Consider the following 72,089-nt stretch of genomic DNA (forward strand, 5'->3'; position numbering starts at 1 on the left):
GCAAAATTTCTAAATGGTTGGCATGAGGTAGTTAGATTTCTTCAAAGCTTCATTGAGATCCTTTAGATCTATGCATACTTCCAGCTTTCCAGGTTGTTTCACTCCTACCATGCAGCTAATCTAATCTGTAGGAGTTGTCACTTTTTTGGTTACTCCCATCTTTTCAAGCTCCTCTATCTTGTCTCTCATGCTAGACTTGAGAGCAGCTGGAACTCCCCTTAGAAGTTGTTGAGTTGGTCTCATATGCTCATCTACTTCAAGATGCTGTTCACCAGGAATATATCTAAAAACTGGGAAAACATCTTTATAATTTGTCAGGATCTGTTCAGCAGTCAATGGTTTTGTGTCATGCGAAACGCTGTAAATCTCTTTAGGTATGTGGAGGGTTACCAGCCCAAACTTTTGATTTGTTTCAACTGAGATGAAGGGATTTTGTCTAGTGTCTACTATCTGGAACTGCAGATCTTCTTTCTTCCCATTGCATTGGGTTCTCAGCTTAGTTTGTCCTCTTGGGGTGAGCATTGTTCCATCATATAGCTTCTGCTTTACCTTTGATGGCTTCATTTTTGGGTCACCACCTTGAGCAACTTCAAACAGGTGTGCGAAGCTCATGATATTGTACATGGCACCAGTGTCTATCTGACATTTCATATCAACTTGATGCTGTCCTTCTGCAGTCATCAATTCAATAATCATAAACCATATTTTACCTTGAGACTTGACGATCCAACCTGTTCTAGGGTTGAGTGTTTCATCAGAATCATTGTCCCACGTCTCTCTAGCAACCATCTATATAGGCTTGCTTTTCTTCCTTCCAGCAAAATGCTTGTCTGCAAAGTGATTCAGTACCTTGCAGTTAGAGCTCTGCTTTCCCCATGCTGGATATGCTTCCTTTTCTTTTGTGTCATGTTCCCTACAATATTTACATCCAGTATTCAGGCCTTGATCTTTCTGCTGGCCCTTTTGTAAATGGTTCTTTTTTTTTTCCATTATCTTGTGCTTGGCAGGACTGAACTGCCTTTTAGCATAGTGCACAGCCTCGTCAGTTCTCCTGTCAATACTCTTCAACCACCTTGGAGCTTTTGCACATGTCAAAGTTTTCTAGAGAGTAAGTTTCTCTTCTCTCAGCAGGTTTGCTGTCTTGTTCCTAGGTCAATCCTATCTCTGATCAGATCATCTCTTAGTTGCTCAAATTCACAAGATTCAGCTAGATGCCCCAGTAGTCAGATACTGATCAGTATTCTTCTCCTCTATCTGAGCTCCAGTGTTGAATGCATAGTGTTCATAAATAACATTAGTAGAGGGTTCAGAGGGGTCTACAAGGGCTCCAAAATTTCACATCTCTGGCTTTACTGCTCCTCAATGAGGTCTAGGGTGTAATACAGCTTGCAGCACTCTTTCCCCAGCACTGATAACAGAGTTGCTACTCTTATTTGTTCAGGTTTCTTGTTTATCTCTGTGGTAATCTCATAATTCTGCCATTGAGACTGGAAGACTCAAATTCATTCTCAAATTTGCCTACATCTCTGTAGGAACTGGTACTGGAATATTCAAAGCCATACTGACTTACCCAGCAGTCAATGCCCTGTACAAAACTGCAGGCTGAAGTTTTAATGATTCTCAACACAAAAACAAAAATACCTGGAAAAACTCAGCAGGTCTGACAGTATCTGTGGAGAGGAATACAGTTAATGTTTCGAGTCCGTATGACTCTTCAACAGAACAGAGTCATACGGACTCGAAACATTAACTGTGTTCCTCTCTGCCGATGCTGTCAGACCTGCTGAGTTTTTCCAGGTATTTTTGTTTTTGTTTTTGGATTTCCAGAATCTGCAGTTTTTTGCTTTTAATGATTCTCTGTGGTTTCTTACAGCTGCTGACTCTTTTTCAGCTATCAAAATCCACTCCATTTCAGATGCACAATCCTGATACCATGTTTCATGTAGTGGGTAAAAATGGCTTCTGCCTCAAACCTTTGTTTTACCCAATCAGAGGTCACGTGATTATGGTAAGCCAAGTATACAAAAGGCAACAGTGCAGAAAGACATTTATCCAAACAGTTTTCAACAGTTGTAGAAGGCGGCTCACCACTATCTTCTCGAGGGCATTTAGGTATGGGCAATAAATGCTGGCCTTGTCAGTGTTGGCCACACCCCATGAATGAATAAAGTAAAAGAAAGCTGCTTTTAAAGCAACAAGTCATATGTGAGCCAGAACTTCCTCCAAGTGAACAGAGGGAAGAGCAAGGCTCTTGCCAATATCTCTGTACACAACCCCCTTCCTGCTCCTCAAGTGGAATTAGATTGCATAAAACATAAGCACCCAGCTCACTCCTAAACTGTTAGAAACCCCATAATTAATCCATCACCAACACCATTTAATTGTAGCTCTGCAACATCACTTGCCTTTTGCTCTTATCTCGCCAAAATTGGCATGAAACCCTTACCTGTGCTTTATTGGCTCCAAACTTGGCTTCTCCAATGCCCTCTTCAGGAGCCTGCTGAGTTCCACTATACACAAACTCCAACTCAGCCAAAAGGCACAGGCAGCATCCTATCCCATACTAAATTCACCTATCATCCTTACTGTCATACTCCTCATTCATTTCCTGACCTATAATATATCAAACGTAAAATTCTGTCTCATTTGCAAATTCCTCTATGGCATTGACCTTAGCTCAAAACATCCTCCAGCCCCATGCACCTGTAGTATATTTTAGATATCTTACAGTAATGCAGAGATGACAGTAGTTTCTAAGTGTGCAATAGGTTTATTTACAAGAGTTTTGAAACATCCCTGCAATCACAAGATGTCTGCAATCACGCTTACAGCTCATTTTCTAGTAGTTTCTGTGGTGTCTGTTTACATTGCTCAGAATCCACATCCAGGCTTAACCAATCAAGCACAGTGTGCATAAATCAGTTAACAAGTTCACATAATTGAACACAGAACAATTGAACACTGCAGTCCCAGCCGATGTCATTTGGGTTTCTAATTCTAGCCTCCCCTCATTGATTGAGCCTTCAGTCATTTCAGCCTTACTCACTGGAACTCCGCCCCTGCAATATCTCTCCTGATCTTTAAAAGGCATCTCAAAACCTTGCTCCTTGTCATCTCACCTATTGATACCCAATGCCTGTCTCACCCCTGTCAATTGTCAAGCAATATTTTTGACATCAAAGTCACATTATAAGTAGTCCTGTGATGATCATATTTATGGGGAGAGTCATATCAAATTAAAAGTTACTCCACTCAGCCCCAAACCACAGTTTTTCCCTCCAGAAAGGAGAGAAAGTGGTTTGTTTCTATTTTGAGAGAGAGAGACAGAGACAGACAGACAGCAGCTGCTTCTGGGAAGGTTGCAGGCCCCCAGTATAGAACTCTGTTTAAATCTTGCCAGAGCGAGGCATAGAGGCTGGGCCAGATCTGGGTTATGAGCAACTTAATTCTTTGCAGTCAAAGCCCATTATATCCTCTGTGATGTGTGAGGCAGGCTTCAGTGAGCACCGCCCCAACACATGGAGCCTTTGCCCGTATGCAAACACACATTACAGCTGGATGTGCTTACTCAGCTAACAGCAGCCAAGGGGAGGGAGACTGTCTGTTCTACATGTATTATACTGCTTGGAGCCACAGGAGTCTCACTTTTATACAAGGAAACATTTAAGTTCGAAGGATAGAAATTTATTTCAAATTCAGCTGTGGAATTGAGTAGCTGATTACACGCTCCAGTTATTAAAAACCCAGTTCTGGGCCAAAGATACCAGCTGCGGGGAAAAAAAACGACAGATATCGAACTCAGCACTCTGTCTAAGAGGACTTGCTGGATTTTGAAAGTGAAACGGATTTTCATGTCTGCAACACCAGGTGGGTCCAAATTTACAAAGTGCCTGCCACAAAGTGTCTGACAAAGGCAACTCAATAGCAGGTATGTCACTAAGGATTTCAGGCAGTTGGTGTGTAGCCAAGGAAAGTTGCCAGTGGATAGGTAACCATGGAAACTCAATAGCAGCAAGGTGACCAAGGTTGTGGAAGAGTAGATATGCAATCAAGAGAACTGACTGATGGCTGGGTAACCAAGAGACAAGATAGAGGCTTTTGGAGTGAGAGTGTGCGATGGTGTGTGCACAGCATGACAGTGGCTATGTTTAGGACAGAGAACAGCAGCTGTGTAGCCAAGAATACATGACAGTTAGAGAGATAACACACAGTTGCCTTGTGATGGAGAATCAGTAAGGATGTGAGACATCGTCCTTGCAACTGAGAATACACAGTGGTGGCATGATGATAGTTTCTTTGTGAATGAGGACATGTGACAGTAACCAGGTGACAGTCGCTATATGCAGAAGGATAGATGATATGTGACTGAAGAGGTATGATATGTGACTGAAGAGGTGTGATAGTGCTTGGGTGACCGAGGACATGCGACTGTTGCTAGCTGAGTGAGAGTATGTAATTAGTATAGATGCAATATCTCAAAGCCAGCAGTCCAAAAGCCGGAATTGTTTGAAATCTGGATATTTTTAGAGTGTGGCATGCAACAATTTTAATTGTGTAAGATAAAAAAATTAACTTAGGTGTACAATTTGGCAAGGTGTTGCATTGGTGGGGTGTATCACCACACTATTTATCCGCTCCATCGCTCGCGTGTTGGTCTATTCCTGCACTCCAAGTGACCATTCACCCCACCCAACCCAAAATGCAGCAGTCCCGAGGCTGCCAGCTTTGAGACCTTGTACTGTAAAGGACAAAATAGTAGTTACAGGCCAAAGGAGATGAAATATTGGCTGCCTGACAGTGGATGAACAGACAGCAGTGAGTGTTGGCAGAAACGGTTAATCCAGGGACACAGATTCCAGTTCTCAACACTTTTTGAAAAATACCATACACTCACTGGCTAAATTGTAAATTTTCTACTTTACCATGGTGCATATTGATTTTCAATGGAAGGAAATTAGTTTTTATTAATATGAAGATTGAATATATTTTTTTTAAACTATAGACAGGTTCACTGCAGCAGGAGCACATGTAATGCCATGGTAACAATGATGCAGCATGCAAATAGCATTAATGAGGCATAATTTTGAAATCCGACTGCGCTGGATAACGAGGTATCCCACTGGCTTTACATGCACATTCCAGCTTTAAAAAAATTCATATGGCTTAAATGTCTCAGAAAAATATTAACCCTTTGAAAGTAGCAACAGCAACCTGCCCATCACAGGGTTATCATTATTGATTAATACATCATGTTTCTGCACAGGCAAAACAGTCAATAGCTCTGATTCATTTGGTATTTTTTTTTGCATGGGACATGGGCATTGCAGGCTAGGCCAGCATTTTTAATGCCCAACTCTAATTGCCCTTGAGAAGTTGGTGGTGAGCTGCCTTCTTGAACCGCAGCAGTAGGTACACCCTTTTTGGGAGGGAGTTCTAGGATTTTGACCCAGCGACAGTGAAGGAACAGTGATATATTACCAAGTCAGGACGGTGTGTGGCTCAGAGGGTAACTTGGAGGTGATGGTGTTCCCCGGTGTCTGCTGTCTTTGTCATTCCAGGTGGTAGAGCATACAGCTTTGGAAGGTGCTGTTGAAGGAGCCTTGGTGAGTTGCTGCAGTGCATCTTCCTGCTCCAAGTGTTAAAGACCACACACCTGCTCACCTCCCTTAATTATCCTCCCAGTTTCTGCTTGGAGTCTGATCCCTCCCCACCGTACCCCCAACGTCACTTTTGTAGTGCTTTGGAGTATTTTGCAAACTTGAGGTTGCTATATAAGTGCAGATTGTTATTAGTCTGTGAATTACTAAAGGCTGATAAGGCTTAGAATACTTTTCATTTCTGAATGGTTTAATATTGTAAAGAATTTGCCCTGGATATGTTTAGCAGTGGTTTGATTGCATATTTTTATTAACATTCTTCCTGAACAATTTTCAAAATGAATCTTCTTAAGGGTTTCAGAGATTATTTTGGGCTTCTTTAGAGCCAGCACAGTGTCAACTTCTGAGTTTGCACATTGACAGTGTACATATCTGAGTGTGTGTACTTATAGAAGCACATACATGGCTGCATATAGATATCTGTATCTGCATGTATGTGTGTGGATGCCAGAAGGAGGAGTAAGGGGATTGGGATGGGATTCATGAATGATTGGAGTATGGGTCAATCTGAGTCACCTCACTACCAGGTCCTCTACCTTCTCCATGGTAGTGCAACGATGTGTTCTCTGGCACCAAGAACTTGAGAACAAGGCAAAGGAAAAAACATTTGCAGCTAAAGTGAAGTAAGACAGATATCTCTTGAGAGGGGGAATTGAAGGTTATAGAGGTATTAATGACACATTATTTAATTCTTTTTCAGGTGAGGTAAGGCAAGTAATTTAAGGGTGAATTTTAAGATTTGATGCCCTTGGCATAGAGTTTCATGTAATGGGATGCTTATCTAGAATTCAGGTGCAGAGGTCAGTGAGACCCATTTACGCCCTAATTGATGTTCTATGGGGTGTGTTGATCTCCTTTCTGAAAGCACCTTCCTCCTGTGGTGAAAGTATGAAGTAGGGCATCAGGCTGTGTTGCAGATTAGAAGCCCATGGTGAAATAATCATGTATGGGCTCTTGACGGAGCAGGTTTGATTAAACATGATATCAATTTAGCAGATTTACCAAATCAGGTTGAAGTGACAAATATCCTGACAGGCAGAGAGATGAGAATTGGGTTCTGCGCTCCACCTGCTAAAAATGCCATCCTATCCTGAAGTGGGCTGAACTCTGTGTCTGTGCCCGGGTGCAGTGTTGCTCAGAGTGACTCACTGGGACCAGTTTTCCTTTGCTTAGTGCCCTGCTCATGCACCATTTCCCAAGGGTTGGAGACCCAAAATGCCAGGTCTTTATCCCATTTGAAGCTAAAGCCCATTTTCTAGGGCATCTCAACGCCGATATCTGAACTGTACACAAGCGACATGAGAGTGGCATCATAATGTCCCTCACATCATGTCCCAGAATTCAGCTGAGCTGCACTCCAAGCCAACTGGCTGTTTGGATGTTGCAGGGTTGTCCCCTTGGAATTGGAGGGCTTGTAGCGGGCTGCTTGTATTTTTATTAGCCTCAGTTAAATATATTAATTTCATATTTTGGCACAGCAGGTACTGCACCTGGGCATAGAAAGCCATTTTGCTGTTTCTGACAGTAGATAGCATCACAATTAAAGCAGAACATGGTCATTTACTCTGTTAATGGTATGTTGTGTTGACATCCTTCCAACCATGAGAGATGATGGACCGCAGCAAACAATCCATTTAGATGGGGAGACTTTGCTTGGTGCACTTTTGCTGACAGCTGTGAAGACCAATCCTTGAGAGGCAGGTTTTGCCACATGTGAATCCGCCAGTGAGTTGTTGTTTTTGGCATTGGTGCCTGTTGTCAAGCTGTTGTAGCCACCAGTCATTGCAGTGGTGCATGCCAGCCCACAGGAGGTGTCACCATTTCCCTCTTTTGCCAGCTAGTAACTCCCAGGAGAGATTGTCGAAGTTTAGGGCCTTCATGTCATGCTTGCAAGTGTGCTTGAAGCAGAGCCTTGGGCACCCCACTGGCTACCTGGATCTGGCTACCTCACCATATGGAAGGTCCTTGGTAAAAAGTCTATAGTAATGCTCCAAGTCCCAGGTACTAGTCATACCCACTCATGCAGGACATTTGAACCCAGAAGTACCAGGATGCGAGGGTCCTCGAGAAGGATCAAAGAAGATTTACCAGAATGGTTCGGGGTGGAAGATTTTAGCTACAAGGTTAGGTTGGAGAAGCTGGGGTTGTTCTCCTTGGAGCACAGGAGATTGAGGGGAGATTTGATAGCAGTGTATAAGATTATGGCAGGTTTGGTTAAGGGAGACAAGGAAAAGCTGATGTTACAAGGACTTTGGAACACAGGTTTAAGGCTTTGAGCAAGAGATACAGGGGGAATGTGAGGAAAAAGTTTTTAACAGCGTGGTAATGACCTGGAACTTTCTGCCCCGAGGTGATGGAAGCAGAGACGATCAGTGATTTCAAAAGTGAATTGGATGGGCACTTGAAGGGAATAAATGTGCAGGGCTACGAGGATAGAGCAGGTGAATGGGACTGATTGTATTGCTCCAGCATAGACTTGATGGGCTGAATGTCTCCTTTCTGTGCCACAGTGACTGACTCTAAATACAACTGGGTACAACTGAGGTGATGGTCTCTACTATCTCATTATCTCTGCGTGACTGTATGCCTTCATCTCCTCCCCTCAAATTAGAATATCTGTTTGATTAAATGCATGATCCATTGTCTCTTCCTCCCCTGGCAGCCTGACTTAATAACTTGGCATTATATATCATTTTTGAGCTGTGCATGACACGAGTGTTTCTCAGTAAAACAATAAAATTGGTCTGTCTGAAATTGGAATAATGCAAGTGATATTTCAATCTTTTAGCAGAATGGATATTACAGTGAATCAGCCTGGGAGTTTCCTGGCTTCTGCCCCAGGACTGTTTAATTTTAAGATTCACCTGCCTTGGTTGAGTGCTAACTTCTCACCTCAGTCTTACAGCCACATGGATAATGTGAGTTTCTTCAGTTGCAATCCTGGGGCTGCCTGTCAGTTCAATGCCAGATATGGAGTTTTCAGAATTGCAACCCATCTTTTGCTTCCTGGTGGTTGGAGGATGGGTGGTAGAGAGTGTCCTTTGAACAGCAGGTAAACAGTGGGAGATTGATGGCACAATAAAGTAACACAGCCAATTTGTGCAAAACCAATTGGAACCAGTTATCCAGTTGTCTATAACGAACACATTGTCTGTTCTGAATGTGTTAATTACAGGAACGTTCAGGTGATGAAATCATAAATTTACACAGCAATAATGATATAAGTAAATCGAAATGATTGAGCTTGTCAAGGCTCATTTATCTGAAACGTGATGAACAAGTTGCTGCAGGCATCTGCAATGAAGATAGAGGAGAGGCATGTGGAAAGCTGAAGAGGAGAGGATTGTAGACTGCAGGGGAGGAGAGAAGAGGTTATCAAAGCAGTTCTATTATCAGCAGATCACTTAACAAGTTCTATCTTGTATCCGTGGCGAAGCGAGTAAAGGCAGTTTATGTGTTTACGTCAGAAAAGCTGATAAGGATCTGTTTGAAAACTTATTTTCCATTCTACCCTCACCTTGATCATAGGGAATCTTTGTTTCCAAGCACACAGGGTGAGATGTTCTGTGTTTGTATATATGAACATCTCACGTGGTTCCTAGCTGAGTATAAGACTGAAATAAATGGATTTGACCTTGTAGCACTCATCTGATATATCCACAGCAGTTTTCTCTACAGACAGACACCCAAGTTATTCAAGCATCATATTGTAAACCGAGGGTTTATTTAGGCTCCTTAGACAGCACCTTCCAAATCCACAACTACTACCATCTAGAAGGATAAGGGCAGCAGATAGATGGGAACACCACCACCTGGAAGTTCTCCTCCAAGTCACTCACCATCCTAACTTGGAAATATATCACCGTTCCTTCACTGCCGCTGGGTCAAAATCCTGGAACTCCCTCCCTAACAGCACTGTGGGTGTACCTACACCACATGGACTGAAGCGGTTCAAGCAGGCAGCTCACCACCACCTTCTTGAGGGCCACTAGGGATGGGCAATAAATGCTGGCTCAGCTAGTGAAGCCCACATCCCATGAATGAATAAAAAATACAAAAGAAAGGATGTAATGAAGCAATTCAACACATCATGCTTAGAATTCTTAACTATTTCAACACCATCCATGGAATACCTATGTCACCTATTTTTCCTCCCTAAGTGCAGTATTATACTCTTGTCTTCATTAAATTCATTGTTCAGCTCATTTACAACTTTGTCCAACTCATTCTGTAATGTTTAAGCTCCCTCCTTTGATAGCGCTATCTCTCCTAGTTTTGTATCATCTGTAAATCTGACCACTTCACATTGAGTTTCTGAATCCAAGGGGTAGAAATTTGAAATCATTACGGTGCCAAATGGATAAAGGATGATAGATAGATATATAGATAGGTAGACAATTGGTTCATTGAAAAATCATTATGGAGGCAGGTGCCAAATTGTGATGATGAGGGTCAATTTTAAGGACCAACAACCCATGTACAAAGAATGCCAAAAATTGGGTAAAGCCACTTCTTCAGGTGTCCCTGGTAGCCACCTAAAACAGGTGTTAGGCCCCTCACTTATGTAAATGAGGGACCTAACACTTGTTTTAGGCCCTGTCTTGGAAATTGGATATTGCAGGCTATCAACAAAAGATTTTTTTTCCATTTTAGAAGCATTTGCTGTGAGAATTTGGTGTCTGAATGGAGAAGCATGAATCCTACCATGACTCCGGTCCTGCCCGCGGTAGGAAACGGCGCTGGTGGGACAGCAAATTTGAATGACCAGCCAGAGGTCCATTGATTTCAGGTGGGAATTTCCGTGGGACCAGAAAATCCCAGCCTAGAGTTCCATATGGGACCAGAGATCCCTGAAGACAAAATTGTCCCATAAGTGCCAGGATGTGCCGACTGGTGTCCTTGGGTGCCCTTATGCCAAAGTATGCAGGTTTAGCGGGAGAATATCTTCCTTAAGTAATATCAGTGGTTGGCTATAGGGATGCAACTCAACCAGACTGCCAACAAATATTTCCCAATTTCAAAAATCTTAGGAGGTCCAGGCCTAGACCTCTTATTTCATCCGCCTTCTTGCCACTCTTCTGCCAGGAAAGGTTAGACAACTTCTGGCTCTCCCCTGGCCAAGTCACCTTCTGAAGTGGGTGGCCTTGTTTGGCTGGATTCTGCACCTAAGCCAGGGTGCCCGAAGTTGACAGAGGAGGCTAGAACCTGGCATGTCTGGGTGTTAGGCTTTCACCACTGGACTTACACATATGACTGTAGGCTGAAAGACCTATGAATTTTCAACTCCGCCCCCCCCCCACCCCCTCTGGCTATATGTGCCAATCAAAAAAAAGAAATATTTGCATTTATTTAGTGCCTTTCACAACCTCCATATGTCCCAAAGCACTTTACAGCCAATGAAGTCCTTTTTTAAATGTGGACACACCATTGTAATGTAGGAGTTTCATTCCTACTGCATACTCTGGCTTAACCATGGGCAATGTGGAAAATTGCCCAGTATATATGTAAACACTATGTAATACACTGCCTCATCCGAGCCAGTTTCCTGTACAATGATGTTACTCTCAAAACAAACAGAGCTGCAGCTAGTTTAATTTCCATTTTGAAACAAGTCCAGCTGATGTTTATTCTGACAGGAAAATGATTTTGAGTGGCACAGACAAGCCAGGACATTGCCGAGAGTTGAAATGATCACACATCATTGCCACTGCTGCAAGATATAACCTCTAATTTTAATCTATTTACTCTGATGATTGACATCACAGTGAAACACAAAGTTTTCCACTTGACAGTCAGCGCTGTTGCTGACTATATTGACGCCATATCCAATCAAGGATAACAGCACTGCTAGGGAATGGTGACCCCCTACATTACAATAGAAATGGCCCTGGGAATGAGGAGACATGAGTAGCCAGATGGTGTCCTTCTCCCAGAACATTTTGAAAGGCTACAGTGCTTTCCCACATCGGTCCAGTGTGTGGAATTCTTTCTGGAAGATTTTAGAGTTGTGGAAAATTTGGTGATTTGGGGTTATTAAGTCTAAATTTCCAAATAACATAGTGAAGGCAGGAATTAGGTGGATGACCAAGTTAACCAGTGTAGTCCTCAGTGCACATTATCTTTCAAAATATGAATGTTCAAGTAAAAAAAAACCACGTAAGATTAAACAGGATTCCAATTAAATTTTAATTCTCTGTTTTTCCTCTTCCTCCTCTTATGCTAGGGTTCAGTTTCACAGGCTTCAGCAACCCTGTGGCACCTTGCCCAAGTGACAACTCTAAGTGTGAACCTCGGAGATGGTGGGGGTGAGGGTGTCTTCAAGCTGCAAACCCTGACCTGTCCTTACCTGATGTCCATGTACATAGACACACAACTTGTCCAGTAATAGCAAAAACACCACTGCTCAGCTTCATCAAGCTCAGCATAAACTAGGGTTCAAATCTGGAACATTCTGAACGGTTCAATACTACATGCTTTCACCACTACATGCTTTCACCCACTGAGTCACTGGGGTGGGGAGGCAGATCTAATCCATTTTTTATCCATAGTGTTAACACCTTTTTAAATTGAGACTTGGGTTTTGAAAGAGTTACACAAAACCATTAGGGACTCCTCCCGCTTTATACTATTTGCCTACTGAGAGAAAATGTCATCATCCAGCACCCATGTTCAGTTCCTTTCGAAGTTTCTTGGTTAATGAAGCAATCCATGTCTGCATGCAGCAATGTTGGCAACACTCGGGCTTGGGATAATAAGTAGCATGTGCTATTCGTGCTGTACAAATGCAATGCAATGATCATCTCCAACAAGAGAATCTAACTACTTCCTCTTGACATCCAATGGCAATATGTCACCACAGTTGTCCCTCAGGATAATGCCCTAGGGCAATCCTCAGCTTCTTCATCAATGGCCTTTCTTCCATTGTTAGATCAAAAGTGGGGATGATTGTTGATGATTGCACAATGTTCAGTTCCACTGATACTGAAGCTCCTCAGGTACTGAAACATTATCCACAAGCAGCAAGACCTGGGAAACATTGAGTTTTGGGTTGATTAATGGCATTCATGCTATACAAATGCCAGTCAACGGCCATCTCCAACAAGGGAGAATCTAACCGTCGCTGCTTGACATTCAATGGCATTAGCATTGCTGAATGCCCGATCATCAAGATCCTGGGGGTTACCACTGACCAGATACTGACCAGCTTTATAAATACTGTGGCTACAAGAGCTGGACAGAGGCTGGGTATTTTGTGGTGATTGATTCACCTTCTGATTCCCTAAGCCCTTTCCAGTGCCAACAAAGCATAACACTGCAGTAAGTTGGATGAGTGCAACTCCGACAATACTCGAGAAACTTCACACCATTCAGGACAAAGCAGCCCGCTTGATCAGCAATCCACCCACTGCCTTAAACATTCACTCCCTCCACCAGTGGCACAACATGGCTGTATGTGCACCAGCTACAAAATGCACAGAAGCAACTCATCAAGGCTTCTTTGACAGAACCTCCCAAACATATGATCTAAGCCACCTAGAAGGATAAGGATAGAAAACTGCCAAGCCAGGAACTAGCATTCTGAGAGCTCTTGGCATCATTGGCTCAGTTGTTCATTGCTGAAGTTTGTTGACAGCGTGCGATGCCATCAATCATGAAGAGATTCAGAGTTGGACCCATTGCTGTTTAATGTTTCTAAATCTCTTTATTACAGTATAAATGTTGATTCTAAGGCTTTCTATTGACTAGCACTAAAGATAGGAATCCCATAAAAATTCATTATTAAAGGCAACTCAGTATAGGATTCTCCTGGGAGAATGAATCTTGTCCGGAATAGCCTCAGTAGAAGTTCCGATTACTGGGTTTGTTAACAATGGTGGTGCTTCAGTTTCTCTTGTGTGAACATTTGAGTGGCAACAGTAACAAGTGTTAACTTGTCTGAACCTTGGCTTGAGGAGATGTTTTCAGTGAATCTCAGGTTTGCATTGGTTTATGAAATCCGTAACTTGTGCACAGACCAGAGGGTGTTTTTGTTGTGTGAAGGTCCATCGCAACTGCTCAGATGCTCCCAGGATTCCCTGCAGAGGTTGATGCACTCCCAGGGACTCCCTTGTCTTGCTTTTGAAAGATTGTCTACTACTCAAAGAGAAACATTGCTGAAATGATACTATGAATGTTAGCATTCATATGAATGTTAATATACTATAACAGGTATAATGGAACCATTTTGACCTAAGCTGCCTGTCAGGAAACTGATGGGATTGGGTGCAACACTGGTTTTAAACCCTGCCCAAAACTATTCACCATTGACATAAGGAGAGCAAAATCAGACGGACTATAAAACTAGCATTACATCCAATCCCATCAATCTCTCAACAAGCAGCTTAGGTTAAAATTGCCCCCATTGTGTCAGCAAATACAGAAATTGAATGACCAATGGACTGACATTTGGCATTGTGGCCACCTAAGATCACCTCTGGGACTTACAGTTTGAAAACCAAAGGCTTAGCTCTTTGTTATTATGTTCAATACTTTCCTTTTCTAAACTGCAAACATTAAATATCTACAAATTTACTCCAGACATCACCCCAAATAAAATAGGTAATCAAGAACATTAGCCCCAAACAGCTAGAATTATTTTGAGGTGAACATTTCTGAGGAAGGGGCGGAGGGTAGAGGGAGTCAGACTTTGATTCGCTTTCTCCATAATTTCACTGACATTCAGACTTTGGCAGACTTGATTCTCTTGACTGTTATGAGTTATGCACTGTACGAAACATAAGTTATTACTAAGCAGCCTAGGTATCAGCGATTGTTATGCATCAGTTGGAATGAAAATACCTTTTGGAAAAGCAAAATTGTTTTCTTTGAAATATTTGGGGCCCCACAGCCCTGGGTAATGTGCATTCAATTAATCATTCCTGTAGTTCATCGAAAGCCTGTAATACCATTAAATCACGGATTTGCTTCAAATTGAGTTCCTGAACAGAAATGTTGCCTAATAATAGGTGACAGTGGTTAGATGGACAAACCACCCCTACACAGGAACTCAACCCTTACCAAAAGGCAAAACCCTACAGGATTAACCCTGTGTCTCATGCAGAGACCATTATAGCCAACACTAGCGCATTATAGCCAATCGTTTCAAACCCATATGAACTGTCAGTATTACAATATTTGGAAAACTGAGCAGGGTTGACAGTTTCAGTTACCTTGGCACAGATATTCAAGTTTTGATCTGGACATAAGAACTGAAATATTAATTGAATTGAATTTGCAATAAGTATCTCTTTCAATTTATGTGTCCACATTGTTTACATGGCAGCAGAACTGTGTTGACTAAGTTGCAGGTGCTGATTGTTCATATGTTGAGCTGAAATACAATCAGGCAGATGTTAGATGCAAAATTATTTGACTTTTTGTCTGGTGAGTAATAGCGACGTGTTATTCTAATTTGATGATCGAAATGGCCAGTTTGATGTGACTCTTAAGCTCTCCTGGCTGGTAGAAATGTACTAAAATATATACTATATTTATGAGGTTTTGCTTCACAAGTCTCAGTGGACTATTTGCACCCTGTATATCTGTATACATGTACTCAGTATATTGTATCGTGTGCCGGGGACTTCGAGGAAGAAATAGGACCTCAAGGCCCAGTTTTGGGCATTAATGACCTGCACCCCAAGGGCGCTTGAGAAATGTCCAACCCGAAATTGGATTAAGCCATTTTTTAGACATCTCTGTGACCAGCATAAAACAGGCATTATGTCATTTTTGTACACAAATGGACCTTCCTTCGACCTGATATCATCAGCAAATTCTTACGAGAGATACTTTCTTTATTTCCCTTAGAATATGAACATAAGATTAAAGGAATACAAAGGTCACTAGCACCACATTCAAGAAACCTTTTCCCCCAGAGAGTAATGAACATGTGATACTTGCTCCTAAATAAAGGAGTTGATTTGGGATCAATTGGCATTTTTATGCTGTCTGGGCTGGAGGGTCTGAGCTATGAGGAAAGATTGGATAGGCTGGGGTTGTATTCCTTGGAGCAGCGAAGGTTGAGAGGGGTCCTGAAAGAGGTATATAAGATTATGAGGGGCATAGATAGGCTGGATAGGAAGGCACTTTTTTCCACTAGTAGAGAGGGGGCATAGCTTTAAGGTAAGAGGTAGAGGGCTAAGAGGGGGATTGAGGAGAATTTTCTTCACCCAGAGGGTGCTGGGAATCTGGAACTCACTGCCTGAAAGGGTGGTTGAGTCAGAAACTCTCATAACATTTAAGAAGTATTTAGATATTCAGTTACATTGCCATAGCCTCCAGGGCTATGTTCCAAGTGCTGGTAAATGGGATTGGTGTAGTCAGGTCTTTTTGACGGGCGTGGACACGATGGGCCGAATAGCCTCCTTCTGTGTCATAGATGTCTGTGAGTCTATGAGGGATAGATTCATATTAGTTGAGATGAAGGATTGAGGGTTGTGGACATATTACCACTACTTGATTCTTCCCCCGCCCCCATCAATAGAGTTACAATCTATATCTAAACAATCGTGCATTAACATGCGATGTCACTGGAGGCTCCTGAAGGGAAGTTATGATAAAATAATGGTAAAGAGATCCTTTGCAGAATGGGCTTGATGGGCTGAGTGATTCTTTCTCACTCCAGACTTTCTTATGCTATTGTTTTTGGTGTCTCGCTACTGAGTGCTGCCATTGGCTGGGGATTCAGAAAGGATGCCACAGAACTCCACTTCTCATTGCTTCTCCGACAGGAGCTTCACCTGTTTATTCTCTTATTCCTATTACCAGGCCAATTTTCAAATTAGTCAGCTAATTTATAATGAATTCTATGTGCCTATATTTGTATTGAAAGGGGCACAGAATCTTACCAAGTGGCTTTTGGAAATCAGTTTTATTTACATCTGCTGGATAGGCCTCAGCTGCAATCTCGGCAAAAAAAACTCCAGTTAAATCACGATGCATGAGTTAAAAGGGGGTAAATGTGACTCCTGCCCAAAGAGAATACAAGGACTTCTGACCAATACCAGTATTAAGTGGGTGGGAAATGGGCCACTCCCATACTGAGCTAGCTGGTGTTTTGGGTTTGGGAAGGGAGTTGGGGAGATTATCTTGGGAAGAGGGCCTTGAAAAAGCCGGCAGCAGGACAGAGTATTTTTATTGGCCCAGGAGATGCCCATAAAATTTAACAGTAAAACATTTCCGGGGTTGTTTGCCCGAGTATATCCAACAGGCTCTTTGAAAACACTCACTGCATCTATTTGTACCTGAGCCATCAGCATTGTTATCTGAATACTTAAGCAGCCTTAAATGTATTTCAGGCCATTTACAGGCCAGCCGGAAAATTGCAAAAGATGGATTTTGGCATCAATGTGTCAGGTTCACCCTGCCAGAAGCCCCCTTGAACTGTTGGTTGAGAAACAGTTAAACATCTCTCCCATTCTATTTGTAAAGCCACACTAAGTACCACTTATAGATCAAGCCTGCTGATTGTCTGCATTGGGCGCCAATGTACCTAAATGAACATTGCTAGTGTCCCCTTCCTGACATTAGATTAATGGGCTCATAACTGATTCATACTTCATTCTAGAGTGTCAGGATTATATTGTCAATCTTCCAATCCTCAAGGGCAATCTCTGTACTTTTGGATCTTCTAAAAACCTGAAGCAGGGCCTCCCCTCATAATTTCCACACTTATTTCTTTAAGGATTCCAAGGTGTATCTATCTAGTCCAACTGCCATTTAACGCTTGGATTATTTTCACAGCACATTCTTTACTGACATATGTCTGGATTCTTCAACCCATTTAACTGGATCTGGAATTGATCCATACATTTGATTCCAGTTAGATTGAAGCAGAGAATTTATTTAACCTTCACCTTTGATCCACATTAGATTTATGATCAATTTATGACAGATTGAACCAAACAAATTTTGATCCTTGGTTTATTTTGTTTAAAGTTAAAAGGAAAATCTTTCCATTCTGCTTTTTGCTATCAACGTCGTCTTTTCTATTGGTCCCTTAGCCTTTTGAATACTCTGTATAATTGTGTAAGAACAGTATATTTTTTCCTTCAAAACTATATTTTTCCTTCATGTTTATTCCTTCGTATCTTTTCAGGAGGAATGAATCACTGTGCCCAATGTCTTTGTTACTCTTAGACTTAACTATTCCAATTACCTACTTGCTGGCCTACTATCTTCCACCTATATAAATTGAAGCTCACACAAAATTCTGCTAGCCATGTCTTAACTCACGGCACGTCTCCTTCACCTCTTATCCCTATGCTCACTGGTCTACATTGGCTCCCAGTCCAGCATTGCCTCAATTTTAAAATTCCCATTTTTGTTTTCAAATCCTCTCCCTGTCTCTGTAACTGCCTCAGCCCTACCAACTTCTGAGATATCTGTGCTCCTCTAATTTCAGCCTCTTGGGTATCCCCAATTTTAATCGCTCCACTATTGGCAACCGTGCCTTCAGCTTGTATGTCCTCAGCTCCGGTATTCCCTCCCTAAACATCTCCACTACGCTCTCTCTTCCTCCTTCTTCAAGATGCTCCTTAAATTGGATGGCATTGAAAGCTAGTCTCAGTAATGGTAACCATGAAACTATCGTCGAGTGCCATAAAGACCCATGGTTCATTTTAGGGAAGGGAATCTGCCATCCTTACCTGGTCTGGCCTACTTGTGACTCCAGACCCACAGCAATATGGTTGACTCTTAACAGCCCTTTGAAATGGCCTAGACACTTAGTACATGGGCAATTAGGGATGGGTAATAAATGCTGGCCTTGCCAGTGATGGCCATATCTCATAAAAAAAATGTAAAAACCTGCCACTTTGACCAAACTTTCAGTCACCTGTCTTAAGATCTCATTCTGTGGTTTATGTCAAATTTTGTTTAATAACTTGAAATGCCATGGAACATTTTACTGCATTAAAGGCACTATATAAGTAAGTTGTTGTTGTTTTTGCATGGCAACTTTAAACTGAATATGTACAGGTAAAGCACAGATATGGAACCTGTGCAGTGTTGTGATTGAACATTACATTTGGAACATATCATTCTAGATTTTGAGGATCAGGACAAAGAATTCAGTCCTCATTTCCTGTGTGACCTTAAGGAACTACTCTTTCTTTTTGCACCCTCTGCTCCACTTTTACAAGACTCAAAGCTCAGTTGAGTTTTGTGGTTCTGGGTCTGAGATCTATTCTGAGCACATAATCTATGCTGACACTCCAGTGCAACACTTAAAACAGCTGAACTGGTCATTTATTTCATTGCTGTTTGTGAGACCTTACTCTACACAAATTGGCTACCTCATTTCCTGCTTTAAAATATTGACTTCACTTTAAAAAGTACTTTATTGGCTTTAAAGCACTTTGGGATGTTTAAAGGTTGTGAAATGCACTGTAAAACTACAAGTCCTTCTTTCTGTAAGACTCCTGCAGCTGCTCTTCATTTAGAATTTTCCAGAAGATTTCATCCCAATAGTCAAACCTATCAGGGAATCGTGGTGAATGATATAGTTTTGCTTTTGGGATTAGAAATTTGAGTCCAGTCATTTTGCTTCACTCCAGTCTAAATGTTGATCTCTCCTTCCCAATATTAATAACCCAATTGATTGAACTGAATTTGTATTCTTCTGGATAGTGGTTGGAATAGGGGAGAGCAAGAGATATGTCACATTTGTTACTCAATTAACTGTTAGTTTTCCCTGGAATGTGAAATCTTGCCAAATTCAAAGCAAACCTTTATGACAACCTGTAGACCTCACTATGGTTTGGCGACAGTCCAGCCCATGATGGAGTTTTTGCAGTCTTTCTGTCAGTGACAGGCTTTTCCAATATCGCTAACAGTCCTGTGCACTTTCATTATCAGTAAGGGACAGGTCTTGATAGAAAGGGTGAAGAATGAAGTATGTTGTAGATTGTTCGACATTATAATAATCCAGGCCGGATTCTGCCATGTGTATTTTAGGCATAGGAGATAGAGCAGTCAAAATTTTAGTTAAGGAGAATGTGAATAAAGTCCTTTGAATAAATGTTGAATTAATTGGGGGTGAAGCTACTTACCAGATCAACATGGCTAGAGGTGTATAATTCAATACGAAGTTGATTGTGTCTGGATAGATGCAGGATTTTTAAGGAACTGTAATCTCTCCCCTCTACCTACCCTCCCTGCACACAACCTTTTACTTCCTTGAAAGGTGGTCACTCTTCATAAATTAGCCTGGACAATTATTATTCAATTGTATATAGCATCACATAAGCCTCAATCTGCCCTTACTCTGTGCAAGCCATGCACAATGACATTATTTAGCAGGGGTTCCTGTTTAGTGACTGAAGTAATAACCCTGGCCTCAAAATTTGACCAAGTCTGAAATGGTAGGCCAGAAGCAGACAATATGATGGGTTGTGCACAGCTGGCCTGTAGTGAGCCTGTGCTTCCTTACCCACTATTTTGGAGCGTCTGAAAAGAAGGGCTATATGATCAAATTTCCAGGCCACTAATTTCCCCTCACTCTAGCCAAGGAATGCACTCAACCACATTGACGAGATCACAATAGACAGAGGTGTTGGGAATAGTACAAACGTTTGAGAGAACTGTCTTAACTAGGAATGCAGGCAGAGAGAACAATGAAAGACTGGATCGGGAGAACATTTGCGAATGCTACCATTAGTTCCAGCAGCAATTCTGCTTTTACATTATCGATAGAAACAGGCTGGAGAGAGGTATGCCTCCCATTAGCATGGCAACCACTGCTAGGAAGGATCAGGAAAGTTATAAAGTATTAGCACTGACTACAGTGCATTTGAGAAACCATGCTCAGCTCCTGGGAATAGTACTCAGCAACTGGGAATGTCTCAAATTGCTGTGGTCTCTGAATGGCTGCCCTACTTGGAAATCTAATTACTCAGTGGATGTGCTGTAAAAAAAAAGTGCAGCGACCATCTGACCATGCAAGTCCTGAGCCTAGGTACAGGCTACTCAGTCTTTCAACTGCAACATGTTAAAATTCAGCCGTTCTTGGGTAACGAGAGCCCTGGTCCATGATGTATTCAAGTTGAGATCATTCCCTTCCTGTTAATTACTGTTGTTAATGATGAATTAATTGCTTGGTCCTTCTTTTGAATAACTCTGCTGTTGTAGTTATGTTGTGAAAATGAATGATAAACTACAAAATGGATTTCAAGCACAGTAATAATTCATAAACAAAAGTTTTCTGAATCAAATAATCAAAAGCTAAGCTAGTAATGAGTAACTAGTTTAAGTAGTTGGACGAATGTCTTTCAGCACAGAGTAACCTATTTTATCAAAGCAAAGCATTGCAGATCGTGAAAATCTGAGATAAAAACAGAAAATGCTGGGAATACCCAGCAGGTCAGGCAACAACTGTGGGGAGAGAAACCGAGTCATTGGCCTGAATTTTCATCCATGAGGTGGGTAGCGGGAGTTGGGAAGATTCCTGGCTCGGCTTGCCCGCTTCAGGAGAAAGAGCACACAAAGAAGGTGGGATCTTCATTGCTAGGAGGCAGGCATGGGCTGGAGTCAGGCCAGCCAACCTGGGAGGAAGTTCGGAAGCAGCCACAGGGGCTGCTGGGTGTGGAGGCAGGCTGTTTAAAAGGCCCACATTTGTGCTGAGGGACTTCACCCCAGTTATAATGGAGACTGAGAGGACCTCAGCCTTCACCCCTCACCCCCACACACTCCCCATGCCCCATCCATGCCACCTCATGCCCCATCCACATCCTCTTGCCCCTCATGCCCCCCATGCTAAGGTATGCCCTTCCAACAACCACCCAATTCCACACCCATTGACAAACTATACATTGTATAGAACCAATGAACCCTATAGTGACAGTTGGATGTATAAAAAAGGTTTTAAAAATCATTCATTCATTATTTTCTATGTTAAAAAAGTCATTTCATTACAAGGCAACAAAAGCCTCATTATGTATGCTTAGCTGAGAGCCCAGAAATCCATTACTCTTGTTGAAATAGCTGAGCCCCAGGGAAAACATTGCTTGACTGACAGCTCTAGTTCTCTGATCTCTGATTACAAAGTGTTTATTAACAATGGTTAAATGGTCTCAAGAGTTTGTGGTTTTTGTTACTGATACTTTAAAAGTTCTGGATGATTGGCACTTTTATTGCCTTGTAGTGAAATGACTTTTTTTTTTACATAGTGGAAAGTAACAGATCAATGAGTGACTTTTTAGAAGCTCTTTTTACACATTCTACCATCAACATAGGGTTCATTGGTTCAATACAGTATATTGGGCATGGAAGTGCCATAATTCAACATAGGGGCATGAGAGGTCATGGGAGATGATTGGGAGGCCTTACCTTGCCATAGGGGACATGAAGAGGACTTTTGAGCTTACCTTTTAAAAAGTCACCTCATGCAGACAAGGGGCAAGATTCGCCCCCCACTCAGGCCCCGGGGACGAAGTTGAATGGCAGGTGCGCATAGGTGCGCCTCTGATCGGCGCCCCCAATTGGGGGCGCAGCACCATTTTATGTGGGTGTTCAAATTAAGGCCCGCCCAGCGCGACATCCACATGGAAGCGCTGTGCGCTCCCTGTGCGGACGGGGGGGATTCCCTAAACCTGAGAGTCCGCTCTTTCGCGCATGCGCACAAAAGAGTGCTCTCATCTCCCTGAGGCTAACTGCTGCTTCAGGGAGATCGGCTGATCTGTGAATAAAATTAAAAATAGAAAAAAATTCCTGACATGTCCCCTCATGTGACACTTAAGGTTGGACGGGCAGGTCCATCAATTAGCCTCAATTGGGAATAATGCAGTGTTGAAGCCTGATTCTATTGCAGATGTTTTAAAAAAAATGTTATAAAGAAGCACTGACAATCATGGAGGAGTCAATGGAACTGAAAGGAGTCGATGGGAAGGTACCAATAGATTGGAAACAGGCTAACCTGGTGCCTATATTCAAAAAGGGTGGCCAAGAAAACACTGGCATCTAAAAACCACAACTTATTTTTGCTGTCCCTGAAATAATTGAATCAATTGTAAGGGATAAACATAGGATCATCTGTATATCAGTAACTCTAGATATCAGTAGTCAGCATAGACTCAGAAGTGGAAGATCTTGCTTGATAAAACTCCTCGATTTCTCTTCATACTTTCCCATTGCTGCAGTATTTGCATTACTATCTAATGAACCACAAAAAATGTTTTCACAAGCTATTTCTTTAAAAAAAAAGTTATACCATTTATTACAGGTTCAAAGTGAAGATACAAGGTGAGTGGAAATAACAGGCAACCCTCACCCTATGAACATACGACATACGAACAAGGAGCAGTAGACCATTCAGCCCCTCGAGCCCGCTCTGTTATTTAATAAGATCATGGCTATTCTGATAGTAACCTGAAATCTGCATCCCACCTACCACCAATAGCCTATCAGCTGCTTGTTTAGCAAGAATCTATCCACCCCTGCCTTAAAAATATTCCAAGACTCTGCTTCCACCATCTTTTTAGGAAGAGAGTTCCAAAGACTCATATCATGACCCTCTGGGTGAAAAAGCTTTGCCTCATCTCTGTTTTAAATAGGCGATCCCTTATTTTTAAACAGTAACCCCTAGTTCTAGAAAAGCATGATTCCTTGATTCATGGCTGACCAATTTGAACAAGGACTTGCCTCCCTTTCAGGGAATTGAACCCCAGTCTGCCACATGATAGGCGGTGATACTGACCACTATGCTAACCTGATGGTCACCTGAGTGTGTTCTGAATTATTCTGACACCTCCGCAAAGCCTGCCTGGAGTCTGCAGGAAAGCTAAATAGAAATAATTAGAATAAAACTCCTCCCGAATCATTAGATCTTAAACTGCTTGGCGTGCACATCTTTCTCACTGCACTCTTAAAGCAAAGAAGGATGTGGATGTGGCAAGTGAATTAGAACCCAGAACCCTAACAACATGGTACACTCAACTTCCAGAGGATTTTGATAAAGTTCCACCTGAAAGGCTATTAAATAAGGTTAAGATCAAATATAAATCTGAGGAAGTAATAATCAAATGGTATAGTACTCTTGAATACCACACCCAGTTCACTAAGAAACAAGAGTAATGTTCAAGAGCTTGAGACAGTTGGGAGAAGAGTCACAAGGCCACTCCACAGTGTGAGAGCTTTGAATTATAAGGAAAGGCAGGATGGACTTGAGCTGTTGAGCCTGGAAATGAGGCATGTGTGAGGTGATCTTATAGTGGTGTATAAGATTGTTAAAAGTGTAGAAAAAGTTAATTAAATCTTATTTTAATTGAAACTGTAGAAGTTGAACTGGAGGACTATTAGTTCAAACTAATAAAAGATAATTTTAGCATTGATATCAGGAAATCCTTCTTCACACAAACAGTTGCGAATACGTGGAATAAAATTCCAGTTAGAGCAGTGGAATCAAAAACCCTGGAGCTACTTAGGTAGCAACTGGATAGGAATCCTGCGATGAGTAACTCACCTCCTGGCTCCTCAAAGCCTGTCCACCATCTACAAGGCACATGTCAGGAATGTGATGGAATACTCCCAATTACCTGGATGAGTGCAGCTCCAACAACACTCAAGAAGCTTGACACCATCCAGGACAAAGCAGTCCGCTTGATTGGCACCACATCCACAAACATTCACTCCCTCCACCGCTGACGCACTGTGGCAGCAGTGTGTACCATCTACAAGATGCATTGCAGGAATTCACCAAGGCTCCTTAGACAGCACCTTCCAACCCAATGACCACTCCCATCTTGAAGGACAAGGGCAGCAAATAGATGCGAACATCACCACCTGGAAGTTCCCCTCCAAGTCACTCACCATCCTGACTTGGAAATATATCGCCGTTCCTTCACTGTCGCTGGGTCAAAATCCTGGAACTCCCTTCCTAACAGCACTGTGGGTGTACCCACACCCACAAGGACTGCAGCAGTTCAAGAAGGCAGCTCACCACCACCTTCGCAAGGGCAGCTAGGTCTGGGGAATAAATGCTGGCCCAGCCAGTGAAGCCCACATCCTGTGAATAAATAAAAAAAACAATGGGGGAACATTAGAATCTCTTTGGATGAATGAATTAAGATGGGGTGAATTGATTTTCTCACCTGTGATTATCATGCAATCCAATGCAACATCTTAGTTAACAAACTGGCAAAGAAAGCGGAAGCTTTGCCTTATGTAATGCCTTGTCATTTTCTCAGAATTTCTTGAAATATTTGACTGGGCGGAAATAAATTCAGTCAGAAATTGGACAAAGTCACTGCAATAACTGGACAGGTCAGCAACTTGGCAGTGACTTAATGAAATCACCTAAGCCAGGATAAATCAACATAGCCAACGACTGGTAATAAAACACCATGTTGTATCTTCTTAGCAAAGAAGATTGCCAAAAAAGAACCAGTGGTATAAACCTAGTTTGTACCTCTGGGGCTGCTTGGATCTCAAGCGCCAGCATTGCTGCAGCAGCTTAGAGCTCTGTAATCACCTGCATAGCCTTCATCTCACAGCATAATCAGATGTTCTGTTATCCTCTGATTATGTCTAGCGTGACTGGTTCAGACAGTGGAGACGGTGTGTGTTTTAGTGAAGGTTAGAGAATACAAGAGTGCTCAGTAATAGGGGTTATTACCTAGGGACTGCAGAAAGCGTTTGGACTAATTCAGACATTCTTCACTGACAGTTCATGCAGAGAGCAGGACACAGGCCAGGTATGCTTGTGTGTATATTATATTTTCCTTCTTTGCTGTAAGAGCGCAATGAGAAAGATGTGCATGCCAAGCATTCTAATCTTTAATGGATTGGGAGGAGTTTTATTCTAATTATTTCTATTTAGCATTTCTGCAGACTCTAGGCAGGCTTTAGGACTGCGTGCGGAGATGTCAGAATAATTCAGAATGCACTCAGAGCTCTATCAGGATGCGGGTTTCCTATTATTTCAATTGACCATGTATCTTCACATTGAACCTGTAATAAGTGATCTGCTTTTTATGTAACAGCTTGTGAAAACGTTTCTTGTGGTTCATCAGATAGTAACGTAAATACTGCAGCAAAGGGAAAAGCTGCATGAGACCATTGGCTGCTTTTATATTTTGTTATTGTAGAGTATCTGAATGAACGGAATCATTTCATTCCTGAGTTGTGTGCACCCCAGATTTGATGACATTTTATGTCAGTTGCTTTTCACGTGTAAATATGCAGCAGTGCCACTGCAGATCTGTTCTTTCATGAAAAAGCATTGTCATCATGAATTTCTAGCTTTCTGTGAAAAGCAATTTTACTCAAAAATACAGCCTATTTTGGCCAGTAACCAGAGTGGTAAAAATGCCCTCAAGATAATTGTGCATTTTGAAAAGAATTTATTTTTTGACAAGGTGACACCTTTGACCCAGTTTGTAAATGTAACTAATTTAGAGCAGACTGCTGTGTTTGCCGAAATTTGGATCATCCAACCAGCTTGCTGTATGTGCGCAGCAACGTTCACCACAGGGAAGCGGAGTTCTCTCACTATTCTAAACCCTCTTGGGAAGTGCCCTCATACATGGTAATGCCTCATGGGATCCAGAAGAACTGTTGGTTGTGTGGTGGGTGAGTATGCTTACTGACATCCAGTAAGATGGCTTTCCTCCTCTCTCGGGGTTGCGGTCCGTGGCAAGCAAATTTTGGGATTTGTGTAGCAATGATGAGATATCTCCCCTGAAGGAGAATGGATAGGCAAAGGCAACTCTCTGGCATGTAATCCTTTCATAGACAGTTTGTATTACAGCATTGGCAGTAGATTGCAGCAAAGCTTTGTATCACTTCGATATGGGTGCAGTGGATCTAATATGGAAAAGAGAATACCTAAATATTACACTTTAATTTTTCCAGTTGCACCACCTGGATTTACACTTGGCTGCTCCCACTCCCTCGTCATCCTCAATTATATGTAGTTAAATCCATAATGCCATTATTTATTTTAACCAGGGATATCCTTACCTATAATCCAACTAATTGTCAAACATTCGCCCAAGGTCAACATCTGTGTTTTATTATACCCCTTTGTCTACAAAAAGGCTTTTCAACTTTTAGTGCAGGATTGACATTCAATACAATTTTTATGCTTTCTTAAACATTCCTTTACTTGTTTCTGGGTCTGTTCCTGACTTAAGAGTACGTGTGACTATGGAACTTCAAGTCAGAAACTCCTTGAAGCATATTCTGCTGCAGGAAGTGAAATACTTATGGTTACTGGTCTGTCCTCGCATTGACCCTGTCCCAAATCCCAAGGAGGGAATTAGTGCAGCAAAAAGGACAAGGCACCCATACTACTTATATCACCAAATGTGCCTCTACCCCACAGATTCCCAGGAATGTCATGCTGGTTGGGTGGGGTCAGGTGGTTGGGCCATTTTGGAAGCATGGGAATTCTTTTTTTTTGAAAAAACTTTATTGTACAGTTACCATTGACAAATGAGTATTGTGGGCTCTAGGATAATATCTTAACAACTCTAGTACATCTGTTTCATGGTGGGAAACTTTGCAATGGGAGAAAAGGATCAGAAACTGCTAGATGCATAATTTCCCCTGTCCTGCCTCTTCATCAGATACAAAGAACACTCACTCCGATCTTCCATTAGAATTCATTGCTATTCAAAAAAGGGCAGAGATCAGCTGGGACTGGGCAAACCCCAAATTCCAACCCATCTCCCAGCATATTCCCAGTCTCCCAGACCTTGGATCTTCATTTTCCCAAATTCTCTGCTACTTCTTTCCTTATATTAGTCATGGGAGATGTAGTGAAGACCACAGCTTCACCATGTCCTTCTATGGAGTGATCAGTAATGGCTATTTCTCCTGCAGCTACCGTGAAGGGCTAGACTTAATGTTCTTCAATGAGCAAGTTTAGTTTGTATCTACCATGCAAATGCATCAACTTCATTGCATTCGATGCATTGCAGTGGGTGAGACAGACAACAGGATGCCATTTTCAGGAAGCTAATGGTGGAGTGGCGCAACCCAGGCAGCAACTTTTGGAAGTTTGTATTTCACCATTTATCTGCTTCCTGTGTGAAGTTGCTCTACTGAAAATTCATAAATAACAGGAAGCACTTCACTGTTAGTATCACATCTAAATCTGGTCCAAACTATGTGTACATCCCTATTTGGTGTGTGACTGCATTATTAAGATAATATTTTAGCCATAATTCAGATTTTGAGATCAACCTGATAATTGCAACATTCAGATCAAACCTTGCTTCAGAACTTGAAAATGTAAGCAGTGTATTGAACCCCTTCCACACGATTTGTTTGCCCATATTCACAAGGAACACATTTAAACCTCAAGGTGTATTCGCCTCTGTTTGCTAATTATAAAACGATTGTCCACTCTCTGTAACATCAGCAGGTGGAGAATAACATACCCCAAATGACTGTTCGCGGAGATGTATTTTGTCCAGCACTCCCACCAGATGTCACACTTTGTTCAGTTGTGATTGGTTGGCATTTTATACAATCTTTTTAAAAAAAACACAAGTACACACTAAAGGGAAAGTCATTTCCTACAAAAGACAAAATGCTGCAGATGCTGGAAACCTGAAATTAAAAATGGAAACACTCAGCAGGTCAGGTAGTCTCTGTGGGGCAAGAAACAGAGATAACTTTCAGCTTGATAACCTTTTGTCAGAACATTTCCTGCTGTTTTTTCCATTAAAGTAACTTGGGCTCTAACCGGGTAGAAGAGCTGAACAATGGGATATCCGAATGCACCAGGCAGTGGACTTGTTATAATACATTTCAGATTATCAGTATCCACAGTATTTTACAATTGTTTTAGTTGACCTTTATATGTAGATGCTGATAATCACCTAATTTCTCCATTCATTAAGGCCAATCTAAAGGAATTTCCCTTTGTGACAGTAATTAATTAGCCTGTAATTGACTTAATGCTACGCTCATTAGTATTACTTGGCAATGGTCTTAAAGGGACAGTCAAGTTAGTATCTGAACACCGCAGTTGTATTTCAGACTACCTGGGAGCAGTCATCACAGATAAACTAATTTTGTTTAATTTTTAACACAAAAAATATACATTTTCACCAGCTGATTTCATCAATTTTATTTGGATTTTTTAAATATGAATAAGGAAAATAGGAAACCCAAAAGTCAGAAAGAACAGAAGAAAGACTTGCATTTATTTAGCACAATTCATGACCTGGGGGCATTCTGAAGTGTTTTATACTCAATGCAGTACAATTAATGTGCAGCCATATTGTAACTATAAGTAAATTCACAACCAATGTTTGTACAGAGAGCTTCCTCAAACAGTAGTGTGATAATGACCAGATAATCCAGCTTCTTTTTTAGTGATGTTGATTTGAGGGATAATTATTGGTCAGGGCACTGGAGGTAGCTCCCCTGCACTTATTTGAATAGTGCCAGGAGATCTTTTATGTCCACCTGAGAGAGCAGACAGGGCCTGGGTTTAATGTCGCATCTGAAAGAGAGCACTGCTGACAGAGCAGCACTCCCTCAGTAATGTATGGGAATGTCAGCCTAGACGCTGTGCTCAAATCACTGGAGGGCAACTTGAAATCACAACAAAAACAAAAATACCCGGAAAAACTCAGCAGGTCTGACAGCATCTGTGGAGAGGGATACAGTTGACGTTTTGAATCTGTACGACCCTTCATCAGAACTAAGACATATGCTGTCAGACCTGCTGAATTTTTCCAGGTATTTTTGTTTTTGTTCTAGATTTCCAGCATCCGCAGTATTTTGCTTTTATTTTGAAATCACAACATTCTGACTCAGGTGAGAGTGCTAGCTACCAGTGAGTCAGCGCTGACAAAAGACCTATCTGTATATTGAACAAAAGTGCACACTTAACAAGCATTGACAAGGCAGGGGTTCTCAAGCTTTATGCGTCTGAGCCACCCACTCCTGTGTTATAAAAAAATCAGCAGACCCTTGGTAACATAAGGACTTTTGTCTGTATTCAAATTAGTCATACAGTTACAAAAACAAATGTTGTTTGTCCTTATATTTTTCATGCTTGATAATTTAATTTCTCTAATTTGGATAGTTTCAAAGATTCATTGGATTGTACTTGTGCACTGTGATCAAGGTATAGCTTCACTTCCAGTAAAAATGAAACCAAAATTCAAGTAGCTGTCTTCTCATTTTCTTAATTTTGCAGGATTAATGTTGGCTTAATATTTTTTTACTCACACCTCCTCCTCAGTGTTCCTGGGCCTTATGGTTGAACCAGATGAAGAAAGATCTGTATTATCTGTAAAGGGTTAATGATTAACATCATTGTCTCATTAACATAATGATGATGTAAGCATGACATCAGGGTCATATGACCAGCGGCTCCAAGACACCAAAACACAGAATAGCCTGTGTCCGTAGAAACATGTACTTATCATGAAGTCTTTGTATATAGTGTAAATAAATAACTTCAAGAAAAACTAAATATCTACTACCTTCAAGCCACTCGTAGAGTAAACAAAATCTCATCAAAATGTTATCGCTCTGTAGGTTCTGTTGTTTTGAAGCTGATAGTCGCATTAAAAATGCATCCATCCATATCTGGTATTTATTGTGTTCACTTACAATGACTTTTCTTGTTCTTTGTAACTTATCTCATTCCTGCTGAAATAGCTCTATTACACCTTATGTAAAGAGAGAACACATAATGTAACCCAAGTTCATGCTAATTTCTGTACTTTCAGTATATAATAAGCACACAGCAACTAAGGATTGTAGTGGCCTATGTAGTCAGCGCTTGGTGATCAGTGCGGAGAGTGAACTTTCTGCCATGGAGATACAAACATAACAAAATGACATGGAGAGCAACAGTGACAGTGAGGGAGAGAATCCAGCAAAGAAGAAGCTGCAGGAGCAGGCGATGGATGATATTGTGTTGGAGAAGCCAAATGGCCAGTGGAATAATGTGGCAGGATTGGAGGTAGCAAGGATTGAAGGAAGCTGTGATTTTACCCATCAAGTTCCCTCATCTGCTCTTTGGCCCACCCAGAAGTCCACCAAGCCAATGCTGTAGCAACCATGACCAATAACAACATGTTCTTTGTGTCTTCATCTCCAGGTGGTTAGGAGAGAGCAAGAAACATGTGAAAAATCAGTTTGAGTTGGCTCAGCAGCACAAACCCGCCATCATATTGATGAGATCTTGCTGCAAAAAAAGGGACATGTTGAAGCTTTTCATCTTGCACTCATCAGGACACTTCACAAGAATACCAATATAAGGGAAAAACAACAATTTATACTGCATAAGAAGAGAGTGCTGATTGGTTGGCAAGTGGGCTCTGGCTGATAGCTGTTCTGGGAACAGCAAATATCCCCTAGGTGCTGGATCCTGCCATTTGGAGGAGATTTGAGAAATGGATTTACCAGAGGAGCCAGCAAGGGTCCATATCTTTAAATCACTCCTGGGCACAACCACTCACTACCTGACAGAGGCTGACTTCAGGGAACTTGGCAGGAATATCCACCAGGAATATTCTAGCACAGATATCTGTTTAATTGTCCATGATGCAATTCTGGGAAATTTCTGCCCATTGGAACTGTCGAGCTGTCCAGGAATTGCCCAGGAAGTGCAGCCAGTCCAGCAAGTGCAATCAGCAACCCATTTTTAAAAGATCTGAGGTCCATCCAGGACAAATCCATCTGTTTTGATGCCCTGTTCTCCTGGGGCCCTGGCTACCATTGAGATGACCTGGGCAGACGTTCCCAGTGATAAGCTGCTGGAGCCTGTGGTTTGAACGTTTGACATGTTTCACTCACAGGCAACCCCTCGATCACCATCAGTGCTGAGGGTCCTAACAAGATGAAGAAATTTACAGAAGATTTTGGGAAGGAAAGCTGAGCCTTCTGTTAAACTCCTTAATCTTCTAGCTGATCCCATCCTCATCGCCATTTTGTTGTGTTCACATGTGTGTGTATAATAGGAATCTATTTAGAGGAATTTCTCAAAAGCTTGGAACTCAAAATGGGAACAATCTAGAGTTTAAAAAAAAACCAGAAAAGCCAACTTCAATGGGGTAAGAATGGATCTAGGCCAAATAAATTGGAATCAGAGGCCCAGACTTTCACCCCCAGATCAGGTCCGCCGAGTCAGGAGATATTCCAGCTCAGCAAACCCAACTTTTAACAATTGCTGCCCGCAGGTCAGATTTGTGGTCAGGGTTGAGGGCTGAAATAGGAGTCAGGCCGTGCAACCCCAGAATGAGTGTGCAGGGCAGGCTGGGCGCAAGGCCTGCCTCTGTGCTTCAGCACGGTGTGTAAATAAATAAAAAATAATAAAACAAAAAAAATCCCTTCAGCCCACAACAACCACACACACTCGCTATACCGCATCCATGCCAATCCATAACTCCCAACCACTCCCATGGCCCTTCATACCCCTGTGCCAACCCACGACCTTCTGTCCACCTCCATGGTTCCTCATACCTCCTTTCCGAACTTAGTGCCAACTCATGCCGCCCTATACCCCCTGCCCACCACCCTTTGCCCTTAACCTCTCCATGTCAACTTACTTAGTATCCTTTGGCAGTTCCTGGACAGCTTGACAGTTCTTGGACAGCTGGGCACTTCCTGGACAACTCGACAGTTCCAATGGGCAGAAATTTCCCAGAATTGCACTAAGTGCAGTAGCGAACAGGTAAAATGAAGTTCTAAAAACAAAAAAACTGCGGATGCTGGAAATCCAAAACAAAAACAAAAACTGAATTACCTGGAAAAACTCAGCAGGTCTGGCAGCATCAGCGGAGAAGAAAAGAGTTGACGTTTCGAGTCCTCATGACCCTTCGACAGAACTTGAGTTCGAGTCCAAGAAAGAGTTGAAATATAAGCTGGTTTAAGGTCCTACCTGCTGACGAAAATGGTGGGTTTTCATGCCATATCATCCCAAACCCACCTCATTATTTATTTGCTCCGCAAAACATGCCGTTTCCAAGGCGAGCGGGCTCTCATTTGTCTGCCCGCCATCACCCCGCTGTTGCATCACACCGGCCGCCATCTTTAAAAGGCAGCTGCCAGCAAAGCGCTCATCGCCACCAGCTCACCACCGCTGCCCGGGAGACATGGCCAGCAAAGGAAAAAAGGACAGCAGCCCCTCGCTTCAATGACGGGTCTCTCCAGCGACTGCTGGATGTCGTGGAAGCCTGACTGGATGTGCTCTACCCCCCTGCTCTGACTGCAGGATGGTCAGTGAAGTCATCAACCCAGCTTGGAAGGCAGTGACAGCGGTGGTCAGTGCAAACGCCCTGCAGAGGAGGACAGCCACCTTATGCCGCAAAAGGATAAACGATCTCCTCAGCTCCGCCAGGGTAAGTCACTCCTTTCATTCCTCCCAACTCGCACACACACACACCCACAGGACCCTCACTCACTGCCAGTGCAAGGGACATTACCATTCACCCTTTCACACACACATCGTCATTGTCCTCATCCCATACATGGGACCACTCACCACCCACCGGGCCAGGCATACTTACCATCTGGCCCGGCAGGTGTCCTGATACACTTTCCCCATCTCTATCCATGCAGGAGAAACTGGTTCACAACAGGAGGGAAAGGTCGCAGACAGGTGGAGGGATGCCAGAGATCAAAGTTCTGACAGAATTCGTAAACAGAGCCATCCAGCTGGCCGGCGATGACTGGGACCGGTCCTGTGCTGATGGTGAGATCGGCGCTGCTCTACCAAGTGAGGACCCAGCAGTGCAACATCCATCAGACAACCACGTCCTGAGTGATGTGTCCTCTTTTACAGGCCACTGCCATGCACTAATTATCTCCCCTTGCTTTCGCAGTACATCTGCCAAACAGCCAACAGAGTCCATGACCCAAGGCCTCCAATCAAACCCCTGAAGAAACCTCTGGAGGCACCCTCCCTGAAGACCCAGCACAGCGCTCACCCACACCCTCCACCAGCACAGAGATGCACCTCGGTGGGACCTAGCTTTAGAGTAGCCTCGGGATCACAATCTGGTGAGTACATCGCACTGTCTGATCCACAGCAGCTGGAGGCAGGGACTTTCCAGGTCTCCGGCACTTGGAGGACTCCTGGAGGCCAGAATGTTGCTGAGTTTGAGTCCGATGATGAGCCACTGGACTTGGTCATTGAGCTGCAAAGGCAAGCTCGGGAACATCAGGAATGGATGTCCACTGCGCTCCTGAGATTGCAAGGCATGCTGGAGTGGTCCTTCTGCCTTCAGACTGAGGTGAGAGTGCCGGTATTACAACGCACTGAGGTCAACATTGGCAGAATAGCAGCTGCCATGGAGACATTGGTCCAGGATGTCCCTCCTGCACTGTTGCGTGGGCTTAACTCCATCGCTGAAGCCATAGTTAGCCTCCAACAGTGTGTACACCAGAGGGGTGCTGGCCAGCTCGATCACACTCTAGCCACCCCTTCCGCTCACGGAGTTAGCCAGGGGGTCTCGGGAACACAGAGGAAGGAAGATCAGCAGATGCACACTCCGGGGCCATCCACCCAGGTGACTCTGGGAGTGACCGGCCCATCCGACTCCCCTCTTCCTGTGACCTCCACAGGTCCAGCTTCACAGGCCAAGGAGGGTGCCACTGACACACAGCAGGACCCCGAAAGCAGGCCTGGGCCCACCAAGTCTTGGCCCTCTAGAAGACGCCTCCCAAAGTCATCACAGTCAGCAGGCTGCTTCTGCCTCCACTGTAGATGTCCGGGAAGCACCAAGACGTAGAGGCAGCGTTAGGAAAGTTAGGTAAAAGCAGTTGCACAGTCTGGCCACACTTGTGCCTATTGTTCACTATTGTCAATTAACTCCTAAGAATGTCTCCCTGCCTATGGCTCCTTGTTCTGATGAGCAGTGTTCTTGTCACTCAAATGTGCAACATTTCTGCACAAAATATAAAAGGCAGGTGTCTCGGTCCAGGGCCTCTTCCCTGTGCTCTGTGCAGCCTTCAGGCCACAGAATTGGTCCAACCTCACACTTCCTGGAAACATTACTGATGTCTGCATCTTGGTGGTGCCGGTCATTGCTGCCAGAATATCGTGGGCAGGTGCCATAGAGTTCTCCCATTCTCTGTGTGCTCTCAGCACCTTTAAGGTGGGGCTGGCCCCCATCACACCAGCATCTGCGACCAGTGATAATGTGCACCAGCTCCTGAAGGGCTGAGGTGCTGAAGGCGGACACAACATCAGATGCATCTAAAGTTTCATGGTTGTATCTCTGAGATGGCTCTGATCATGGAGCGCAAGTGAGCTGCCCTCAACCAGAGAGGAGTCAGACATTCTCAGAGGCCATGTGAAGATCTATGGAGTGCCCTCACTGCATGTCACTGCGATTGAGCGATTATTAGGGCCTCCACTGCGTCTCCATGACAGGAGCATTCTCACAGAGGGTATTGGCACTGCCATAAGCCAGACTGAAGTCAAACGTTCACAACCGTGATGTGAGGATCTACGGGGACACCTCACTGCATGTCATCAGCATCTTCCAAAAATCTGGCAGCTATGAGGGCCTCCTGAGCGTGCCTGCACCGTCATCGTCACCACAAAGGAGCCCCTCACCCTCATCCGCGTCAGCGCCATCCTCATCCAAGGAGATCTCCAGCTCCTCCATCTCCTCCTCATCTCCCTGTTGCAGCGCCAGGTTGTAAAGGGCACACCAGATGACGAAGATGTGTGATACCCTCTGCGGACTGTATTGCAGGGCTCCACCAGACCGGTCCAGGCACCGGAACCTCATCTTCAGCATCCCGATGGTTTGCTCCACAAGTTGCGAGTTGCAGCATGAGCCTCATTATAGCGTCGCTCTGCTGCAGTCTGAGGCCACCACATGGGAGTCATCAGCCATGGCCTCTGCGGGTAGCCCTTGTCCCCAAGGAGCCAATCCTGCAGCTTCTGTGGACCCTGGAAGACTGCAGGGACCTGCAAGTGACTCAGCATGTAGGTTTCATGCACACTTCCTGGAAACCGTGCACACACCAGCAGGATGCACTTCTGGTGGTTGCACACCAGCTGCACGTTCAGTGAGTGGAAGCCCTTGCAGTTATCAAGTCCACCAAGTATAGCAACGGAGACCTGAGCTCCACATGAGTGCAGTCAATCACCCTGCACCTGTGGGAATCCCGAGATCAGGGCAAATCCAATGGCCCTTGCACCCCGGCTGTCCCGTTCGCGGGCAAAATGCACAAAGTTGTTGCCATGGAGAAGATGGCATCCGTGACCTCATGGATGCATTTGTGTGTGGCAGATTGTGAAATCCCACAGAGGTCAGCTGTGGAACCCTGAAAGGAGCCACTGGCATAGAAATTGAGCCCCACGGTCACTTTCACAGCCACTGGCAGTGGATGCCCTCCATGTCCTCCTTGGCGCCAAGTCCTGCAGTAAATGTCAGTTGTGAGCCACCAGGTCCCTACACATGCGCAGTCGTTGGCGACATTGGTTCTCAGTCATCTGCAGGAATGGCAGGCGGTGTCTATAGACCCTGTGTGTCGCTAGGCGCTGACCAGCCAAGGCTCACTGTCGCTCCTGGGCAGCGTGTAGGGAAGCCCCTGATACCCCTTCATGAGGCTGCTGCTCCTGCCTTTCTGCAGCCAGGTGCCTCAGTCACTCGCTCCTCCATCTTCTAGGTCTCTGTAGGCCATCAGGCATACAGCGAGGTGACCAGGATCCATGATCCTGACGTGGTCCTCCTGCAGCATGAAACAGAGAGAGATATCGTTTTCATGGGTGTACTTAGCACCTTTCCTGGCCCTGTGTGACCGCCCCTTAATGCTTCCCGGAGAGTGCTGGTCACCCCTCGGAAGGCCAGAGGTGAGTGCACTGCATGGCTGCCCTGTCAACCTGCGACATGGGGGACACTGGTCCAAACCGGGATGCTGAGATTGCAAGGGGCTGTGAGCACCTACAGCAATGACTGCTACATGGCCAGCATTGGCGAGGAGATTGTACAATGTTTGCAGTCCAACTGCTCTGCGTTTCCAATAAAGTGGCGGCAGAATCGAAACCTGTGCCAGGGCAGCAGGAGGGATGCGGGGTAGGGTAAGGTATGGAGCACTTGATGGCCCTTTGGTGCTACCACGTTGCTTGCATGAGCGGGCAGCCTAGGAGGCTGACCCCAATCATATCACTGTGACTGCGCCTGATCTGTCTTAGTTGCAGAGACAAGGTCAGTTTATACAGGTGTCCCTAATGCGCGGCCACTCCCCTCACTTACCCTGACCCCTACCTCGATTGCCTGTACACAGTCAGCACCAGGGCAGCACTTGGCCCCACCCACCCCACCAACAACCTCGGTCTCCTACGAGGCTGGCCAGCACTTGCCCCCACCCCCCGGTTCCCCTGAGGCCTGTAAACAACAGGCGAACTGTGGTGAACGCTGCTGCTCACTCACCTCCATTCCCCCAAAGTGCTGTTGTGAAACACGTCGGCGTGCTTTCCCGCCGATGCGGACGGACGATACAGTGGGGAACCAAGAGCTTGGCGGGATGGCCTTTTAATTACATGCTAACGTATTACAATTGGCTTCCCACCGCTTGATGGTGGGAAATGTGGCCCACCGTTGGCGGGCTCAGCGGATGACCGTGCCCTGCCATCACGCTGTTGTGAAGCAGGTTGCGCCATATTTTCCACCCAGGCCACCTATCATGCCCGCCGTCAGCGGGCTCGGGAAATTCCACCCAATGAGTTTGTGCATAAAAAGGGCATAATAACGTTTAATTCTAACAATACCACAGGGTGCCTTCTCTCTCCCAAATAGGGACCCTATTCAAAGGGGTACCGAATCTCTCCAAAGGGCTATCCAAAAAAATCCACCAGGTTCAGCCCTCCTCTTATCAGGCCTGCTGTGCACACTCCGGGATTCACACAGCTAGTGTTCAAAAATCAGAAGTTAGGGGAGGCAGCTGGTGGTTTAAATACCAGCTGACCCTGCGAATCACGCTTGCAAGAATCCCAGCCCAACTCCCGTCCTGCCCCTGTGAAGATGGGAGATTCTGGGTTTTGGGGGCAGGGTTTAGAAATTTTGCCTATTCCCAGCACTTTCGCCACAATGTCTGTCATGGGCCTGAAATCCAGGCCAAAGTTGGCAAGAAAAATGGTAGCTGATCAATGGGCCACCTTCAAAGAAGAGAGAGAGTTCAGGCACAGTCAAGGTATATTCCATTGAAAGGGAAAGGTAAGGCAAAGAAAGTCAGAACTCCTTGGATGACAAAAAAGATAGGGATTAATTCAAAGAAGAAAAAGTGTGCTTATGACAGATGTCATATGGATAATACAATGAAGATCCAGGCAGAGGGGAAGTAAAAAAAACAAATAAGGGAAGAAAAGAGGAAGTATGAATAGAGACTGGCAGCCAATATAAAAGGGAATCCCAGAGTTTTCTATTGGCATATGAATAGTAAAAGGACTGATTTGGGACTCCTACAGGGAATTACACATGGGGGCAGGGGGAATAGCTGAGGTAGTAAATGAGTACTTTGCATCTGTCCTTACCAAGGAAGAAGATGCTATCCAGGCCATATGAAAGAGGGGGTAATTAATATACTGGAAGGATTTAAAACTGATAAGCAGGAGGTATTAGGCTATCTATAATTAAAGTTGATAAAGCACCAGGGCTAGATAAGATGCATCCATGGATACTGATGGAAGTGAGAGTGGAAACTGCAGAGGCACTGGCCATATTTTTCCAGTCTTCCTTAGACTCTGGTGTGGTGGAGAACTGCAAGTGTTGCACCCTTGCTCAAAAGAGTGTGTAAAGATAAACCCAGCATAAACGAGCATAAATGCCAATCTTGCCCACATCCCAAGAATCAAAATATATATTTAAAATAACCCAGCCCTGGCCTCAGTGTGAGTAAAGTATAAGACCCCAAGCTCAAATAGGTGAACATATCATCAGATATCGCACATGGATGAACAAAACATAAAATACCCCAGGTGGGTGAACAAAGGCTCACATACCCCAAAATCCTCTGAAGAAATGTTGCCTCTCTTCCTGTAGATGTTGACTGACCTGTTTGCCAGTATGTGTACTGTTGAAGTGATTTATTTTTCACTTCCCCATAAAGGGAATGTTTTGCTAAGTCATATTGTGAATCTGCACCACATTATTTCCCAGTTCTAGGGAGGTGCAGGACAATGTGTTGTCACGTCTGACCTCCTGTCTCATGGGCTATTGAATCTGCCACCTGCAGGTGGTTGAGTAGTGACCTCAGCACATCTGGAGTGGACAAGGGAACACAGAGCCTCCAGAGGTTGGATCCATGGGCGTGTGGAGAGGTGTGGGGAGAGGGTCGTGCTGCAACCTGTACAGCTAACAACCAACATTAACCTCGGTGAGACGAAGGGAGTTGAGGCTTACCTAGAAGTTGCAGCTTTACTGCTTCCAGTTGAGCTGCTAGGATGGTGTCCATACGCCACTGCCTGTCTCCAGTTGTGACCTTCTTTTCCTTAATGATTTGCCATAATCAAACATGGCTGCTGATAGATTCTAATTAATGTCAACTTTCCAACGGCCTCAACATACCACATACCCTTTGTGGGATTGTGCTGATTTGAGAATGGGTGCCACGATATTTCATCAAACAAAAAAAGAAGCAATGCTTCTGCCTACATGTTGCCAGACCCCTTGAAACCTTCTTGCGGACCCCTCCATTGAGAAGACCTGAACTATGGAGCATTCTACTGAAAACGTGCAATGGTACCACACTGCCTTTTATTGAACACACACTGCAGTGTAGATATTTACACTGGATGAATACCAGATTAGGTGAACAATTTAACAGATTAACAATAATAATGATGAGAGAGGAAAGGGAACAGCAATCAAGCAGATATAACAGAGAACAGCTCACATTGCTACACTATGAAGTCTAGGCCTCTCAGTCAATGAATGAAGAGGGCAGTGCTGATTTGAGGGAGCCACCTTCGCAGTCAAAGTTTGGCGGATGTGAACTTGTAACAGGGCCTAGAACACTTGTGAAATGTTATCTACTCAACAGGTGTCAAAAGTCAATGATAAAAAGAGGAGGGCGGCAAGTTTATTTCCCAGCTGCAAATATTTTTCATTCTGTCTGAATGGAGATTCAAAGTTCAGTTCGTCCAACACCATCCTTCAGGTGTGACTCATTCAGTATCTATTGGTTTTCTGCTTTCTTTCTATTTCTAAGTAGAAGACACCCAAAAGGTAACTTTATGTCACTAGCACTGATTGAGAATAATGTACCCATAATCTGTGTTTTCTCCTTTCAATATATATTACACTCAAAACCCCTTTTAGTGATTTGCAGTCTGAGGTAAAGTAACTGGGACTCTATTGAGTTGAACGTGCAAATAGTTTCCCAGAAGCAACACACTTAAATGAAAAATAAAGCTCCGTCTACTCATCTTGGCCTTGGCATGCAAGCGGCAACAGTAAGGTAACATTTATTGCTTGTCCCCAATTACCCTACATCTGAATGGCTTAAGAACCAATCAAATAGTTTAGAGCTGTAGTCATATGTAGACCACATCAGACACTTGAGCACAAAAATCTCTTGGCTGATACTTCATTACAGTACTGAAGGAGTCCTGTACTGTCGGAGGTGTCATCTTCAGGTGAGACATTAAACCAAGACCCTGTTTGCTTTCTCAGGTGGATGTTAAAGTTCCCATGACGCCATTTTGGAGAAGATCAGGTGAGTTATTTCCAGTGTCCTGGCAAATATTTAACCCTAATTACAGAATTGTTAAAACAGATTATCTGGTCGCTATCATGTTCCTATTTGTGGGAGCTTGCAGTACACAAATTGACTGCACATTTCCTATGTTACAACAGTTTAACAGTACTTAATTGGCTGCAAAGTTTGCTTTGGGATGACTGGAGGGTTGTGAAAAATACTATATAAATGCAAGTCTTTCTTTTTAGATAGGGGCACTAGGTTTCCAGAATTGTAATAGCTGGGTTTTTATCTCTTGTTCAGCAGTTTTCATGATAATTTTTCTGATGTCAGTCCAGAAATGACAGAGGTTTCACAGCTTGCACTGGTGGGATTTGAATTTATAACATCTAGATTATTGACCCAAGACCATAACCACCATGCTAATGCATTGTTTAATAGGCAGCAATTACTAAAATTATTTTCCCTGTACTTTTACCTATTTCAAATTATGGTTTGAATAATTCCTCTCAGCTGATGAATCAGTGCTCCTCCATGTTGAGCACCAATTGAAAGAAGCACTGAAGGTGGCTGAATATACTTTGGGTGGGGAATCCAATATCCATCACCAAGAGTGACTTGGTAGCACCATTACTGACCAAGCTAGCTGAGTCGAAAAGACATAACTATCAACTAGGTCAGCAAGAAGTAAAAGTATACTCGACTTCATCCTCACTAACCTACCTGTTGCAGATGCACCCATCTATCATTATCGGTAGGAGTGACCATTGCACAGTCCTTGTGGAGACGAAGCGTCATCATCACATTGAGGATACCCTCCATTGTGTTGTGTGGCACTACCACCGTGCTAAATGGGATAGATTCCAATCAGATCTAGCAACTCAAACTGGGAATCCATGAGGCACTGTGGGCCATCAGCAGCTGCAGAATTGGATACAACCACAATCTGTAACCTCCTGGCCTGGCATCTCCCCCCACTCTACCATTACTATCAAGCCAGGGTATCAATCCTGGTTCAATGAAGAGTGCAGGAGGGCATGACAGCAGCACCAGGCATACCTAAAAATGAGGTGAACTTGCATGCCAACCAACATAAGCACCAAGTGATAGATAGGCAGAGCTAAGTGATCCCTCAACCAACAGATCAGATCTAAGCTCTGCAGTCCTGCCACATCCAGTCATGAATGGTGGTGGACAATTAAACAACTGACAAGAGGAGGAGGCTCCACAAATATCCCCAGTCTCAGTGATGGAGGAGCCCAGCACATCAGTGCAAAAGAAAAGGCTGAAGCATTTGCAACCATTTTCAGTCAGAAGTGCCGAGTGGGTGATCTATCTCTGCCTCTTTCTTGAGGCCCCCAGGATCACAGATACCAGAATTCAGCCAATTAAATTCACTAACCCTGATATCAAGAAAAATTGTTGGAGGTCAATCATCTCAGTCTCAGGACATTGTTGCAGGAGTTCCTCAAGGTAATGCCCTAGGCCCAAACACCTTCAGCTGCTTCATCAATGACTTTTCCTCCCTTATAAGGTCAAAAGTGGAGATGTTCACTGATGATTGCATCATTCGTGACTCTTCAGATACTGAAGCGGTTCATGCCCATATGCAGCAAAACCTAGACAACATTCAGGCTTAGGCTGATAAAGTGGAAAATAACATTCACACCACACAAGTGCCAGACAATGACAATCTCCAATAAGAGAAAATCTAACCATTTCTCCTTGATATTCAATGGTATTATGATCACTGAATCCTCCACTATCAACATTCTGGGAGTTAACATTGACCTGAAACTGAACAGGACTGGCCATATAAATACCCTGGCTACAAGAGCAGGTCAGAAATTCTGCAGCAACTAGCTCACCTCTTGACTTCCGAAAACCTGTCCACCATCTACAAGGCATAAGTCAGAAGTGTGATGGAATCCTCTCCACTCTCCTGGATGAGTCAACTCCAACAACTTTCAATAAGATTGACAATATCCGATACAAAGCAACCTGCTTGATTGGCACTTCATCCACCACCTTAAACATTCACTCTCTCTGCCATCAAGCACAGTGGCAGCAGTGTGTGCCATCTACAAGATGCACTGTAGCAACTCAGCAGTGTCTTTCAATAGACCTTCCAAACCTGTGACTTCTACTGAGAAGGACTAGGGCATCAGATGCATGGGAACACCACCACCAGTAAATGCCCCTCAAAACCATGTACCATTCCTGACTTGGATATGTATCATCATTCCTTCACTGTAGCTGGGTGAAAATCCTGGAACTCCCTTCCTAACAGCACCATGGGTATACCTATTGCTGTGTAAGTGCCACTTGATAGGACTGCAGCGGTTCAAGAAGGCGGCTCACCACCACCTTCACTAAAGTAATTTGGGGTGGGCAATAAATGTTGGTCTAGCCAGTAATGCTCACATCCCATGAATGAATAAATTTTAAAAAGCTAAAATAGGAAAATGGAAATGAATACAATGTGGATGGGGTGGTGTGTTGTAGGTTTGCGGTGCCAACTCTTGCATTAACCTCAATTGTGCCATTACAATAAGACATTGAATGGAAATTCAAAAGCAAAGGCAAATTTGAGGGATAGTCCACCCCAGCCAATTTTGTTTATGTCCTGATACCTCGTTCCAGAGTGAGGAAATCTAGGAAGAAATGTGACCTTTTCATTATGGACTATTCTGGAAGATTAATAATGAGGGTAGAAAATACACAGTAAAGCTCAATGAAAGATTGGGCAGATGCACTGTCACAGTTTGCACTGCAGTAGACACAATACCTGTTTCCATGTAAATGTCCCTGAAAATGGAGCCATTTTCTGAACTATTATGGCTATTCCAAAGATTGAGTGACCTCTGACCCATTTATTAATGTTTGTCCTGATGCATAACTAGTATGTTTGTCATGAATGAAAGTTACTATCTTTTAAATGATCCAAAACCTTAATCCTGATCTATTTTTATTTCAGGGATTAGAGGATTTCACTTTACAGCAATGGACATTTAAAATTTTAAGGAAACAGAGTTGCAAGATCCGTGTGCTGATGGAGAATCGAGATGTGTTGTGGGCCTGGGGGCTTCTTCTCATCTATTGCAGTATTGTTCATGTTATGACTTCACCTCCTGCCAAAGAATCAGCCAATGACAGTTCAAGATTCAATAAGAAATTAACCAAAATTAATTCCACTGAAGTTGGCAAGGTATTAAATGCAGTCCCTCCGAGCAGTTCTTCCATCCTCCCTTCTCAGCCTATGCTTAAAACATCCAACAAGAACTCAGTTCATGCCGAACCGTTCTTGCCCACCCACTCGAACAGGTCCCCTTGGCACCCGAGTATGCCAGCAAGAGAAAATGCCTTTGATTTTAGTGGAGATGACGAGGATGTAGATAGTGAGGATGACCTGGATGTCGAAAAAACTGAAAAGGACCTTTTTGAATCTGAACAATTTATTTTAGGAAACCCATCTGTTCCATTGGCTGAATCTGCTAAGATGAGCAGGAATGCCAATTACTCTATGTTGAGACCCTTTGAAAGTACCCCAGATTATCAAACAATCCAAACGCATCAAAGTCCCATAAATTCTCCTGGTGGTATAATTGTGGATGCCAACGCTTTTCTCCAAGGGCAGACAGTGACATCTCCAAATAATCCTCCAGTTTTTGAGGTCACCACTCGCCACACAATTCTTGCACATACTGAGACTGTGCAGGCAACAGCTGGGCCGATTGTTTCTATTGGAAATATAACTCCGACATCGGCTTCAAATCACTCGGTCAGTGAAGAGCAACATTTAGTCACTAGTTCCCATGCATCACCTGGAAAGGAGGAGACTGTTGTGCAATTTGAAGGGAAACCTGATCAAGGATCACCTCCATCAGTTGATGGATCTTCTCTCATGAAAATGGAGCATACCTTGGTTAAAAATGAGCCAGGTGAAAGTCACACAACTCCTGCATCAATGCATTCTGCTTCTCCATTGGTCACAAAATCTGGTTATTCTCCAATGACCAGGGAAAGCTCACTAACAGTTGGCCAGCCCAATGTTGGCATTCCAGAACTAGGCAATCGGATAGATTTACTGGATTTGACTGACTCTGCAGAAACCAGTAGCCAATACAATTACCAACACACTGCTAATATTGCAGGACATATCCTGAATTTGCCCACTTCTTCTGCTACTGAGCAGCTGGGGCCTCGGGTGAAGTGGCAAGTGATTGATCAAGCTAATCCAAGTGGGAAGTCGCTAGATGCTGTTGACAGCGCAACTACAACACAGTGGCATAGAACTCCATTGTATGATACCAGCAAATCCTTACCCGCCCATCAAACTACTTACTCAGAACACAGATATGACATCTACACCAATTCAGCAAACAACATGACAACAGTCATTAAGGTGCTGCAAGACACACGATTCCTCGGTGTTCCAATATCTGATCTTGATGGAGGTTTTACTTTGAGGGACGCACCTCCCACAGGAAAAGTGACCATTTCTCCAACAGCAAGACTCCAGCACTTGACCATGAAAGGTGGTAGAAGAGAAGTGACATCAAGCGAACCAACAAAAGCAGACACTTCGACTTATTTCTTTGCATTAACTGCGCAGAGACGCATGCCATCAGTTGAAATCAACTCTATTCTTACATCTGCCAGAACTATGAGAGCAGAGCACACACTGAGTGGCAGTTTTATGGCAATGTTGCAGACAAAACCTACAGTACTACCTCAACGGCTGTCAGCAAGAGTTACAAATAAAACAAACATTCCTACGACCCAGCAACCTTTTACCCAGGAAGGAACTGGCACCAAATGGACAACTGCCAGCCCGAGTCCACCTCGGGCAACCCTGAAAGCCCCTTCTCCCACTGCCCATCCCACCAAAATGTTTCAGACAGAGACATCAAATGAGACAGGTGAGGTGCTGCCTGATTCCATTTTTAGCCATCTGTTTAGAAAGCCAAATGAAAGAGTTTAATTTATTCTGTCTGAGTGGACTGCAATCATTGATGCCATCTCCAGCTGGCTATGGGGGCGAGAACTGTTCACATGGAAAGAGTCTGCTCAGCTATCAGCTGGTCCGTACTGATCTGGTCTGTGTGCGCCCTTGGGGAATGGAAGATATGCAGATGTTAACTGACACATTGGAGCCTTCACAAAATCACATGGCCTGAGCTATAAGGGGGAGGAGGACAGGAGTTGAGGTGGGGCTGCCTTCACTAACCAATCCTGCTTCCATTATTAGGAAGGAATTTCATACCTTTTGACAAATTGTACTGGACCTCCTTGGGTTTGAGGCAAGGTGCACTCACACAAACATTTGCTGAGCCTGTTTTTCTTTATTTTGGTATGGAAGGATATATATATCTATATATACACTTATTAATCCTGTCTCTTTAACTGGGGGCAGTCTACACAAACTTGTTAATCCTGTTTCCTTTGTAGAGGAAATTTATGCACACACTAATTTTGTCATCTTGTTTAGAGGTGGCTGTAAACACTAATCATGTGTCCTCCTTTAGAGGCATCTGTACACACTCAGTAATCTTGTTTCCTTATTTCAATGAATCTATGCACACTCACTCATGATCTCTCCCCAATCAAAGGGGCCTGCAAACACTCACTAATCATATCTCCTCAGTTAGAGGGTCAATATGTTTTCCCCAATGCTGTCCCCTCAGTTAGACTGATTTAAACGTGTCCACGAATCATCTCCTGGTTGGGAGAGGGAAAATCTGTACTCGCCCACTAAATCACCTTTGCTTAGCAGGGGTGTCCATGTACATATTTCCTACTGCTGGTTTGTAGAGACTGATCTTTATGCTTCAGAGTATATTAAAGATTACTACATTCCTGAGCTCTGTCTTAGGAATATTTTATAGAATGGGATGGAAAAGGCCACACATTAAATAAAAACCAGATGAGCCAAGGGCCCTGCTCTTTCAGTTCTGGTAAGTTTTATTTAGTCTCAACTGTAATTTGCATGTGTTGCACAGTTCTTGTTAAACCAGATGTTACATATATTTTCAAAGGTACTGTGACTGTGAGGACAACTCAACGAGTTACTGGGAAGCCTGGAATCCATCATAATGTCATGACAACAACAATGGGCAGCCAATCAGGTAAGAATTTGTTTAATTCGTGCAACACTTAACACCAGCAAGGCTAATTTGCTGTACTTGGAATGGGATGAAGGATTTTGTGAAGCTGTATTTCATAGTTACAGACCTTCTAACACCAATCTATCAAGAGTGACACCCTCATTTTTTGAATAACTACTTGCATTGAAAAAAAATACATACGCATGCACTTACTACTTACTTCATTGGTATATTTTGTTTAAAACAGATTCAAGAAGGGTTTGCGAAAGACACAAAGTTTATTTTTAAGGGCAGTAGTTGAAGCAACTCTGGAGCCCCAGCCAATTGGGCTACATCTCTCATATTTAATCCTTCAGCTACGTCACCTGAATAACTCTTGGCTCATTTTGGAAGAGAATCCTGACACAATGACTCTTCCAGCAACTCTGACCTTCTCTTTGATGCTGCAGCCTCTAAAGCTGCAATAATTTCTGTTGGCACAGAAAGAAAAGGCTATAAATGTGGTTGCCTAACTGGTACCTCATTCCTTTGGAGTCTTTTTGCCCCATGCCTCATCCATGTCTTTGTTACCACTAGATCTGACTATCCCAAAACACTCCTGGCCATCCAAGCTCGTTCTACTCTCTGTAAAATTGAGGTCATCCAAAACTCACACCAAATCCCATTCAACCATAACCACTGATCTCTTTGACCTACTTTGGCTCCTGTTTAAACAACATCTCAGTTTTAAAATTCTCATCCTTGTTCTCAAATCTACCATCCCCCAACCCTGCCCCAGGCCTTACCTGTCCTTATCCCTGTAATCTCTCCCATGCCCCTAAAACCTTCGAGATAGCTGCACTTCTCCAATTAAACATCCTCGATTTTAATTGCTCTACCATTGGCGGCCTTGCCTTCGGCTGCCAAAGCCCTAAGTGTTGGAATTCCATCTTCTCTCTTTCCTTCTTTATGAGACTTCTTAAAAGCGTTTGGTCATCTGCCCTGATATCTCCTCATGTGGCTCGGTGTCAAATTTTGTTTGATAATGTTCCTATGAAGCTGTTAAAAGTTTTACTCTGTTAAAGACGCTAAATAAATAAAACTTATTGTTGTTGTTCACTGAAAGGCATAATCATTCTGGGATCCAAGCCAGTTGGATCCCTTTTACTATAATTAAATTGTAAATCATTTGTCTGAGTTATTATTGAAAGAGAAAGAAAGACTTGACGTAGTGTGATAAGACTAATGAGGTAACCATGTAACCAGTTTGCTCTCCTAATGTGAATGAATGTGAGTTGCATTTATTGAAAAGAATAAAGTTTTGTAATTGACTTCCGTTAGTTAGATTAGCTATCAGAATGATATCCTCCTTGCTTGTAATTTGGTGCTGTTGACACTGAAAAGCAAAGGTGCACCAACCTTTAGTCATGTTTCCTTCAGAGGGAGTGGCGTTCTGAATGGGACATGAGTGGGGGAGGTTTTATTTCTTGGGTGAGACTTGGAGCTGATTGATTCTGACATTTAAGTCTTGAGGGGATTGTATTTTGGGTTTGTAGGTATGGGGACAAAGTGAGGGAGATGCGGTTATACCCTGATTATCTGAGAAGATAATTGTTTTCTTTTGTCTTTGTCTATATTAGTGTTGTAAACTAGAAAAACAGCTTGTGACTGCAGAGCAACACTAAAACCATGCATTCCAACCTTGTGGATTGTGTGATTAGGACTAGAAACATTGGATTTAGGAGCAGGAGTAGGCCATTCAGCCCTTTGAGCTTGTTCCACATTCAATAAGATCATGGCTGTTCTGGTCCTGGTCTCAACTCCACTTTGCCCTCTGCCCCCTCCATAGCCTTTGACTTTCTTGTCTATCAAAAATCTGTCTGACCCTGCCTTGAATAAATTGAATGACCCTGTCATCACTGCTTTCTGGGGAAGATAATTCCATGTACTAATAACCCATTGAGAGAAAAACAATTCTCCTCATCTCCATCTTATACGGTAGGCCTTTTATTCTTAAATTGTGCCCCCTGGTTCTAGTCTCTCCCACAAGTGGTAACATCCTCCTGGTATCTACTCTATCAAATCCCCTCAGGATCTTATATGTTCCCATAAGATCACTTCTCATTCTTCTAAACTCCAATGGGTATAGGCCCAATGAACCTGTCCAACCTTTCTTCATATGAACTACTGAATAACTTCTATTCTGTGGAGGATTTAGGCCATTTAAAACACATTTGTACCTATGAGCAGGCAGCGTGTCTGGTCAGATTTTGTAATTCCACGCAAGGTGAGTTCCTGATTTCACAGGGACCGGGAAAATCAAAAGACCTGCTAACCTCTGTTGGGGTCTTGGCACCACTGTGTTAGCCAATGGGTTGAAGTGGGCTGGAGCTTATGGCAAGACTCAAATGTCTATTTTACAGCAAAAAAAATATTTTTTTTAATTCATAGTGTGTGGGTGTCACTGGCAAGGCCAACATTTACTGCCCAGCCCTATACAACTGAGTGGCTTGTTGGGCCATTTCATGGGGCAGTTAAGAACAATTCACATTATTTATTGTGGGTCTGGAGAGGCTACACCAGGTATTGACAGCAGATTTCCTTCCCTGAAGGGCATTAGTGAATCAGATGGGCTTTTATGGCAACCCAGTAGTTTCATAGTCATCAATATTTTTAAACCAGTATTTTTAAACCAGATTTATTTAATTAACTGAATTTAAATAACCAGCACTTGTGATGGGATTTGAACTCACATCTTTAGATCCTTTGGCCAATCTTCTGGATTATGAGTCTAGTAACTTAACCACAAAGCACCACACCCTATTTGAAGAGCCTACAGCAATGTCTCCTATTACATGAAGGTGACTTTGCCAGATAAGTGCAGTGAGTAAAGGAAATCTCAATTGCAGCAGAGTGGTCTGCAGGAGTGATTGACAGGGGACTTAGCCAATCATTCCCTGGGAATGGGAATAGAGGCGTGGTGAAATGTAGCCAACCTTTGCTGTACTTTCATTGCAGTGAATCTCCAAAACAACAAGAGCCTGAGTGCATCTGGATACCTGTCTGTCTCAGCCATGGACCAATATGTAGCACAGACAGGGCAAACTTGAAATTAAGAGGAAATAACAAGAAACAAGAGGGTTAAAAAAACACGTAGAGAAGCTTTGTTTAGCAGTGTGATAGTGTGTGCCTTTTTGTAGTTGTTTTCTGGTGCAGCCTAGAACAAGAATAGGAAGCAGAATCGCTCCGAGTTCTGGTACAAGTGATTAGGGACCCATCTGCTTCATTATTCATGTGGGAATGGGTCAGTTTGTGTTCCCCCGATGTCCTGGCCTATATTTATCACTCAACTAACCTCTTGAGCATCCCTGATTTTTAATTACTCCACCAGTGGTGGCCATGCCTTTGGCTGCCTAGGCCCCATGCCTTGAAATTACATCCTTACACTTCACCGCCTCCATACCTCTCTTTCTTCATTTAAGACACTTCTTGAAGTCTACCTCTTTGTCACCTCTGACACAACATTCCTGATATGATTTAGTGTCGTATTTTGTTTTATGGTGCTCCTGTGGACCGCCTTGGGATGTTTTATTATGTTAAAGGCACTAAATAAATATAAATTGTTGTTGAGTTAGGCAGAACTCCTTGGCTGAGCCTTTATTGATGCTGGATTTGAATTGTCAGAAATTTTGTATTGAAATTTAATGTTTAGCTGTGTCTTGTGGATCACTCATTACAAAGGGCCCTCAATTGACACAGTTAAGCGTAAAACTTCCCTGAGCAAGTTGACTGCTGGTGAGAGACACCAGGATGCCCATCAATGGCCATGCTAGACTAGCTTCACTGTATAGGCAGTTCCAGAGAGCTGGAGGGAATTAGGTTTCCTGAAATGAAGCCAAGTCCACGATACCTGACACTGACTGCCTGGACCTGTAAGCGTCAAAGACCTCAGACATTTTCCAGACTTTTTCACTTTACAAGATTGTCTTAATTATAATCCTGTTAGTTTATAAAAGGAATGGAAGCTAGATGTGACAGTCGAACTTGGCATTGTTTTATGATTCTCGTCACCACATTGGAAGTGTTTCAGGCAGGTATTTGGTTTCACTTCTCTCAGACAAACTTTGCAGTTTTTTTTTATTGCCAGGAAATAGCTAAATTCTCTTTCTCCACACCTATCCCCTGGCTAGATACTGCACATTGAGACTGTCAGTAAATGCCTGGCAGAATCCAGGGAGTTACTTAAACTCTTCCTGAACAATTTATTTTAAAACTTGTGTCTTTAAGTCATATTAATGATTGTAACCAAGCCTCAATTTAAATTTCCAATTTCAACCTTTTTTTTTCCTTCTTAAGAGCTTAAAAGGAGCATGTGTAGAAATTAATTCTCACATACCTTGAATGCAAATGAATATATTTTTCATAGTATTCTGTGATTATTATGACAAGAAACTAATATGATAATCTATTCCAGAGGGGAACATTTGCTGGGCTGCAGGGAAAGAGCAAGTGAGTTGGACAAATTGATTAGCTCAAACAAAGAGCTGGCACAGGGAATATGGGCTGAATGACCTCTATCTGTGCAGTATGTGTCTATGCGGGTGATATTAACCCCACCCGCTCCAAGAATAGGTGGATTTAGATTGGGTGGGGAGTTAAAATTTGAAAGATTTGAAATCCGGCTCCAACCCCACCCACTGCTGGTTTTAATGGTGGTGGGATGGGGCCAGGCAGGTCAGTTAGTAAAAGCTTCAGAGGGGCTTCAAGCTTTCACTTAGCATGCTTTATATTTTTATTTGTTTTGGCTGGCTTCCCCAGGCCTCGGGAATCCCAGTAGGTAAAAGGAGGCAAGAAGGGCCGGTTTCATAAAGTAAATGCATTTATAGCACAGCATGAGGGTCTGGAAGAGCGGGATTGTGTCCTAGGGGCTTAACAAGCTTACCTACGTCCCACCCCATGATCAGCTGACAATTCCCGCCCCCCGCCCCCCCACCCCCCTCCGCCACCCACCTCCATGATCTGCAACTCCCTCCCCAGCCATCTCCGCAGTGATCTCCAACTCTCCCAATCTCCCTACCAAATGTAAGCACTTCCCTCCCCAAGCGTGACTTCTTTTCTGCAACCCAAACTCCTCTCAACTGTTCTCTCACCCCCCCTCCCTCTAAATATCAGGACCATCACTCAATGATCATTTTATCATTGCCTCTATACTGTGTTTGTTTTTCACAAGCTTAGATTAAGGATTGAATATTGCTGTCTTTTTAATAAAAAGCTGCTTTTATTGTGATCATTAAAAAAAAGCTGTTCTCAGGTTGTGGACAAGGACTCAATTTGTGTCTATCCTTAATGCCCTGAGGCATATCAAACAACTTAATGGCTTTGCTAGTTCATTTCAGAGGGTGCAAAATATGGGACAGGGAGTCATGGTAAGTCCGACCAGGCAGCAAAACATTGGTGAGTCAGTTGGATTTTTATAGCAATCAAGCAGCGTTCATGGTCAAATATACCCTGGTGTTAACTCAAAAATTACCAGGTTTACAAAGATTTGAATGCAGAACCTCAGGATTATTGGTCTCGAGAGGGGACTAAGACCTCACCCTGTATATTTTTTTAAATCTTTAGAGATATGCTTATTGCTATTTATGCTTATTGCTATTAAATAAATTTAAGCCAGACAAAGGCCTTAGAATGGCTGAATTTATCTCTGTTTGTGACTCCTGAACAAAAGAAGCTACCTGGCAGCATTGGAGAAACTCGCAGATAAAAGCAAAATACTGCGGATGCTGGAAATCTGAAACAAAAACAGAAAATGCTGGAAAAATTCAGCAGGTCTAGCAGCATCCGTGGAGAGAGAAACAGAGTTAATGTTTCTAGTCTGTATGACCCTTCTTCAGAGCTCTGAAGAAGGGTCATTCAGACTCGAAATGTTAACTCTGTTTCTCTCTCCACAGATGCTGCTAGACCTGCTGAGTTTTTCCAGCATTTTCTGTTTTTGTTGGAGAAACTCGCACCTCATTATCTCTGAAGAGCTACTAATGACATTGTGGGCTGCACAGACCGGATTCAAAGCGAGCTATGCAGAAGGCCAACTGCATTTCATAACGCAGGTTGGCCAACTGGAGTTAACTCATCTGCTGGGACAAAGGACCTTGTAACCTTTCTTTCAATTCTCAATGGTTGGGACAATTAACAATCTCTGGGACTCCAACAAGGGATACACACCCTTTGTCAAAGGCACTGGGAGGAGGTGGTAATCATGTGATATGGGCATCTAGTTTGTGGAACCAGTAATATTGCCTGGTGATAAAAGCAAAATACTGCAGATGCTGGAAATCCAAAACAAAAACAGAAAATGCTGGAAAAGCTCAGCAGGCCTGACAGCATCTGTGGAGAGAGAGAAATAGAGTCAATGTTTCGAGTCGGTATGACTCTTCTTCACAGGTGAGGAATATCGCCTGGTGGATCTGCAAAGTCAGTCTGCTGTTTGCCATTCTACAAGCAGCCTCACAGAAAAGGAGCTCTGCCCAGGTTGGCCACTTGGCCCCATCTGCACTGCTTCTACTGGAAATCCTGTACCATTGCCTATAAGATTGAATTATCTCTGCATATCTATTTCATTGTGTGAGGTCAACACCACCAGAAAAGTGAATTAATCAGCATTGGTTTTTGGCTCAGTGACCTCCATGAAGGAATACCTCATTGGACTATGACTCTGGACTCTGGAACCCACATGAAACAATATTTCTTTTCCCTGTGGTCTCTGCTTTATAAATCTTTCTTTTCTCTATCCCTCTTTTGCTGTATGAATGCAAAGGAGGCGACATTGCGATCTCCTCCTGTGTTTTGAGTGTGTGCAAATAAACTAACCCTTTGAGTTGATCCTATCTTGAGTCTGCTGTGGCTTTATTAATAGAAAATTGGACCACACCAAAACCGAGTGGTTGGGAAACACACCACCACTTATAAAGGGGGAAACGAATTGAAAACACTTTTCTGTTTACAGATGGGTGGAGAAATTAGTGCTGTTTAAATTAATAGCCCCACGCCCCCATCCGTAACAGTCTAGTACCACAGCAACTTTGTAGCCAGTGCTATGTTAATACTGCCAGCTCCCAACCTGCTGATCTTGTGCTGCCATTGACAAACAAAGTAAACTTACAGGATTTATTGAGGCTAGTGACCAGCACTCGATTTTCTTCATGTCATGTCAGAGCCAATTGTAGACTAATGAATAGAGATTGATAGCAATTGTTAGTCAACAACTTCATCATCACTGTGTCATGCAACTACCAAGGCGTTGGAAATTGAACGGGATAGGCGTCTCTAACAATTCCTATGTTCTTATATGTAAGAATTTATTAATCAACTTCGACTCATGAAAGTTTAAATTGAACCACAAATACGCCTACTGTTAGGTGGCAATCAATGCCATAACTTCACCAGAACACATGGCTTCATTCCTGACCATCGTTTAAGGTGCTGCTAGTTAAAATTGCACATATTTTTCTTTGACAGAGTGTTGAAGGCTGTCTGAAAGCTGAGAGTATGCGCCTGCAGTCTGGGGGGCCGGTGGGGGTAGGGGGTGGGTGGTCGCTGGTGGTGATGGGGTGGTCACGATTGCATGCACTTCTCTTCATGGAACCCTGAGGAAAGGGGCCTTTTAAAATTTTCAGGTGAAGGGTGACTGCTTACAGTGCAAAACAACAACAAGGTTGAAAAGAAAGAAAAGACATGAAGTAATGGCAATGTGGGCATCGAGCCTGGATTTCAAAAGCCACCAAATTGTACAGGATAGGAAAACTGAGGTCAATCAGGTCCTTTTTATGAGATCTGAGAAAGAACGAGTTATTGCATAAAACTATTTAATAACATATTGACTGTTCTGGAATCCTGGACCAGAATGATTAATTTCATCCTAAAAGAGTCCTGGACAATATAACAAAAAGTAGAAACATGTTATGACAGACCCTAAGTTTGGGTTTTTACACAATTTGCTACTTTGCTTGTGAATGTGTGTGGGTATGGACTGACAGAAATGAATGTGATGAAAAATCATCAAAATCGCTTGAATGAAATTGGTCAACATTTCAGTGTCTGCTTGAACTTGTGATCAGCTGCACTTTTCTTTTACACTCTATCAGTAACTGGGAAGGATATGAGGAACAGGGTGGGTAAAAAGTGATTACGTTTATTTGCTGGTATGGAGGATACACAGAGCTAGGGTTGCCAACTGTGATTAAATATATTTCTGAAGGTTTCATCACATGACTTGCTCGCATGATCCGGCCATTATTTGGGCAACACGTCCATCCTTGTGATGCACTGTCTTCCTACACCAATTGGAAAACAAAAAAGTCTCATTACCCAATTGGATGATACATGACTGTCAGCCAGGCAGCCTTTTTTATTCCCCATTTTCAATATTTTTATATCTGGTAAAGAGAGGTATTCAAAGAAAACTTTTTAAAAAGCATCTTCGTTAATGTCCCAGTGATTTTACTTCAGTGTTGCAAGCAGCAGTGTCCTGGAGTTTGATCTTCAATTCCTGGAGACCCCAGGGCAGTCCTGGAGGATTGGCAACCCTATACACTGTGGCTGGTTGGGTCAAATGGCCTGTTTCCATGTAATTTCTATGCTGGACTCTGTTCCTGCAGACACAATAGTCCACTTCAACTTTTTTAAGTTGGAAGTTTGTTGGTGACCTAAGTTCAGTAATGCTTAATGGTGGAGGATTTTTAAAAATTCATTCATTGGAGGTGACCATCACTGGCAAGGCAAGTATTTATTGCTCATCCCTAATTGCCCTTGAGAAGGGTAGTGGTGAGTTACCTCCAACTGAGTGACTTGCTAGGCCTTATTACGAAGGACAGTTAAAAATCAACTACATTGGTGTGTTTTTTTTTCAAATTCCAGATTTATTAATAACTTGAATTTAAATTTTCTTCAGCTGCTGCAGCTGACCTCATGGCTTTGGATTAATAATTCAGTAACATTACCATCATGCTCCCTTCCCGCTCCCCTACTTGGGGGCGAGCTTGTAGGTGGTGGTGGTCCCATGAGTCTGCTGCCCTTGTCATTGTAGGCGGTAGAGGTTGCAGGTTTGAAAGTTGCTGTTGAAAGCATCTAGGCAAGTTGCTGCAATACCTCTTGTAGGAGGAGAGGTGTGTTCTTCTGAGTTCTAATGCATCCAGTTAATTCACATCCGCCACCCTTAAAGGTGAAAGTAAATTTTGGGCTCTGCAGTGGGGAGCTCAGCAAAGTCACCTCTCCATTGATTTCCTTGTAACTAACATTATACAATATATTTTATACAGAGTGATACTTTAAAGCACTTTCTTTTGTTTTGATGTCTCATTTTGATACCCACCAATAATGTATTAAAAATCTTGTGAATAATGTGCATTATTGTCCACTTGGTTTTAACATCTATTGATAATGCTTCTCTCTTATAGCTCTCTGTTAAATTTCTTCATAGTCAAATTTATTTTCACTTAGGCAATTTTATTCCACAAATATTCAAGAAGAACTATTGGGTGCTTGTGGTAAAGGGACGGCAACAATCATGGGTGATTTTAATCTACATAGAAACTGGAAAAATCAGATTGGCAGTAGTAGCCTGGATGAGGAGTTCTTAGAATGCTTCTGAGAGAGTTTCTTAGAGCAGATCGTTCTAGAACCAACCAGAGAACAGGTTACATTAGACTTGGTATTGTGTAACGTGACAGGATCAATTGATGACCTCAGAGTGAAGGCACCCCTAGGTAACAACAACCACAATATGATTGAATTTTACATCTAGTTTGAAAAGGAGAAGAATGGGTCTAAGACTAGTATTTTAAACTTAAATAAGGGCAATTATATGGACATGAAAGCTGAGCTAGCTGAAGTGAACTGGGATATTAGGTTAGAGGCTAGATCAATAGAGAAGCAGTGGCAGACATTTAAGGGGATATTTTAGAATATTCAGAATAAATATATTCCTACTATAAAGAAAAATTCTAAGGGGAGGACCCACCATCCACGGTTAACTAAGAAAATTAAGGGAAGCATCAAACATAAGGAAAAAGCATATAACCGTGCAAAGATGGGTGGCAGGACAGATGGTTAGTCAGAATACAAAGAACAGCAGAGAATGACTAAAAGGTTAATCAGGAGAAATAAATTAGAGTATGAGAGGAAGCTAGCTAGAAATGTAAAAACGGATAGCAAAAGTTTCTACAGGTATTTAAAAAGGAAGAGTAAATAAAGTTAATGTTGGTCCTCTAGAGAGTGACAGTGAGCAGTTAATAGTAGATAATAAGGAAATGACAGATGAAATGTACAAATATTTTGCTTCAGTGTTCACTATAGAGGATTCAAAAACATTTCAGTAATAGCTGCAAATCGGGAGGTGGAGGGGAGAGAGGAATTTGGTGAAATTACAATCACTAGGGAAGCAGTACTGAGCAAACTGATGGAGCTGACAAGTCTCTAGGTCCTGATGGACTTCATCCTACGGTCTTAAAAGAGGTGGCTAATGAGGTAGTAGATGCGTTGGTATTAATTTTTTCCAAAATTTTCTAGATTCTGGAAACGTTCCATCAGACTGGGAAGTAGCAAATATAACCCCTCTATTGAAGAAGGGAGGGAGGCAGAAAACAGGAAACTATAAGCCAGTTAGCTTGTCGTGGGGTAGTTGTCAGAATCAATCATTAAAGAGATTGTAGCTAGGTACTTAGAAAAACTCAAGAAATCGGAAAAAGTCTGCATGGTTTTATGAAAGGGAAATCATGTTTAACCAATTTATTGGAGATTTGTGAAGGAGTAAAATGCGCTGTGGATAAAGGAGAGCCTTGAATTTCCAGAAGGCATTTGATAAGGTGCCACATTAGAGGTTAATGCAGAAAATAAAAGCTCACAGGTGCAGGGGATAAAATATTAGCATGGATAGAAGATTGGGGAGCTGGCAGAAAACAGACTATGCATAAATGCGTCTTTTTCTGATTGGTAAGATGTGACAAGTGGAGGCCCGCAGGGGTCATTACTGCGGCCTCAAGTTTTTACACTTTATATCAATGACTTAGATGAGGGGAGTGATGGCATGGTAGCTAAATTTGCAGATGAAACAAAGATATGTAGGAATGTATGTTGTGAAGAGGACATAAAGAGGTTGCAGACGGATATAGATAGGGTGAGTGAGTGAGCAAAAATCTGACAAATGGAGTAAAATATGGGAAGATGAGAGGTTGTTCACTTTGAAAGGAAGAGTAAAAAAGCAGGGTATGACTTAAACAGAGTGGCTGCTGAATTCCGAGGTGCAGAGGGATCTAGGTGTTTTAGTACACGAGTCACAAAAAGTTAGTATGCAAGTACAGCAAGTAATTAAGAAGGCTGATGGAATGCTACCCTTTATTACATGAGGAATTGAACATAGAAGTAAGGATGTTATGCTTCAGTTATACTGGGCATTGGTAAAACCACACCTCAACTATTGTGTGCAGTTTTCACAGAATCACACAGTGCAGAAGAGGCCCTTCGGCCCATCGAGTCTGCACTGACACGTGAGAAACACCTGACCTACCTACCTGACCCCATTTACCAGCATTCAAGGCCCATAGCCTTGAATGTTATGACATGCCAAGTACTCATTAAAGGATGTGAGGCAACCCGCCTCCACCACCTTCCCAGGCAGCGCATTCCAGACCGTCACCACCCTCTGGGTAAAAAAGTTTTTCCTCACATCCCCCCTAAACCTCCTGCCCCTCACCTTGAACTTATGTCCCCTTGTGACTGACCTTTCAACTAAGGGGAGCAGCTGCTCCTTATCCACCCTGTCCGTGCCCCTCATAATCTTGTAGTTCACGATCAAGTCACACCTCAGTCTTCTCTGCTCCAACAAAAGCAACCCAAGACTATCCAACCTCTCTTCGTAACTTAAATGTTTCATCCCAGGAAACATCCTGATGAATCTCCTCTGCACCTCCTCCAGTGCAATCACATCCTTCCTATAATGTGGCGACCCAGAACTGTACACAATACTCCAGCTGTAGCCTCACCAAGGTTCTATACAACTCCAACATGACCTCCCTATTTTTGTAATCTATGCCTCGATTGATAAAGGCAAATGTCCTGTATGCCTTTTTCACCACCCCACATGCCCCTCTGCCTTCAGAGATCTATGGACACACACGTCAAGATCCCTTTGTTCCTCAGAACTTCCTAGTGCCAAGCCATTCATTGAATACTTCCTTGTCAAATTATTCCTTCCAAAGTGTATCACTTCACACTTTTCAGGGTTAAATTCCATCTGCCACTTATCTGCCCATTTGACCATCCCGTCTATATCTTCTTGTAGACCAAGACACTCAACCTCACTGTTAACCACCTGGCCAATCTTTGTGTCATCTGCAAACTTACTAATCCTCCCCCCGACATAGTCATCTATGTTGTTTATATAAATGACAAATAATAGGGGATCCAGCACAGATCCCTGTGGTACGCCACTGGACACTGGCTTCCAGCCACTAAAGCATCCTTCTGTCATCACCCTCTGTCTCCTATAACTAAGCCAATTTTGAATCCACCTTATCAAATTACCCTGTATCCCCTGTGCATGTGCCTTCTTTAAAAGTTTCCCATGTGGGACCTTGTCAAAGGCTTTACTGAAATCCATATAAACTACATCAACTGCACTACCCTCATCTACACACCTGGTCACATCCTCAAAAAATTCAATCAAATTTGTTAGGCATGACCTCCCTCTGACAAAGCTATGCTGATGATCTCTGATCAAACCTTGCCTCTCCAAGTGAAGATAGATAGTTTTGGCTTCCTTATTTAATAAAGGATATAAATGTGTTGGAGGCAGTTCAGAGGAGTTTTGCTAGATTGATAACTGGAATGAGCGGGTTGTCTTATGAGGAAAGGTTGGACAGACTGGGCTTGTTTCCACTGGAGGTTAGAATAGTGCGGGGTGACTTGACTGAAGTATACAAGAGCCAGAATTTTCCTGTCGGTGTGTGGGGGTGGGACCTGCACACCAACGCGTAAAATGATGCACGGTGACATCGGGCGAGCATCCTGACATCACCACGTGCCATCCTGATATCTTGGTAGACGAGTGCACGATGTTCTCCGATGCACACCCGCCATTAATTAATCATGTAGTTAAGGCCCTTGAGGTTGCAATTGACTGCAATTTTTCGGGGCCCATGCAATGCTCAGGACGTCACACAGGCGTAACGGGCAGGCGGGTAGGAGACATTTGTATAAACCTCAGACACGAGCGAGATAAGAGTGGTCAGTGGGGTCACGAATGTTATCTGTCAGATATTTACTTGTGAAAGTTACTGATACTTGCCTGTGTTAGCAGAAATACTTTAAAACTCATACCAGCTGCTTGGACAGGAGTAAAAGCCTTCAGGTCAGGACTCTACAGTAAAGACCATTTTTGGGCCCTGCAGGTCCCTTACCCTGGGAATGGAAGTTGTGCTCTTCACTGGGAGGCACCTCCTTTGAGGAGGAAAGGAGGGCCAGAGGGGGAGGAGGCCAGGAGTCCACATTCAGCCTCCAGGGAGCCACCTGTGGGAAGAGAGGCGCAGGCACAAGGGCACAGGGCTGGCAGGAAGTGCAAGGTGGAAGGGGCCACAGAAGAAGCCACTATCCTGTTGCCAGGGTTTACAGGCGGCGAAGCAGCTACCTCAATATGTCTGAGGTGCAGTGCCGAAGGATGCTCTGTCTCTCAAGGGAGACAGTCACCTCCTTCTGTCAGATGATAGGCCCTGAGATCTGCGCTAACTGTGTGGGTGGACACCCCACGCCAGTGGTGCTAAAGGTCCCAGCTGCCCTCAACTTCTCTGCCTCTAGCTCTTTCCAGGGGTCAGTGGGTGAACTTTGCAGAGTCTCCCAATCAGCTGTCCACACTTGTGTCAAGCAGATGACAGATGCCCTGTTCAGACGTGCATTGACTTTCATCCACTACCGCTGGGTCCAGGCCAATCAGACAGAGCGAGCCAGAGGCTTCGCAGCCATTGCTGGCTTCCCCCACATCCAGGGTGCTATAGACTGTACACATGTGGCCATCAAGGTGCCAGCAGGTGAGCCCGGTGCCTTCATCAACAGGAAGGGCTTCCACTCCATGAACGTGCAGATAGTGTGTGACCACAGGATGCAGATTCTGCAAGCCTGTGCAAGGTACCCAGGCAGCTCCCACGACGCCTACATCCTCAGACACTCCCAGGTGCCAGGGCTCTTCAGTGCTCTGGCCCGGCTTGATGGATGGTTGCTGGGTGACAAGAGCGATCCCCTCAGAAGGTGGCTCATGACGCCTCTCCGCCATCCAAGAACAGAAGCTGAGCAGTGTACAATAGGAGCCACACCTCCACAGGGGCTGTGGCGGAGAGAACCATTGGTCTTCTTAAGGTGCACTTCCGAAGCCTGGACCGCTCAGGGGGCGCAGTCCAGTACCCCCAGATCATGAGTCACTGATAGTGGTTGCATTCTGCGCTCTCCACAATCTGGCGCTGGAAAGGGGGGACGCTGTGGATGAGGAAGATGTACACGCAATTGCTTCAGATGCGCACAATGAGTCCAGCAGTGAGTCTGAGGATGAGACGCACAGGAGAACCCTGAGGGGGTAGACGCTGACCCGGGCATACTCCAGGGAAGCAGGGACACCCAGGAGGCTTTAATCCAAAGAACCTGCAGCTAGCCCACCACATATGGATCTCCAATATACGCCAGGGCTGCAGGCTCCGTACTCGATACCTGAGTGCTAAATCTGCCTGGATAGGAACATTAACTAAGGCCCTTGTCAATATAGCTCAATGTGACACAACTCACTCATAACATCATGGCTTCCTGTACACATGCAGAAGTAAGGAATCACCCTGAGGCATGGCAACATATTAAAATTTATTGAGATTACAAAAGTAACTTCAGAAACCAAAAAAAAAGGTGTTGCCCATCACACCAAGTCTTAAATGAACTAATATGGGGCAACTTAAAAGTACCGGTGAGAAACCCGTGGTGTGCTTAAGGTCCCTGAAATTTATGCTTACGGGTGCTATGTCTAGGTGCTGTCCCCTCGTTGACACTGGCATTTGAGACAGCCTGCTCACTGTGCGGCCCTGTTGGCCTCAATGACCTTGGCAGATGTCCTCTGGCCGTGGAGCCTGTGCTGGCCCCACCTGGAAGGGAGTGGCCAGTTCCACAGCTGGCATCTCCCCAGTCGTTGCAGCCTCACCGGATGCCACAGTCACTGGCAGAGGGGCGGAGGAGCTGCTACCGTCATCCGGAGCATCCTGAGAGGAACCCGCAGAGACGACAGGCAGCTGCTGCGCCAACATGAGGTCGTTTCCGACCTCCCTGCTCACCATAGATGGATGGGCACCGAACTGGGATACTTCATGCCCAAACCATATCCCACATGGGCAATGACCATCTGAGGTCAATGCCACTGTGAGGGCTTGCTGGTGCGAGCACAACCCCAGGAAGCCCTGACTGTTCTCCTGCAGGAGCCTATCCACGAGAGTCGCCACTCTCTCCATGGAGGAAGCATGGCGCTCAGCCATGAGGCTCATTGCATCGGTGATGCTCCACATGGACTCCTCCATCACGGAGACCAAGTCAAGCATAGCCTCATGTATCTCCGCCAGATCCTCCCGCACATCCTGCTGCACTTCCAGCGTTTGCTGCCTCATGGACGACTCCAGAGGCCCATCATCAGCCACCGACTGAGCATTGCCTGGTCCCCTGCAGTCCTCCGACTGCCGGCGCCCTGGGTACTCTCTGTCTCTGCCCACACCTCAAGCAAGTGTGGTGCCCTCGCCGCTGTGCCCTGGGACACTAGCCGAAGATCTAATTCCCACCGAGGTGCTAGTATCTGCGCTGGTGCCTGCCTGGCAGAGATGATGTGAGTTGATTTTCTCAGGGATGAGAGGTGGCCCCTCTGGCTCCTCCTCCTGGCCCTGCTCTAGTGCTGCTGAAAGGAAGAACAAGGACATTTGATTAGGTACAGTGCAGACAATGTTAAATCGCATGCCGGTCCCCCAGATTATCATGCTTTCATCCTTCCATAATCAATGGTCAACTCATGTTGCAAACTTCAATCACTGAGCATTCAGCAGTGCCATGGCTTCTGGGACACACATGGTGATCTGACTGCTTGGCAAACATACCTTCCCGTGGCACCCCTGCCTCACCCCCACCAGTGGACCTGGGCACATGGCGCCTCTCCAGATCCATGGCCTGCTGCTCAAAAGGTGTCAGGATGGCCAAATGGGCCTGGCCTCCACCAGTCTGCTCTGCGCAATTGTTCACCGTCTTCTCCTGAAAAGCAGAGGGGAGCATTGATTAGTCCAGCCTGCACCTAAATTCCCTTCGCATCCATGCCAACCCAACCAGCGTAGGATATTGCAGGACTCCAGTTCTTCATCACCCCACAGCTGCCGCCTATTCACCCAAACAAGCCAGGGCTGACCGCACCATTGCCCAAATGCTGCCTCCTTCACATGTGGCACCACAAGCAAAGAGGCACAAGCACGTGGAGCACAAAGACCAGTAGATGGATTGGTGCCCCACCAAGTGGAATCTCCCCTCCCAGCATGTTAGCACCCAGACTTTGACATGCTTCGCATTTCCAGCACTCTGTCTAGGCGCAGTTCCTTGAGTTTCACCCCCATTCTATACTCTGGGTGTCAGTGTCACATATGCTGCGGGTGCAGAACACATCTTAGCTCAACCCTTTCAGGGTGAACTGGGCATGGCCAATATCTGCTGGCCCACCCAGCGAGGGATACATGCCGTGAAGGATTCAATGCCATTACTGTACTCAGTGTTGCTGGGGGTAGGGGGGGGGTGATAGCTACATTAAGTGACCTCAGCCCACATGGTGCTCACCCTTCCCGAGCGCAGGACCCATGTGCGTGACACCACATCATGGGAGCTCACACTCTCGGCCACCTCCTCCCACGCACATTTAGTCAGGTGGGGAGGCCTCCGACTCCTGCCCCTCGGAAGCAAGACCTCCCGCTGTGCGGCCACCTCCTCCAGGAAGGCAGCTAGGCACTCAACCAAGAAACAAAGGGCTGACTACCCCACTACCCTACCCTCCGGCCTAGCCTGCCCCATTGGCCTACCCTCCGGACTTGCGTGCTGCACAGTACCCCTCTGCTGAGGTCTTCTGCCGGCCATCGTGAGCATTGAAAAGGCTGCAAGGCCTTTATTTAAACAGGCTGCTGGGTCGCCATTGGTCCTGGCAGCCTGTGCACGCCCGCCACTGCCCACCCATTCCCTCTAACCTCGGGAGTTGAGAAATGCGCTGGGCGGGCCTTAATTGGCCCGCCCACTTAAAATGGCGGCACAGACCTGATTATGGGCAGCGATCAGGTCAGCGTTCACCCGTGCCCACTTGCACTTGGCCTGCCCTACATAGGGAAGATTCTCCCCAAGATCCTGAATGGTCTTGACAAGGTCGACATTGGAAAGAATGTTCCCTCTTGTGGGTGAGTTCAGAACTGGGGGCATTGTTTTAAGATTAGGTGTTGCCCTTTTAGGACAGTGATGAGAAATTTTTTTCTGAAACTCTCTGCCTCATAAGGTGGTGGAGGAGGGGGGTTGTTGAATATTTTTAAGGCAGAGGTAGATAGATTCTTGTTAGGCAAGGGAATCAAAGTATACAGGAGGTAGATGGGAATGTGGAATTCGAAGCAACACAAGCAGATCAGCCATGATCTTATTGAATGGCAGAGCAGGGTTAAGGGGCTGAATGGCCTACTCCTGCTCCTATTTCTTATGTTCTTAAGACCAATGATGTCATGTATGGCCCCAAATGATTCAGTCCCAACCCCTGTCCTCCCAGTCGTGACTTCACTTTCTCAATTCCTGCAGCAGACATTGCATTAAATCACCAAAAAGAAAAACAAGTGAACAGCTCCAAGAAAGGGGGGAAGATAAGAAAGTTTCTTTTTTTGAACAATTAGGGTAAATTAAAATCTCTATCTGCTGCACTCAGTTCTCTTTCTCATAGATGGTAAATGTTCCTAAGGCTGTGTTTCCGCTCCTTCTCTCCAAGAATTTACCAGTTCCATGGAATCTCCCAACTTCTTAATTGACTTGCCAATCAAGCAAAGCCCTGCTTCTGACCTACAGCTTGACCTAAAACTTGAGCTTAGCGTTCATTTCAATGAAACACAACAACTGCACCTCCTGGCCTTCAAGAACTACATGCATACGTTCCATTTTATGTGGCATATTGGGCTGGATTTTGTTGTAGAGATAAAAGTAAGGCTATCAGCATTCACTCTTACTGAAGTATAAATCAGTAAAAGGTGTGTTCCTTCCAGCATCTGAGAAAATCAACACGACCAACTCTTGCCCTCCTCTTCCAGAAGCTGAGCCATACCAGTAACTTGCAGAGCCTTGGAGCTGAAAGGCATAGAACAGGATGTAGTCAATATGCTAGGATGATATCTACCTAATAAACCCGACAGAGTTTGGGCTTGTCAATTCCAGTGTAAGTGAATTTTTAACAGGGTGATTAGTCTTAATTACCGCCAAACAACATTTGCAAACCGACTTTGAAATTGAAGTTGAAAATTAACTTTTACAAGAGTTTACAAAGACCTCATTCAGTCAGATTTATTATTGGTTAATTATTATTGTTTAAAAAATCTCTTATTTCACTCTCTTAATCCCATCTTTCTTTTCTTTGCTTTATTTTTCTTTCTGTATCTAAATTAGCATTGAATTAAATACTGTATAACTAACTCCACTTCCTGGTTCAGACTCAATCTGATTGGTTAAAGAGCGGCAAACACTGTTCACACACTCCCTGACCCCTTGCAGAGGGCACTCTATCATTTTGGCTCTCTAATTTGCGGTCAATTCCAGTGTAAAGTCCAAAAGGAAGTCTGGAAGCAAGTGCCAGGATGAATGAATGTCTGCCGCTGTTTATTTACCATTGACAGCGATATCCAGTCCTGTTAAAATAGAACATCCTCCAAATTACTATTAACAGCACCACAACAGCAACAACCTGCATTTAAACAGTGCCTCAAACATAAAAATCACCCCAAGACACATTACAGACAAGCTTCTGGAGAACAGAGAATGAAATATATAAAATGTCAATAAAAGCTGTTGGTGAATATTTTAAGTTTATTGCACACATCCACATGTCAATTTATTTATCTATGATTCTTTTTCCATATTGGCATTTATCTTTTTCTGTATGTTTGTTCAGCTTGCTGGGTTACCCATTGCAGAACCCAAGGTGTACTGCCACGTCCAAATTTTCTCCAAGTCACACACTATCCCAGCTTGGGAATATATTGCTGTTCCTTCATTGTTGCTAGTCAGAATGCTGGGACTCCATACCTAACAGCATTGTGGGAGCACCTTCGCTAAATGGACTGCAGCAGTTCAAGGAGATGACTCGCCACCATCCTCTCATGGACAACTAGAAATTGTGGGAGTAGCTTCGCTAAATGGACTGCAGCAGTTCAAGGAGATGACTCACCACCATCCTCTCATGGACAACTAGAAATCGGCAATAAATGCTAGCCTCGCTAGCGATGCCCATATCACGAGAATGAATTTTTAAAAAATCTTTTAAGGGCAGGGTTACAAGGTAATGAGCAGAACTGGTTACCCTATCTATTTCCTGCTCTCTCTTGTCCTGTTGGCACTCACTCATGCCGAGATATGGTTCTGCATACTCTCTATGCCCCCAAAACATGATCAAGTGCAGGTCCAGACAGTAAGCCTTGGCAAGTTAGTTGTCTAGGGTGACATCACAGCCAGGCCTGAACCTGCTTGATTATGCTGATTATTATCTCAGCGCTATAATCCTTTGTTTAAAGGTTACAATAAATTTTGGATTGAACCCAATGTCCCCACACTAACATATTCCAGCAAGAGTCTCTGGATAACAAACTAGTGAGCACAGAAGACAATTGTGGTGGGTGGCTGCCTAGAACATGCACTGCACAGATCTGTATTGAACCTAGGTTTTTACCAATCTGTATGACTCAGTTAAGCAGCAGCCGAACCCACTATGATTGCTCACGAGTTTAATTGAGAGTACAAGCGTACAGTGATGAACCTTGAGGCTTGTTTTTGAATACTAAGCGCCCAACATGCCTTAAGAAGAGGGCGTACAGAGGGAAATCCAAATCTCTGAATTGTGAAAGAGTATTTTCTCTGGTTGAGGCGATAGTAATGAGGGATCATCACGTTCAAATAGCCACTAAGGGAATGAGGGGAAAGTGGTTAGGAGAGAGTTGATGGAGTGTGAATGAAGCAGGATAGACACTGGGAGAAAGCAGAGCAGTGTGATTAGTTTTGGGTTGATTTAGCAAAGGAGATGACACAAATATGATGGGTCAAATGGCCTCCTTTTGTACTAGAAACTTGTATGGTTCTGTGATGTCACTAACATTTAAACCAGTTTTATACATCATGGCCGGAACTTTATATTCGCAGTGGGAATCCCAATGATCGGCCTGAAAGCCAGAGGGTGACCCCTTCTCGGCTGTTTGTGGAACCTATGGCCACATTTTGTTAGGGGTCAGGCAACAAATTTGTTGCTGTCCCTTTAAAGGACAGCCACCTTCCCTCAGGAGCTGCTGGCCAATCGGAGGCCAACAATCTCAGCAGTGCCACCGGGCATGGTGGCCGTGGCTAGACCACATCTGGAAGATGGTCAATGGGATCTAGGGACTTCAGTGCCACTCAGGCCTTGGGGAGGTGCTGGGGGGTGTAGGTGAGGGCAGTGGCATGTTGCCAGGGGGGCAGCCATTGCCTTTGAGGACCCCTTTGTGGACCAAAGAGTGCCTGAATAGAAGGACACTCTCCTGAGCCCACCAGTAGGCTACCAGGGATCACCTGACGGTATCCCCATGTACCACTGGTAAAATACCAGCAGCAGAGGGAAAAGGCCCTTAATTGGTCACTTAAGTGGCTCAACTGCCTTCTGGTTGAGAAGGCCTTCCACCAGCTTCTCCATTATTGGCAAACAGGAAGATGACGCCATGACGGGCACTCTAGCCCTGTCTTACCTCGTCATTTTCTGGGCCCTCTTCCTCCCAGCCAACCTCCAAAGGGCTGGTGAAATTCAGCCCCATATATCAGGATGGGTTGGTAAGATTTTGATCCATATCAGCCCCATTAACATGGCTGATATGATAACCAGGTTTGGAGTGTTCAAAGAGGATCTCCCAGACGATTTGGCCCATTCTTCTGTTGCACTGCACGTAATGGAATTTTAAAGGGATAATCAAATCACTGTCTCTTGAAAACCAATGTAATCTGCAGGTTGCAAAACATCCAACATCCGTTCATTTTGAGGATGACATGTCCATTTCTGAATAATGTCTCCCAATTTACTCAGTACCTAGTTTACTCAATATTTTTGCGAATGAATGAAAAGTTTGTATCAACCCAAAGCTCTAGCAACATAAAGCAGCCCTTGAATCGCCAGCCAATGTTGCTACACTCTGCGCTGTCAGCCCTTGACTGAGCCTTTGCCCTCGTAGCATTACTGCTCAGTTTGGAAGATCTGCATCAGCAAGGTGGTGTTCAGCTGAAACAAGCCCAGGAAAGGAGCCTGAAAATAGAAACCATTATGGAGAGCTGTGGGAGTAAAGCCAGAGCAAAAGGCAATCGTCTCTGAGTTCTGTTAGCTGGGATTAGCCAGGAGGAGCAAGCCCTCTGGACAGTTGATCGGGAGCAGCCATGTAAGCATCCTGCTGCATTCCACAAGAGGGGCCAAGATTTCTGATTCTTTCCGAGTCTCAGAAGCCAAATTCTTGACATCTGATCTTCCCAGGAGCGGCTATGTTAAAGTTACCCCTTTGTTTTAGGGAATGCTGCCTCAGGCATAAAGGAATGCTTCCCACTGGATTATTTACCCTTTGCTTTTTAAAATAATGCTGAAATCAGCAGATTAGAAACCTGAAAAGAAAATGCCACTCTAAAATGCATTGTGTGTCTGTTTTAGTCTTTCAGGGGATGTGGGTGTCGCTGGCAAGGCCAGCAGTTGTTGCCCATTCCTAATTGCCCTTGAGAAGGTGGTGCTGAGCTGCCAACTTGAACTACAACAGTCCATCTAGTGTAGGTACCAGGCTTGTAGATCATGGAGTCAGGAGGTGAGTTACTTGTCACGGAATTCCCAGCCTCTGATCTGCTCTTGTAGCCACAGTATCTAAATGGCAGGTTCACTTAAATGGGGTTGTCTTATACACTGGGTGCCTCATACAGCGTGATCTACTGTAACTATACAGTTTCCCCTTCCCTGGGATCTGACTAAATGGAATACAGAAAATGTTCAAGTCTATTATAAAGGATGTAATAGCAGAGCATTTAGAAATGCATAATATAATCAAGCAGAATCAACATGGCTTCATGAAGGAGAAATCATGCCTGACAAATTCCTTAGAATTCTTTGAAGTGGTAGCAAACAGAATAGATAAAGGGGAACCAGGGGATGTAATATATTTGGATTTCCAAACGGCATTCGATAAGGTATCGCACATAAGGCTACATAAAATGATAAGAGCCCAGGGTGTTGGGGTAATATATTAGCATGAATAGAGGATTGGCTAACTAATAGGAGACAGAGAGTTGGGATAAGAGGAGGGGAATTTTCACGATGGCAACCTGTAAGTAGTGGAGTGCCACAGGGATCAGTGCTGGGGCCTCAATTATTTACAATATATATTAATGACGTGGATGAAGGAAGTGAATGTACTATCGGCAAGTTTGCAGATGACACAAAAATAGATGGGAAGGGGAGTGGTGAGGATGACACAAGAAGTCTACAGAGGGATATAGACAGGTTAAGTGAGTGAGATGGAATATAATCACAGACTGTGGGAAAATGTGAGGCAATGCACTTTGACAAGAAGAATAGAGGAGCTGAATAATATTTAAATGGAGAAAGACTGAAGAGAGCTGCAGTACAGAGGATTTGGGGGTCCTAGTGCATGAATCACAAAAAGCTAACATACAAGTTCAACAGGTAATAGGATAGGCAAATGGAATGTTGGCCTTTATTTCAAAGGGAATGGAGTATAAAAATAGGGAAGTCTTGATAAAACTATACAAGACACTAGTCAGACCACACCTAGAATACTGTGAACAGTTTTGGTCCCCTTATCTAAGAAAAGACATACTGGCATTAGAGACAGTCCAGTTGATCTTGGGTTTGGAGGGATTTTCTTATGTAGAGAGGTTGAGTAGGTTGGGCCTGTACTCAATGCAGTTTAAAAGAATGGGAGTGATCTTAATGAAACAAATGGGATTCTTAGGGGGCTTGACAGGGTAGAGGCTGAGAGGTTGTTTCCCCTTGTGGAAGAGCCTAGGGCCAGAAAGCATAATTTCAGAGTAAGGGGTTGCCCGTTTGAGACAGAGATGAGGAGGAATTTCTTCTCTGAGGGTGGTGAACCTGTGGAATTCTTTATCACAGAGGGCTGCAGATGCTGGGTCGTTAAACAAATTCAAGGCTGAGGTAGATTTTTAATCAGGAAGGAAATCAAGGGTTGTAGGGAAAAGGCAGGAAATCTCAGGAAGGATGTACTGGCCCTGGAGAGGGTCCAGAGGAGGTTCACGAGAATGATCCCAGGAATGAAAGGCTTAACATATGAGGAAATTTTGAGGACTCTGGGTCTATACTCGATGGAGTTTAGAAAGATGAGGGGGGATCTGATTGAAACTTACAGAATACTGAAAGTCCTGGATAGAGTGGAGGTGGGGAAGATGTTTCCATTAGTAGGAGAGACTAGGACCTGAGGACATAGCCTCAGAGTGAAGGGAAGACCTTTTAGAACAGAGATGAGGAGAAACTTCTTTAGCCAGAGAGTGGTGAATCTATGGAATTCATTGCCACAGAAGGCTGTGGAGGCCAGGTCATTGAGTGTATTTAAGACCAAGATAGATAGGTTCTTGATTGGTAAGGGGATCAAAGGTTATAGGGAGAAGGCGGGAAAATGGGGTTGAGAAACTTATCAGCCATGATTTAATGGCGGAGCAGACTCGATGAGCCGATTGGCCTAATTTCTGCTCCTATGTCTTATGGAGCTGAGGATTATCAGATCAGCCATGATCTCATCAAGTGGTGGAGCAGACTCGATGGACCGAATGGCCTACTTCTGCTCCTACATCTTATGGTCTTATGATCAGAGCAGTAAGAATGGCTTCTGTCCAGATTTGGAAGGTGATTTGCTTTGGGCACAAAGCAATTTGGAGTTTCTAAAAGAACTTTTGACTGGACTTCTCTATGTGGACAGGGCAGAATGAGGGCGAAGAGCTGTAAATAAGTTCAAGAAAGACTGTGCATATCTGTTCTGGGATGAATACCATGAACATGCCAGTCTTAAAAACACATTCCCTGCTCCCCAAATAAAATCTCTCCTAAAGCAAAGCTACAGGTGACCCTTCACATTGAACTGACTGATTTGTTCAATTATTTTTATCTGACTCAGAGTTGTTTAAAATTTATGCCTTTTCTATTTAAAATAAACTGAGCACAATATTATCTGCTGGCCAGTGTACTATGTAGTTTTAACTTGCAGAGTGTTGAAGTTGAGGCATAAGCAGCCTCATGGCATTTATTCAAACAACCCGACTTTGCTGAAGGCTGAGGAAATATCTTGCAATCTGTGAGGGTCCCAGCAGAGGTGTGGGGCTGCTCGTTCTTGGCAGAGCAGATGTGGTCAACCAGGATTGGAATGTTGGCAGCGCCGGTGACAAGCAACAGGTCCACATAAAACTGACATTCTTTAAACAAAGAAAGCTGTAAAAACTGCCTCCTCCATCCCCCACCTCACCGTGCTCGCCAACTCTTTCCCAGCACACGGCTGACTAAAATAAAATGGATCAACCCCCAGGAGAGTTAAAGGGGACGTGTTGCTGATGTTTTCCAACCTGCAAGATTAAGTGAAATTCTAAGATTTGGATAAATAATTGGAAGAATTTACTCTCCACGTAACCCTAAACTCTTGGCTGAACTTGAAACTAGAATACTAGGTGCACCTCATAGTCCACCATTTCAGCTAAGTGAAGGGAGTCGAGTGGAAAAGATTCTTTTGACATGAGGCAAAATTCTTGTGGAGGAAATGTTCTTTCTTTTCTGGTAAACAAATCCAAATTGTGCCCAGACAAAATGGGCAAACACCTCTTACCAGGTGGGGTACTGAACAATGCACCTAATTAATTAGGCCTGTTTTTCATGGAGTCAGGGAGACCCCATGGACCTTTAAAAATGGCAGCCAGCACCCAATTCTGGGACTCCCCACTCCATTCCCAGGGTTTCCAATTTTTAACAGTGCCTTGTAAAGGCGCGAGTTGGCTCAGCTCACGAGCCCACACCTTGCATTCTTGACCTGGCTGCCTCCATTACAGGGATAGGCGTGTCCTAGTCCTCCACAATTTTCATGGAGTCAGGCCAGCTTTTCAAAGAGGCACCTTAGAGGTGTCGTGAACCATAGTCTGCACGAGGAAACCTTTTGAAAGGTAAGTTCAAAACGTCCTCCATATGCTCCCCATGCCCAGACATGCCTCCCGAAGCAATCCCTATAGCTCCTCACGTCCACCATGCCATTGTGCATTCTTGGCTGAGAGCCCTGGCATCCATTAGAGTAAAGAAAGACCTGAGCCCCAGGGCAAACATTGCTTGATTGACAGTTCTCACACTTTGATCTAT

The 72,089-nt window shown here is 43.9% G+C and overlaps 1 pseudogene; it reads left to right on the forward strand.

Moving 5' to 3' along the window:
* The first annotated feature begins 30,504 nt into the window (after positions 1 to 30,504).
* LOC121279979 lies at positions 30,505 to 31,441 on the forward strand (annotated as a pseudogene).
* Positions 31,442 to 72,089: the final 40,648 nt, after the last annotated feature.

The sequence above is a fragment of the Carcharodon carcharias genome, chromosome 7 (assembly GCF_017639515.1).
Source record: "Carcharodon carcharias isolate sCarCar2 chromosome 7, sCarCar2.pri, whole genome shotgun sequence".
NCBI classification, from domain to species: domain Eukaryota; kingdom Metazoa; phylum Chordata; class Chondrichthyes; order Lamniformes; family Lamnidae; genus Carcharodon; species Carcharodon carcharias.